We start from the raw sequence: 72,089 nt of genomic DNA on the forward strand, positions 1-72,089 counted from the left end.
ACACTCTCTTGGCCAGTCTGGACATAGCAGTGGAAGCCTTTCCCATGCGCTTGTTGAGGATTTTTCTGAAGTATAGAAAAATAATGTTTATTCCCATTAGTTTAGAGTTTAGAGATACAGCACTGAAATAGGCCCTTCGGCCCACCGAGTCTGTGCCGACCATCAACCACCCATTTATACTAATCCTACACTAATCCCATATTCGTACCACATCCCCACCTGTCCCTTTATATTTCCCTACCACCTACCTATACTAGGGGCAATTTGTAATGGCCAATTAACCTATCAACCTGCAAGTCTTTGGCGTGTGGGAGGAAACCGGAGCACCCCGGAGGAAACCCACGCAGACACAGGGAGAACTTGCAAACTCCGCACAGGCAGTACCCAGAATCGAACCCGGGACCCTGGAGCTGTGAGGCTGCGGTGCTAACCACTGCGCCACTGTGCCGCCCCCATTAGCGTGTCAAGTGTTTTCAAAGTTCTGTGTTTACAGTTGGGAGTTCTTACTTTTCCAATATTGTATATTCCTGCCAACAGATGTCACCCTGGGGCTCCATCACTCTAAGCATTCCAATGCAAGTTACTTTTCTTACTGTTCTGTGGGACATAGTGCTCAACAGCTGGCTGTTTCAATGTAGTAATGGGCAGGAAGGTGGAGAATCCAAATGTAACTTTTCCTTACCATCATCTCTGTATAATGGGTCTGCATAGAATCTTTTTCAATGGAAACCATTTCGGATATGGCCGCTGCAGGAACAAGAACTGTCGCTGACTTAGTGGAGACGGGGAAAGTTTGGCTTTCTGCAGAATAGTTTATGCCTGAGCTGTGCTATACAGAAGGGAGGTCTGGATGTGTTGAATTCTGTTGTTTGTACATGGTAGGATAATTTTCACTGATAAACCTCTTAACTTCACTACATTTGTTAGTTTTGTAACTGGTACGTTTTTAAGTTTGACAACCAATGTCCTATTCTTCCAAATTAGCAATTTTAGATGAAAAAGCAAATGTAAAAGGAAAAAGTAGATTTTTAAAGAATAATCGTGATATAATATCCATTAATATGTATTGAATAGCCACAGTGGTAGATTTAGGTCTAAACTATAGGTTTTCACTTGTTTTTAAGAGGATTTGTGTTTACAGTAGGTTTAACTAACTTGCTAGAATTTTTTGATGAGCTAACAGAGAGGGTTGATAGGGCAATGTGGTTGATGTGGTGTACATGGACTTCCAAAAGGCATTTGATAAAATGCCACACAACAGGTTTGTTAGCAAAGTTGGCGCCCATGGAATAAAAGGGGCAATGGCTACATGGATACAAGATTGGCTGAGTGACAGGAAACAGAGTAGTGGTTAATGGTTGTTTTTCAGACTGGAGGAAGGTTTGAGGTGGAGTTTCCCAGGGGTCAGTGTTAGGGACCCTTGCTCTTCCTGATTTATATTTATAACCTAGACCTTGGTGTGCAGGGCACAATTTCAAATTTGTGGATGATACGAAACTTGGAAGCATTGTAAACTGTGAGGAAGATGGTGCAGAACTTCAAAAGGACATAGGTTGGTGGAATGGGCAGACAAGTGGCAGATGATATTTAATGCAGAGAAGTGTTAACTAATTCATTTTGGTAGGAAGAACGTGGAGAGACAATATAAAATCAAGGGTACAATTCTAAAGTGGGTGCAGGAGCAGAGGGAGCTGGATGTGCATAAATAATTGAAGGTGGCAGGACAGGTTGAGAGAAGTTAATAAAGCATATAGCATCCTTGGTTTTATCAATAGGGGCATGGTGTACAAAAGCAAGGAATTTATGTTAAACTTATATAAAACACTGATTCGGCCTCAACCAAAGTATTGCATCCAGTTTTGGGCACCATATCTTAGGAAGGATGTGAAGGCGTTAGAGAAGGTGCAGAAAAGGTTCACGAGAATGGTTCTGTGGATAGGGATCTTCAGTTACATGGATAGATTAGAGAAGTTGGGAAGAGAGCAAGTAGGGGGAGAGAGAGGAGTTGGGGAAGAGAGTTATTCGAAATCATGAGGGGTCTAGAGGGAGTAGATAGGGAGAAACTGTTCCCAGTGGTGGAAGGATGGAGAACCAGAGGGCACAGATTTAAGGTAATTGAAAAAAGAAGCAGTGGTGGCATGATGAAAAACATTTTCACAGTGAGGGGTTAGGATCTGGAATGCATTGCCTGAGAGTGTGGTGGAGGCAAGTTCAATCGAGGCATTCAAGAGGGAATTGGATAATTATCTGAAAAAGGAAGAATGTGCAGGCCGACAGGGAGATATCAGGGGAGTGACATGAGGTAAATTTCTCCTTCAGAGAGCCAGCACAGACATGATGGGCTGAATGGCCTCCTTCGGTGCTGTAAACCTTCTAGGATTCTACAGTGTTGGTCCTATGGGGTCTGTATCTCATTACCATGTCGGGTCACGGTATGGATACACTGCAGTATAACATCTCTATCAGTGTAAGAACAGAATGATGGCAGTGTCGGGTCTCCACGTGACGTATTGTCCCAAGTTTGGGCACTTTCTTTGGCAGAAAACAGTCACTGGAAAGGGATCAAAGAAGCTGAACAAGGATACTGCTAGGTCTCAGCTTTGAGTTGTAAAGGATGACTAGGAATGACTCATTTGGAAAAAGCACCACTCTCTTACCCGCCCGGCTGCGCTCTGCCCCGCCCCCACCGCCGCCCCCCTCTTCCCCCACTGCCACCCCCTCTTCCCCCACCGCCCCTCTCTGCCTTCATTCCCCCCCACTTCTCCCCTGTTATCCCCTCCCACCTCCCATCCTCTCTTTTGCTGGCTGGGAAGGCATTAGTCAGGGATGCTTTGATGTGTTGTAGTGCAACCCCGGCTGGTCTGTTAACCAAGCTCAGGCTGCTAAATATTGCTGGCACGTTAATGGATAAACTCACTGACCTACTCCTTATGTATTTCAATTACAAGGTACAAGTGTAAAATATACTTGCTTTCCACCAGAGAGAGAAACTGCTCTGGGAATTTAGGTGTGAGTTACAAGAACAAGGATTTAACAATTAAGATGTGCTTGCTGGAGCATAAAATTAAAAGAAACAGTAAAAACCTGTAATGATTTAATACAACTTCTGTTTTATTTAACTGGTAATTTATACATGCACAACATTATTAACAACTACGTAGCGAAACAAGAGCCTGGCATTTGATAAGGTAGGTTCTTTATATTTCAAGCTAATTTGTGTTGTCTGCCCTCTGTCTAAATCTCTCCATGTACCAGCTGTGGGATCCAAGGGGTAATGGGAGGGTGGGGAGATGAGGTGACCCGCCAAGGCCTTTAGGAAGGCTGTCAAATAACTAGTTGTTGTACCACCACTGCCAACCTTCTTTCCATTCCCTCAGATACAGCGTTGATTTTGTGCGGGATATTGTGGACACAACCTGTTGTCTTACTGCATGACAGTGGAATGCACGCAAGCTCTTGTGTTGTACCAGAGCTTTGTACATGTTGGGATGAATGATGTCCGTTACAAAACATTTATATGTTCAAGGATGGATGAAGCACTACAGAATATTACCTGTCGAGTCTTGTGTCTACACTTATCTGAACCATGATCAGAAACTTGAGCGATGGTAGCTGAGAGATTTTGTCAACGTTGCTTTTGTCTGTTAAATACTGAGCATCTCCGATGGCTCACCTGGTGGCCCTGTCCATTATGTCATTGAGCCATGCAGTTTGAGTTCCCAGCTTCAATCTCTGGTACTGTGCTGAGTTGGCTGTTTTACAGCTGTAATGGGCTTCAGTAGCACCAGGCCCAGGAGGGGTAAAATGAGCCTGAGTTCCCATTCCAGATTGCTGCCAGTGACCCTTGCTGGAAAGTGTACACTTAAGGATGTTAAATGAGGATACTTTGGGATTCCATGCTGGAATAGCTTGCTGGCACCTGTTTAGGCAATGGCAATAGAATTGGCCACTTGGGTGAGGTACTGGAGTATTTCTTTTCTTTCTTTTTTCTTTTGGGCCTCCTTATCTCGAGAGACAATGGATACGCGCCTGGAGGTGGTCAGTGGTTTGTGAAGCAGCACCTGGAGTGGCTATAAAGGCCAATTCTGGAGTGACAGGCTCTTCCACAGGTGCTGCAGAGAAATTTGTTTGTTGGGGCTGTTGCACAGTTGGCTCTCCCCTTGCGCCTCTGTCTTTTTTCCTGCCAACTACTAAGTCTCTTCGACTCGCCACAATTTAGCCCTGTCTTGATGGCTGCCCGCCAGCTCTGGCGAATGCTGGCAACTGACTCCCACGACTTTTATGCACCATGTATTCCAGCAGGTGGCAGCACCTTTAGGAGATGAGTGGAGTCAACTGGCAAGAGAAACTGTTCTATGGAATTTACAGTACAGAAACAGGTTACCCCTACTTCATGTAACCCCATCAATATATCCTTCTATTCCTTTCTCCTTCATGTGTTTATCTAGATTCCTCTTAAATGCATCTATGCTATTTACCTCAACTACTCCTTGAGGCAGGGCATTCCTTTTCCTAAGCACTCTCTGAGTAAAGAATTTTCTCCTGGATTCCACATTGGATTTATCAGTGACGATTGTATATTTATGGTCTGTAATTCTGGACTTGTCTGCAGTTGGAAACATCTTCTATATGTCAAACTCTTTCATTATCTTACATACCTCTGTCAGTTCACCCTGCACTCTTCCCTCTCCAAGAGAAAAGACTGCCAGCCTCTTCAATCTTCTCTGATGGGTATAACTTCTTAGATCTCGTATCATCCTTGTAAATCTTTTTTGCACCGTCTCCAGTGTCTCTATGTCCTTTTTATAATGTGGAGACCAGAACTGTGCACAGGACTCACATGTGATCTAACCAAGGTTCTATATATACACGTTTATCATAACATCTTAGTTTTTCAATTCTGTTCCTCCAGAAATGAAACCCAATGCTTTTGTTTGCTTTTTTAAAAAATCATCTTAATCTGTGTCACTTGTAGTGATTTATGATTCTGCACCCCAGTTTCCTTTGCTCTGCTACCCCATTTAGAATCTTATTTTTCCTGAAGTATCTGGCCTCCGTATTCTTACTAACAAAATGTACCACCTCACCCTTATCTATATTGAGATTAATTTGCCAAGTACATAACCCATTCTGCATATTTATTAATGTCGTCTTCAATTTAGTCACAGTCCTCTTCAGTATTAGCTATACACCAACACCCACCACCACTGACCCCACCCACCCCCCACCTCCAAATTTGGTGTCATCTACAAATTTCGAAATTGTGTTTGCAAATCCAGAGTCCAAATCGTTTATGTCGATGATGAATAATAGTGATCCCAGCACCGATCCTTGCGGAACACCACCTCCCATCTTTTACCAATCTAAGTGACTACCCTTAACCCCATCGCTCAGAACATTTCTTCAATCAAAAGAAAACCTTCATTGAATTCAACCATATTAATAAGCAGCTTTATATCGCTTTGTCCATGAGGTTGAAGCCTAGAGCTGTACCCACAATCCAGCTTAGAACACAGCTAGCAGTGGCCTCTAAAGTGGCAGATTTCAAACTTACAAGTGCATAAGAGGGAGAGGTCAATAGTTCCTGAAGGAACCATAGACGGCAAATCAATTTTATGAACTGCTATGACACTCCCTGTTATTACAAGCTTGGATTTAATGAGCAATTGACACATGAGCTGTGTTGCGAGGGTTCAGAGTGCCGGGAAACTGTCAGTTCTTTTGCTTTGAATGCTGACGAAGGGGGCACAAATCTCACTGTTTTATGCCATCAATGTTCTATCAGATCCCAAACTGAGCCACCATGACACAAGGCACTCAGTAATGCATCATAAAAATGTATGTTTCAGGTTATGACTATGCTCCTGTAGAGTGAGTGGTTCTTTTCTTTTGATCTGAGGGGCAGCTGACTTGTATGTTTGCCTTTGTTCTGTGAGTTGTTGACTTCTTTTAGAATTTGAAACTATAAAATGGATGTTTACAGCTCTGAGGGAGGCTGCATGTGTCCCAGCAGCATTCAAAAACTAATCACATTGCTTTGCTCTGCCCCTCCACTGACTGTATCTTCCTCTGCTTAAATTTTTAAAAACGTACTTTTCCATTTAAAAGATGCAATAGTCTCTGCTTCAACTATTCCCTGTGGCAAAGTATTCCTTGCTAAAATAGCTCTCTTCTTAAAAAAAAAAATCGCCATCTCTCTCCTTACTTGTAAAGTTTGAAATTAACCCCTTGTCGCTGAATCCCCAGTCAAAGGAAATAGTGGTTCTCCATTCACTTTATCAATGCTCTTTACAATTTTAAAAATCTCTATTCAATCTCCGCTTTAGCCTTCTTTGCTGCAGTAGAAATGGTCACAGTATCTCGATTCTGTCATAACCATAGCTTCCCATCCATGACATTCAACCTGGTGAAACCTTTGCTACATTGAACCCATATTCCCTTGTCCAAATCTTGCAATTCAAATTAGTATAATAATCTGAATTTACCTTTCCCATAACTGTAGCCATCTTGTGTACCTTTGAAAAGCCAAGTTTCTCCAGTCTTTCCTCATAAGTCGGACCTTTTCCACCAAGAATCAGCCTCCGTTTTCTCAGTTTCAGGCCCATTTGCGTGTTTCCGAATTCTTCCCTCTTTTCTGACTCTTAATGCTGTTACACTGGAAGAATTTTTTCTTCATATTTTGGCTCCACAGCTTTGCTTTTTACTAGGTCTCTCTTTTTCCATCTGATTGTCTCTTTCCACTCAATTCCTTTGTTCTTTTCTAGTTTCCCCCACCCTCTTCTCTCCTGAAGGCAATAACTCCTGCCATGGTGCAATATTAAAGCTATCTCAGTATGCCACTTCAAGATTGAGCCACGGTAGTGAGTGCCGATTGGTTATCTAACTGTAAAGGGCAGAGGGGCCAAGCACAACCTTGTCCTTATCTGACTACCTCAAGTGAAGTTTCCATCAGTGATCACTGGGTGGCGAGGAGCAGTAGGAACCAGAGTCATATTTTGTCTCTCGAGCTCAGAGACACTGAGGCAAATTGTTCCAGCCCTGTCACTGTTCTGGTTGATACGTGCTTCAGCACAAACTACAAACTGAATTTGGAACTTGAGTTGCACAAGTACCCTTTGTTACATAGAGTCATACAGTTATACAGCACAGAAACGGGCACTTCGGCCCATCGTGTCGGTGCCGGCCATCAAGCACCTATCTATTCTAATCCCATTTTCCAGCACTTGGCCTGTAGCCTTGTATGCTATGGCATCTCAAATGCTCATCTGAATACTTCTTAAATGTTGTGAGGGTTCCTGCCTCTACCGCCTCTTCAGTTACCTTGAGACTTCCCAAAGCACTTGGCAGCTAATTAAGTACTTTTGAAGTGCAGTTACTGCACTCATATAGGGTAACACTGCAGCCAATTTGCACACTAAATGATCTTGTGATGATCTGTTTTGATGGTGTTAAAAGAAGGATAAATGTTGGCCAGGCCATTGGGAGAATTCCACCACTGTTCTTCAGATACTGCTGTGGGATCTTTTACACTCACTCTGCTTTCAAAAAAGAATTGGATTCCTTTTGTTCCAGCATTGTCCATAACGTTGGAAAAATGGATACCTGGGTGTGGTTTATCAGGTGGAATCTAATCGAGGGATTCAGACGGTTTACATACAGAATAATGGATACTGGGGAGTGAGTTACAGGCTGGAATCTAATCGAGGGATTCAAATGCCCCAGCAGCTGATAATTCAGGTTGCACTTGTAGTCAGACTGTTCGGTTGCTGCTGGTAGACAACTGATGTCTGCGGAACTCTGGAGGAGTTGGTTCCTTCAAGTCAGCAGAGGAAAGAATGTAGAGCAGGGAAGGAAAGAAGTGGAGATCATATATATTCCAACTTCATCACTGGGTTCCAGTGCATGTGTTGTGCCAGGTGTAAATTCCTGTTGAGTGAGAATCTTCATTGATGGAAAGGATACTTGAGGATTCCTTGGTAGGAGTTTGCTGCAGTCTCTCTGAAGCACGCAAGGTGCATTTAGTCTTCAGTGATTCCCATATCTTGTGCTGAATGCTGCAGGTCTGTAGTCTGCCTGAGACAATTTAATGAAATGCTTCACTCTATCACTGTCAGCACTGTAACAATAGAGTAATTTGCAGTGCCGACTCCAGTCACTCAGCACTTTGCTGTCATTATCCAGTTTAGGGAAGCAATGCAGGGAGTCAGCTTATCGAACAGATTGTTATTTGAAATGCAAAGCGTATCTTGATGGAGCGTGTCCAAGTACTTGTCCAGAAATGGGATCGATAGTGTGATAAGGTGTTAGCTGTTGCCACGGTCTGTTAAAAGTAAATTTGTAAATGAGGAAAGTGCGTTGTCAGGAGGAATTATTGCAACAGGGTTTTGATAAAGTGTACAAGGGAGCAAGAAGCTGAATGGGCAGGAAATTTGAAACAATATGATAAGTATGCATTGCGGATCAGTGGCATTCTAAATGGCTTTTTAGGAAGAGAAAAGGTGACAGATTTTTTAAAAAAGATCATGAATTAGCAGCAAGACTGTGAAAACTGTAATAAAACACAATGGATATATCTTGCTTGAACTCCAGCCCACCCCCACCCCCTGGTGGAGTATGACAATGTCGTCTTTAGCCAATTACCCTTATCAAGGAAACAGCAATGCCTCTTAAAGGGGAGGACAACAATACTGACAGGCAAAAGCAAAATACTACTGATGCTGCAAATCTGAAATAAAAACAGAAAATACTGGAAACACTCAGCAGGTCAGCCAGCATCGGAAATGAAGTTAACATTTCAGATTAATGACCTATACCCCGCAAAGCACAGAACAGATGAATGCTTGTTCACGGAGCTTGTTGGTGATGGGCATTTTCCCCCAGAGTCTGTTGCTGTTAGTTACTCACTCACTATTGGTGGCTACTTGTTCAGAGATCAACACAAATGGGTTTAATCACAAGGGCCCTTCATATTAGGACAAAAAAAAAAGGCCGGCTTGTGTAATGAGAAGCTTTTTATGTTGTCTGATGCAACATAAGTGAAATGCGTGGAGTCCAGGTTGATTGAAGATCTCAAACAGATTTATTCACATCTATTATATACAGCACAGAGCTAACTTTTTACAGAAGCTGTCTCTTGGTGTTACAGTAGCAGAGTGAGACTAGCATGTAGTCACATGATTATGTCCTGGCACTTAGCTCATTAGCATACTAAGATCTTAAAGGGACCTCACTCTTAAAGGCAATCACACAACAGTTTGTAGACCTTCTCTGCAAAACTCAAGATCAGGCACATCAACTGGTGCATTCTCCATGGCAATGCCTCTACCAATCAGAGCCCACTTGCCAACCAATTAGCATTTATTTATTTAAAGATACGGCACTGAAACAGGCCCTTCGGCCCACCGAGTCTGTGCCGACCATCAACCAACCATTTATACTAATCCTACACTAATCCCATATTCCTACCACATCCCCACCTTCCCTCAATTCCCCTGCCACCTACCTATACTAGGGGCAATTTATAATGGCTAATTTACCTATCAACCTGCAAGTCTTTGGCTGTGGGAGCAAACCGGAGCACCTGGCGAAAATCCAAGCGGTCACAGGGAGAACTTGCAAACTCCGCACAGGCAGTACCCAGAATTGAACCCGAGTCGCTGGAGCTGTGAGGCTGCGGTGCTAACCACTGCGCCGCCTTGCAAATCCTTCAGCCTTATCTTTTGCACTGATGTGCTGGGCTCCCCCATCATTGAGGATGGGGATATTTGTGGAGCCACCTCCTCCTGTTAGTTGTTTAATTGTCCACCACCATTCACAACTGGATGTGGCAGGACTGCAGAGCTTAGGTCTGATCCATTGGTTGTGGGATCGCTTAGCTCTGTCTATCGCATGCTGCTTATGCAGTTTGGCACACAAGTAGGCCTGTGTTGTAGCTTCACCAGGTTGACACCCATTCTTCTCTCGTACAGAATAAATTTGTTGCTTTCCCTTACATTGGTATTCTTTTGAAATGTCCTGATGAGTGCAAGACAAAGAGCTTTGACAAAATGTCTCTGTTTCCAGCAATAATCAGACACATCATTAAAAATGGCACATCTTGGATGTGCAGCGATTAAGCTCTCCTTCAGCATGACTGTTCCTTGTGGGAGATCTCCCTTGGCCTCTGGTCCTGAAAACTGAAGGAGCATGTCTCTTTTGCATCTCTTTCCACACCTGCTTTGCAGAGACACGTTCCAAAGGAGGCGGGCAACAGTCTCTTCCCCACCACAGCCACCTCAAGGGCAGCATGTGGAGGGGGCAAGACTCCAGGCATGCATGAAGGATCTGACAGGGAGGGCCCTTCTCACCACCAGCCAACTTACGTCTTGGTGCTTGTTTGAAAGTTCTGGCGATGAGGCATTCTGCCAGATGACTTTGGCAGTCTGCGCGGGTAACCATCCGACAGGATCCACCCTCTCTTTTTCCAATAGGGCCTTGAGGACATTCCGTGCAGACCACTGCCTGATGGATTGGTGGTCAAAGGTGTTTTCCCACAGAAACTTTCCCACAAAGGATAGGTGGTACAGCACGGTCCAACTGGATGGAGCATTCCGCGGCAATGTGACCAGACCCATCATAGCAACACCGGGAACAGACAGAACCTCAGCACGTAGTGACACTTGGCGTTTGCGTACTGGGGGTCTACGCACAGCTCATCCAGAGATAGCGGTTTATTCAGTGTCTCCCTCATGTTGTCATCTAAGACCTCTGTGATAGATGACAGGAAGGACTGGGAAGCCGTGCTGTCCATGGGCTTCGCGTCGTACAGCCCAGCATAAAAGGATTTGCTGATCCTTAGTATGTCAGACTGCGAAGACGTTACCGAGCCATCCTCTTCCTTCAGGCTGCTGATCACAGAGCTCTCTCTGTGTACTTTTGGAAGAAGCAACGCGAGCACATCTCGTCCCGCTCAATGGAGCGGACTCTGGACCAGAAGATGATCTTGGAGGCCTCCATGGCAAAGAGCAAGGCCTGCTTGCTCTTCACCTCATGGAGGTCATCCTTGACCTTGACCCCCATCGACTGCAGCCGGAGCAGATTTTGCATTTTTTTCTGAAGTCGGGACATTTCCCTCTGTCTCTCTCTCTCGTCCTCTAAACCCCCTTGAAGATAAAAAAAAACCTCGATGTTCTCCTTGATCGCATCCTCCAATCTTTGTAATCCCTTTTGAGTTCCTCAGCGTTCTCTGGGGTTAACAGTGTAGCAGTGAGCTTCCATACCCCCCGCCTCTCCCCCCCCCCCCCCCCCCCCACCAACCCGCTGGTTGTCCTGTAAGTGACAGTCAGCCAGTAAGAGGCAATGGTCAGAGACGAACACTGGCTTGACGTTGGTGGATCTGACCGTGACAGCACGGGACACAAACAGGAAGTCAATCCTGAAACGGGCAGTGGTTTTTGTTCAGGTTCATCCCAAGCAGCTTTGTAACACAGGAGTCTATGCTCTTAGTCTATCTATCCATCGTTGGCCTCCTTGTCTCGAGAGACAATGGGTAAGCACCTGGAGGTGGTCAGTGGTTTGTGAAGCAGCGCCTGGAGTGGCTATAAAGGCCAATTCTAGAGTGACAGGCTCTTCCACAAGTGCTACAGATAAAATTGGTTGTCGGGGCTGTTACACAGTTGGCTCTCCCCTTGCGCATCTGTCTTTTTTCCTGCCAACTGCTAAGTCTCTTCAACTCGCCACACTTTAGCCCTGCCTTTATGGCTGCCCGCCAGCTCTGGCGATCGCTGGCAACTGACTCCCACGACTTGTGATCAGTGTCACAGGACTTCATGTCGCGTTTGCAGGTGTCTTTGAAGCGGAGACATGGACAGCTGGTGGGTCTGATACCAGTGATGAGCTCGCTGTACAATGTGTCCTTGGGGATCCTGCCATCTTCCATGCGGCTCACATGGCCAAGCCATCTCAAGCACCGCTGGCGCAGTAGTGTGTATATGCTGGGGCTGTTGGCCGCCTTGAGGACTTCTGTGTTGGAGATACGGTTCTGCCACCTGATTCCAAGGATTCTCCGGAGGCAGCGAAGATGGAATGAATTGAGACGTCGCTTTTGGCTGACATACGTTGTCCAGGCCTCGCTGCCGTAGAGCAAGGTACTGAGGACACAGGCTTGGTACACTCGGACTTTTGTGTTCTGTGTCAGTGCGCCATTTTCCCACACTCTTAGTATACAAGTAAAATACGGCAAATGCTGGAAATATGAAATAAAAACCGAAAGTACTGGAAATACTCAGGTCTGGCAGCATCTGTGGAGAGAGCAACAGAGTTAACATTTCTGGTCAGTGACCTTTCATCAGTACTGATGAAAGATCACAGACCTGGAATCTTAACACAGCTTCTCAGTAAAGCAGGCTGGAATATTACTTGGTGCAGCAGGTCATAATACATTCAGCAGCAGGAACTTGTGTGTCCAATATAGTGCGTCCAATTGCGAAAAATGTCCCAAAGTGCTGCACAGAGATGTGATGTAAAAATAAAATGATTACCAAACCCAAAAATATGTTGGGAGGGGTGACAAAAAGCTTGGTCATAGATACCCACTGGGAATTTATTCATGAACCTGTCCCAATCGACCATAATCTCAGCAAAAACCCCATAGATGATAAGTTGCCACTGATTTTCCAAAGTTACAGCAGTTGATCAGAACCTCCTCTCCCCAACGAGGAAATTCCTGGCAGTGGGTTTCAGGAGGGCTTTAAAGGGAGGGGAGAGGCAGAACCATTTAAGGAAGGAATGTCTGACCATGGGACTTAGGTGGCTGAAGACAGGGCCACCAACAGTGCCGAGGTGATGGGGTGGGGGCACGGTGGAATACTCAAGAGGCCAGCGTAAGAGTTTTGGAGTGAGGGGACAGTGGGTCATAGAACTGGAGATGATAGAGATGGGGAGGAACAAAAGCATGAAGGGATTTAAACATGAGTATTTTAAATTGGGGGCTGGGAGCCAATGTAGACCAGCAAGGGCAGGGGGTAATGGTTGAGCGGACTTTACTGAGCATGGAGGATAAGCAGCTGGTCAGGAGAGCATTGAATAGACTAGTTTGGAGGTGACAAAGGGATGGATGAACATTTCAGTAGCATAAGAGCAGAGGTTAGAGGCTTATTGGTGATGTTATAGAGGTGGAAGTAGGCTTTTTTCGGTTGTGGACAGTATACCGGAACGTCAGCTTGTGAAATAGGAAATCAAGGGTGCAAAGAGCCTACTTCAACCTGAGACCTTGGTCAGGATGAGGATGGAATTGAGGAGGAGTTTGGAGTTTGTGGTGTGGTCTGAACACGATGGCTTCAGTTTTATTAGCGTTTGACTGGAGGAAATTGGGGCTCATTCAATATTGGATGTAGGATAAGCAGTCTGGCAGCACTGAGGACTTGAGAGATGATGGCAAGGTAGATTGTAGTGTTGGCAGCTGACCACATGTCTGGGAATGATGTTGCCAAGGGGCAGCACAGAAATGAGGAAGCAGTGTGGGCCAAGGATGGATCCTTGATGTAGTTGGGGGAGGGGGCAGGAGGGAACTTGTGGCTCCTGAGGTGATGGTGCAGAGACAGGAAGAAATGTTGTTGCTAGCGATGGTCTCATAAATAAGAGTGGAACCAAGCTAGAGCAGCCCCACTGAGCTAGAGGATAGGTGAAAGACAGAAAGAGGATAGTGTTGTCCGTCATGTCAAAGGCTGTAGGGAGCTTGAGATGATGCATCATGGTGACGCTCACAGAGAATATTGCTTGTGACTTTGGTTAGTGCTGTTTTAGTGCTTTGTGGGGGGTGTAGAAACCTGAGTTGAGAGATTCAAAGAGAGTTGCAGAAGAGCTGGGCATGGACTTGGAGTTGACAGGATTGTGGAGAAGAAAGGAAAGTCAAAGATGAGGTCATAGTTTTCAAGGACGGAGGAATATAGGGTGGGTTTTGAAAAGAAGGATTATGGTTCGTTCGCAAGGGGGAAAGGAAGGGAAATTGGGTAATCAGAGGTTTAGTGGGAATAAGACTAAAGGATTAGGCTCTTATGTATGAGATGAGTTTGAACATAGCATAAGGAGAGACGAGAGAGATGAGGACGCAGACTAGGACAGGACGGAGCATGGGGAGAGGTTTGGCTTGGTTGGCAATGGGGAATTGGGAGGCTGCAGGGGCTGACTGGGTGGTCTCCAACAACAACTCATGGATTTCGTTGTTACCAAGATAGATATAAAGGTAGAAAAAGCAGGAAGAGAGGTTTAATGAGACAGTGGCAGTGAAGGAAAGAAGTCACAGGTTATATTTGCTATATGTTACAGGTATGGCGTGGCACATGGTTGAAAGTATAGTCATATGTGGTGGCTAGCTAAGAGGCACGGTGTTGCTACCCACTAGTGAATGAACATGATGCAGAGAATTAGAGAACAAGGTGGTGATTGTTCCACCAACAGAGTCCCAGAGGTACAACGATGGATTGAGTGAGTGGACGCGATTGGGATTGGTGATATCAGCCTCCCTTGGGTGCATTGGATCTGGAGGTCAGTGAAAGAGGAAGATGGAGGACTTGGGGATGTTGTTTGAAAGGAAACAGCAGTAGTTGCTTTTGGTCCACCCGGCTGTTCAGATCCCTCTATGGCCTTGCCTTTCCCTATCTCTGTAACCTCGTCCAGTCCTGCAACCTTTCAAGAACTCTCCATTCATGCAATATTGATCTCATGTGCATCCTTGATTTCTTTCATCCAACAATTGGCGGTCATGTCTTCAGCTGTTTAGGCCCCACATGCCAAATTCACTCCCTAAACCCCTCTGCCTCTTTATCTCTCTCTGCTCCTTAAAACCTACCACTTTGACCAAGCTTTTGGTCAAACATAGAAACATACAAAATGGGAGCAGGAGGAGGCCATTCGGCCCTTCGAGCTTGCTCAGCCATTCATTATGATCATTGCTGATCATCCAACTCAGTAATCTGTTCCCGCTTTTACCCCATACCCTTTGATCCCTTTAGACCCAAGAGCTATATCTAACTCGTAGCTCTTTCAACTGTCCTAACATCTTTTTATGGTGTGCCAAATTTTGTCTGGTAACACTCATGTGAAGCACCTTGGTATGTTTTGCGATGTTAAAGATACAAGTTGTTGTTTGGAGGTGGTTGATGGAGGAAAGAGGGTAGCTGTGGGGTTTAAAGCTGGGAGAGAGGCAAGAAAGGCAGAGGATTTATTACTGGTTGGACTAGGAAATACCCATGTGGCTTTCTGCTATATATGCATTGAGTCCTCTATCTATCTGTTTCTGGTGTATGTCTGTGGTTCTCTATTACCAGATTTGGAGTGGTAGTCAAATCATTGAGGCATCAAAGGACTTAAACAAGAGCATGATCGACGAGTAGATGGAAAAGTGACAGGTGGAATTCAATACAGGTAACTGGGAAGTGTTGCATAACAGAGTAAAAATAAAATAGATTATAAGCAAACTTGACGCTTCATATATCCAGCTGCAACAATCAGCAAAAAAAAAATAATAAACTGGAATGCTGAACTATATAGCCAGATCAGAATAGAGCAAGAATAGTAGCCAATTGCATTTGTACCATATCTTTAATGTACAAAATGTTCCAAGGAATTTTACAGAGCAGTAGTTAGTAGAAATGAATGTTGAACCAGAACAAAATCCTAAAATGAGCAATTGAAAACTTAGAGGAAAGGAGGGATTTTGAGAAGGAGTAGAAATATGCAGTTATATAAGGGAGGCACTGCAGAGAACAGGGCCTGGTAGGTTAAAATAGGAGGCATGGCAGACAGAAAAGAGCCATATGGCTGATCTCTAATGCCAGAGAACTGATTGAGGATAGAGAACCTCACAGAGGTTGCAAGAAAATATATAACATGGAAAAGGTAGATTCAAGACATTATTTGAAGTTAAACCATGATAAAAGATTGTAAGAGCTTTTAATGTATATAAAAAGGGGGAGAGTATCTAAAGTAAATGCTGGTTCTTTAGATGCAGCAATAGGAGAAATTATTGTGGGAAATGAGGAAATGGCAGAGAAAGTGAATACATATTTTATGTCTGTTTTCACAGTCAAAGACGCAAATTACATACTCAAAACTCAAGGGGCTAATAGGAACTTTAAGTAATGAAAATCAGCAGCAAAAAGGTATTAGCGCAACTTAAGGGACTAAAAGCTGACAAATTCTCAGGACCTGATGGCCTACATCCTCTGGTTCTAAAAGAGGTCACCACAGAGATAATAGATGCATTGGTTATGATTTTCCAAAATTCCCTAGATTCTAGAGCAGTCCCAGCAGATTGGAAGTTAGCAAATGTAACACCACTGTTCAAGAAAGGAGGGAGAGAGAAAACAAAGAACTACAGGCCAGTTAGCCTGATATCCGTCATCAGGAAATGCTGGAATCTATTTTAGGGAATTGGTAATGATGCACTCAGAAAATCATAGTATGATCAGACAGAGTCAATATGGTTTTTCGAATGGGAAATTGTGTTTGACAAATTTATTAGAGTTTTTTGAGGATGCAACTAGTAGGGTAGATAAAGGGGAGTCAGTAGATGTAGTATATTTGGATTTGCAAAAGATTAATACACAAGATAAGGTTTCATGGAGTTGGGGGGTAAATAATAGCGTGGATAGAGAATTGTTTAACAGACTGGAAGCAGATAATAGGGTTAAACGGGGTATTTTAAAGTTGGTAGGCTGTTACTAGTCGAGTGCTGCAATGATCAGTGCTGGGGCCTCAGCTATTCACTATCTATAGTAATGACTTAGCTGAAGAGACCGAGAGTAATGTATCCATGCTTGCTAACAATAAAGAGGCTGTGAAGATGTATAGAGTAGGCAACAAGGTGGCAGATGGAATATAATGTGGGGAAGTGTGAGGTTATTTATTCACTTTGGTAGTAATAGAAAAGCAGAATATTTTCTTAAAAAGTGAAACTTTTAAATGTTGATGTTCCGAGAGACTTGCGTATACTTGTACAAAGAACCAGAAAATTAGCATGCAGATGCAGCAAGCAATTCAGAAGGCATTTTTTAATATTCTTTCATGAGATGTGTGATGCTGGCAAGACCAGCATTTGTTTCTTATCCCTAATTGCCATTGAGAAGGTGATGGTGAGCCACCTTCTTGAACTGTTGCAGTCCATCTTATGTAAGTACACCCACAGTGCTGTTCGGAAGGGAGTTCTAGGATTTTGACCCAGTGACAGTGAAGGAATGACGATATAGTTCCAAGTCAGGATGGTGTGTGGGAACTTGCAGGTGGTGGTGTTCCCATGTATTTGCTGCCCTTGTCCTTCGAAATGGTAGAGATTTTGTGTTTGTAGGCCTTTATTACAAGGAGATGGAAGATTCACTAGACTGGTTCCTGGATGAAATGTTTGTCCTATGATGAGTGGCTGAGTAAATTGGCCCCATACTGTCTGGAGTTTAGAAGAATGAGAGGTGATCCCATTGAGACAGACAAAACTCTGAAGCGGCTTGACAGGGTAGACACAGAGGGGCTGTTTCTCCTGGTTGGGGAATCCCGAACACAGGGACACAGTCTCAGGATAAGTTGTAGATCATTTAGGATTGAGATGAGAAATTTCTTCACTGACGGTTGTGAATATTTGGAATTCTCTATCTCAGAGGGTTGTAGATGTTCATGAGGGTTCATCCCACCTTCCTTCCAGCAAGTGAATGGGGTCCTAATGTTAGAATGTTGCTTGTGATGCAAACTTTGTAGCTGTTGGGTTCTGAATTTTTTTTAAATGCCTGCCGGAAAACCCCGAAGCTGTCTGACGTTCGGCAGCACTGTTCCTGCTGTAAGCACCTGTCAGCTGTGAAACTGACAGCTGTGATTTTTTTTTTAAAGTCAAACTGGTATGGGAGAAAAAGTCAATGGGAAACTTTTCATCTCTGAGATTACCAGTCACAGACCTCAAAGTTTTTTACCATGGACACATTGCGTCTATGTACAGACATGTTGCTGACCCTTGATTGTACCACTCACAGGACTGCAAGTAATGTCGCAAGAAAATGTGGGTTTTTATTATAACTAGAACATATATATAACAGTTACTGCACGTGAACATCGAAACACAACTCACTCTTTTGGGCTCCACCCACAACTTCTTGGTCATGTGAGACGCAATATCACTTCCACCAGTGATCTTCACTTACAGCTCTTAAGGTGAGTTGCTCTTGATGTTGTGCCACAACATCCCCCTTTTTTCAAAGATAAAAACAACTGTGCAATATATAATGATGTTGCAGTTTGCTCTAACTGCACATGATTAAATCAAAACATTATTTACCAGTTAGTAAGTTTAACACTCTAAAACATAGAGGAGGTTTGCTTATTCATCCTGATCTTGTTATCGTAAACCTCTTCCCAGAGCTGAGCTCGTCTTGACCACTCCTCTGAGGCTCTAGCGACTCGGAACTCTGGTTAGCATGTTCTTCATCTGTGCTCGTAGCCTCTGTATGTTCATCTTCAGAATTTGTCTTTGAATGTGTCTGTGATGCTACAGGGTTGTTACATGTAGTGTTGTTGTACAGTTCTCTTGGTTGACTTTGGTTCCATCTCAGAATCACATCAGTGGGTATCTGGACCTCGTACAATCTGGGCTGGTTGCATATCCTAGCAACCTCTGCAGGATATCAAGTTCCTCAAGCATGATTGAGGACTCTGATCTTCTTTCCTACTTGCAATCGAGCTAATTCTGGTCCTCCTTGCCTGTCATACGATGCCTTCATCTTCCCTTGTTTAGACAGAAGTATATCCTTTACTGTAGAAAATATAGAGAGATGATGACTGGACGGGGTAGTTCTTACCTGCCTTCCAAACATCAACTCTGCAGGCGACGGTAAGCCCATGTCCGATGGAGTAGCTCAGAGGTGCAACATTGCACCTTGAGGTCTTGTCCCATCTGCCTACACTTTAAAATTAGTGTTTTGATGGTGTGCACCATATGTTCAGGTGTGCCATTGGACTGTGGATAATGTAGCGATGATATCACATGGTGAACTCCCCACCTGGCGCACACGGAATGGTCTTCCTGCATATTGTAGCTCATTGTCGGAGATAATTTCTTCCAGCATGCCAAATAGGCTGAACAGACCACTGAGCATATCAGCAACCACCATACTTGACGTATCTTGTAGCTGCCTGATGATCGGAAACTTGGTGAAGTAATCTGTAACAAGGAGAAAATCATCACCTTGAATGTGGAATAAATCTATGCCAATCTTTGCCCATGGATGTGAAAGTGGGATCAAGGGTTTCTTTTGATTTTGCTGACAACTTTGACATGCCTCACAGGATTTTACCACCGTTTCAACATCACTGTTGATTCCTGGCCAGTAGACCTTCTCTCTGGCAAGGCATCTGGTACGTTCTATTCCCAAATGTTCTTGATGCAGTTGGGTTAGAATATCAATGCAGAGCCTTGGGATATACAGCCAGAAACAGTGTAGACGTTTGGTTATTTCCTGTATGGTGTCAGGCTGTCCTTCCATAATAACAATAACAAATACCTTTCAGTGTGGTGCTGACCTCAGGTATTGTGATGATCCATAAATCTTGGCACACTGGAAGTCCTGCAACAACTGATCCAGTTGTGTCTACAATGTAAAACATTTGTGGCAGCCATTCAGCCAATGGTAACCATTGGTTCCCATATCTGCACTGTAAGGTTATCGTTCCGATGCACTTGATTGGAGAACCATTGTAGGCATTCAGCCTAGCTGTGGTGGGTTGCACAATAAATTCCCAATTCTTTAGCTACATGTCCTTCAGTATACAGATGTGATGGGCAGAATATTTGCACTTGCTCCGGTGTCGATATTTACTCTAAGCTTATGCTTGCCACTCTTCTGTGGACATATAATCCTGATCATGGCAAATGCCTCAGATTACATAATGGCATTGACATATTGATCCAAATTAACCATGTGGAATGCTTGTTCACTGTTCGCATGAATGCATTCTTCATCCGTTGTCCTCCTGGCAATCTGTCCTTCTGCTGACCTGATATACCTGCTTGGGCTTTTGTGTGTTGGTAAACCTTTTGCTGCATTTACCATCCTGTCTTGCAGACATTCTCTCTACATGTGTTCTGTCACCATTCCCGTGTGCAGTTTCTGAGCGCGGCCTTCTGAACTGCCTTGCCCAATGTCCTCACATGTCACAAGCTTTGCACAGGCCCTGGTATGGGGACAACTGTGAATTGGGTGAGTGAAGCTACATTTGTAACAAGGCTTATCAGACTTCTGAGCCTTGGTTACCATACCAATTGTTGTAGCTGCCCCCAAAGCTTGGAACTGTTGGCGCCCAGCCATGTATGACTTCAAATTTCCTTCCATCATTAAGTGGTGTAGCTATGGTGTGCCCGTTCTTCTTTTCTAGCAGGTCTTTTTGAAAGGCCTCTAGTGGAGTAGACGCGATTACTAACTCCATAATCTGTTCTGACAATTCAATATCTGCTAAGTCACATTCTTGAGCTTTGTCTCAGCACCTTGCAGCAAACTGGTCATTGGACTCATCTTGCCTTTGCTGGTAGGCCATAAGCTCAAGCCTGTGTACTCAGAAATTTACCTTCACCCTGAGTTCCTGCTCCAGGAATACCCATAACTCACTACGGTCCTTCTGATCCTTAGCTGACAATCCTGACGTATTGATTTGTTGCAGGCCTTCATTGCCCAGTGCAATCTTAATCTTGGTAGCTTGTTTCTCTGGTTTGCTCACATCTTGATCCAGGAAACACAATTCCATATGCTGTCCAAAAAGTTTAGGTTCAGATGCTATGTCTGATGCTTTCCAATCTATAACTGGATATCTGAAAGCTATTGTCTTAATGATCCTGCTTTTTAAAAATAAATAAATATGGGACGTTTTACGGGTTTTCTTTATCACAGGTACATTTCTTTTTATTTCCTTTGTTAGACAGATTTGTTTTTTTGCTGGCCTGTCCCTTTCAACCGTGAAACACAACAGCTTTCATTGTTTACACAGCTTTTTTTTTACTGAGCTTGTTTTAAACAAAAGGTTTTTTTTTAAAAAGAGTTGCAGCATTGGCAGCTGCCGCAATCAGCCTTTCTCACTGTGCTGTGGACCTCCAGTGGCGCTGTTGAGTTCCTCCCTCTCTTATGTAGCTTAGGCCCTGCCCACAAAGCAAAATAAAAACCGAAAACTAAAACAGTAATGGCTTCAGCTACTGCTTTTTAAATGTTTTGACCTACTGCCAGACCGGTTGAAAGCTCTGATCCCCTGGCAAATTTCCTACTGTACTCAGAGTTTCAACACTTCCCAGGGTCCTGTCTGTAGCCTAGCTCACTGCACTACTGTGGGGTCTCCTGCCAGCTGCTCTCCAGGATCTTCAGCCATTCCAGGTAAGCAACCTGCTGTTCTTCAGAAAAAAATCAAACGTTGCCACGATGTAATATTTGGTAGTCTTCAGAATAAATATATCCCAAACGTTGCCACCATGTAACATTACTTGTTCCTTGGGTGTGTGATCTATTGTAAGACTCTCAGGACTACAAGTAATATCCAAAGAAAATGTGGTTTGTATTATCACTTAACTGGAACATATATATGCAAACAGTTACTGCACAAGCACATCTAAACACATTTCACTTTGTCCGGCTCCACGCACAGCTACCTGGTCATGTGCATGGAATGTATTGCCATGGAAAGGCATTAGGGCATGATTGTATCAGTAAATTCAAAAGAGAGTTGGATAAGTAGCTTCTGAAAAATTACAACTCGGTATGAGAAGCATTGTGATATACTTGCCAGACATTGGCAATGGCCAGACAAATGGCAGAGGTCTTTTCCATCCTGTATATCTCTGTGAGTTGTATGGAGTGGATTCAATAAAGACCTTTGATGTATACGCCAGCCATCACACTGATGGAAAAAGCTGACTGATCTGAGAAAATGCTAACTGAAATTGGCATCTTTTTTTCATCCGTTTTTATGGTTAAAGATACCTGAGAATGCCCTGAATTTAGGTTTTTGTATGTGAATGGAATCTGCACAGATAAAAATGCAGTATATTAGTGGGCATACATGGATATCAGGTAAACACATGGCTCCTTGTTTTTGATAGCAGATGGGTCAGGAGATTAATGCTGACTTAACCTTCAATTTGAATTAGTGAGCCTTGTACTGCAAGATTAGAGCATTGCTCATTTCCAGCATCACCGTTCCTCTTTTTACCCAGAGCTGCTGCTGTTTAATAGCAGCATTCCATCATGTTATACTTGCTGCATATCACCCTCTGACATTTACAAACATCAGAAGTTGATTACAACTCGTAACAGCTATTCCATTGTAATATTGAAAGTATTTGTAATATTGTCGGGATTATTTTTGGCTTCAACCGTTGAATCACAATACAAACCAAAATATGGTACAATACACTACAAAAGTGGCAAACACCAAGGGCAGGATTTTCCCTTCGGCCTTCTGAACTCTCCCGTCAGGCTCAAGTGGGGGGGTCAGATGCCCGCACCGTATGGGAAACAGTGATATTGTGATATTCTCCGATATGGCCAATTAGTGGTCAGAGAACGGGCTCGTCGTCCAATTCAAGATGGTAGGTGGGCTCTCGGAGGTGGAGGGCCAATAGGAGGCCTTTGAGCTTTAAAGCAGCAGCAGAATGCCATGACAGGTGAGAGAGAGAGGGTGCCCCAAAATGGAGGCACTTTTGCTCCAACTTTCTCACATTTAAAATGAAAAAAAAAAGACATTTGCAGCTGGGCTGCCACCATAGGGCGGCCTGTGGCTGCTGCTGCGCCCAGACATGAAGGGAGGGCCTCTAAGCCTGCCTGGAGCACTGCCCACCTCCACACCACCCACCCCCCCACCCCCACCCTTCCAATCTGCCGCCAGGAGGCCACCTCCAGGCAGCTAAACTGGCTCCTGCTGCCAGCGGTGACCTGGAGGTTGACTGAAAAGTTCCAGTCGGCCTCTGTTAACAAGTCTTAATAGGCTGCCTGCCACTTGTGGGCGGGTAGTTCTGCGGTGATGCCCGCGCCCCCCCCCCAATCCTGCCTCCAGGAAAATGGCTCGGGCAGGATGGAGCAGTGGTACCGGCACGCAGGCTGGCAGCGTGAAATTCCGAGCCCACCTACCTCCGTTCCAGCCCCCAGTGGGGGCTAAACTTTCTGCCCAAATCCCTAGGGAGTTGGATGAATTGAGTGAATTGGGATGGTTGGGGGTTGTGGGGTGGAGGGAAAGAAACAGTTTCCACCTGCCCTCTGAGAAAATAAAATTTGGGTTCGATTTTATTATTTGGCAAAGAATGGGCAGGCAACAGGTGGAGCAGCTGTGCTGCCCATCTCTGTGATTGCTGCTGTGAGGTCTGTGCTATTTCTACCGCCTGGGCCTCACTTGCATCAATCTGCTGAGTTACACATAGCTAACCAGTGTTTCAATGTTTGGATATTGCGGGGTGAGGGAGCGCAGAGAGGTAATCGGCCAGTATGCAAAGCTTTCTGACTGGCCCTGCAAAAATAACAGGAAAAGGTTTCCTTTTTGAACGACTGCCAGCAGCTCCTTTTTCAGGCTGATGCAAGAGGGAATAGCATGTGTGTCACAAACTCTGCCCATTTACCTCAGATTGCAGTGGCATCAATTGTACATCACAGGGTCCTGATCTGTATATTAAGTGACATCCCATCTGCAACAGACAGGTGCTGTGCCTGCCCATCTAAAGGCCTCAACCAAAATGGCAGCAAGTGACACCATTTTCAGGCCATTGAGCTGCCATTCAAATTAGCTCCATAGTGTCTTTAGTGTCCTATATTTACGTCCTACAAATGTCTACTACATTTCCTCCACGTGTATACTTTTTACCTCTGAGCTGGGTTTATATCCAGTCCTGGCTGCAGGGATGATGTGTTGTGACTGTAAGGATCTAACACCAAATGGGTTTGGACAATTTTGTTTCTTGTTAGCCCATAACACAGAACTACCCGTAACTCAGCACTAAATTGGCTGTCTCATTTGCAAAGGTGATGGGAATAGCTGGTGTGGGAAATGGAAAAATGTCACATGGCATCTTATATTTTTACTCTTCCTATGAGGAAGTACCTGGCCTCCAGTTGGCCACTGCCCCTAAGACTGTGGCTGAAATCAGGAGATCCCCATGTGGGGAAACTGCAGATCAAGCCATGTCCCAGCAAGTTGTGGAGTTCTGAAGTAATCCGTGTGTGAGACAGAGAATGAAATTGTGAACTTCAAGACAAAGTTACTGGATGAACAGATTCAAGAGCAAGCACAAAAGTGACACTGAAAATGAAATGAATGTGAACATTGTAAATAAATTTTGCCTGTCTGGGAATGATAACGGAAATGTTGCACCTTCTAAACCTCTGAAGTTGAGGTAATTGCAATTGTCCTTCAATGCTAAAGAATCCATGTGAAGGAATAATGCACACGCAAGTTTAATTACAATCCCTTCTCCAAATTTCTGCTTGCTTTCCTGAAAGGAAATGAAAATGAAACTGGTTTATCTGTCACATGGGTCAGGAAGGGAGAAAAACTGCTTTGCGTTATTATAGTATGAGAAAATTGATCAGTTATCGTCAATATTTAGGAGCTTTACCCTTCAGATTGTCAACAAGTTCAGGAAAATTGTCTCTCTGGTCTGATTGCTATTTCAATCTTTCAGCTCTAACATGGTAATGCTGAAAGTATCACTGTGATTGCAGTCATAAAACTGCTCAAGCATCAGTAATAGCTTTATTTAGGATCAACCCTACACTTTGTGTACTGCAGCTGCCCTTTCTAGTTTCCTTTCATTTTCTCTTCCCTATTCTCCTTTTGCATTTGTCCATTCGTCTTTTTGATTACTTTTTATACTTGGTACTAACTTTCAGTGATTTATGTACGTAAACACCTAAGTCCCTTTGCTTCTCCACAGTTCCTCATCTTTCACAGATCCAAAGTGGATGGTCCCACACTGAACTCCATCTGTCATTGTTTCACGAGCTCACTTAATCTGTGTCGCTTTGTAACTTGCTGCCCCCATCCACATAACTTACTGTACCATCTAGCTTAGTGCTGTCTGTAAACTTGGATATGTGGCTCTCCATTACTTCATCCATGTCGTTAATCTATACAGTGAAGAAGTGTGGCCCCAGTACCAAGTGCTGGGGAACACAACTTAGTTACAGGCAATGTCTCTAGAGGTAAAAGAAGCTGGTCTTGAGCATGGCCTGGGTGTGGAGTTTGAAGCTCAGCCCGGTGTTGAGCAGACTGTTGAGGTGGTGTGTCAATAAGTTTGGTTCAAGTAGCCAGCCAGGAAGATTGCTGAACTAAAAGAGACAGAGCTATCTATACAGGTGCTGACAAGAATTGTAAGAGGATGGTTTCAGTTTTGCTGACATTACGTTGCTGGAAGTTTCAGCCAGGTAGTTGAATGATCCAGTAATAGCTCTGATAGCAGAAATTAGCTAAAAGGTAGGAGGGACCAACAAAGGAATTGTGGGGTGCAGCAGAGTTGACGATACTAAAACAGGACGAGCAACTATTTGCAGTCCAGATTGAAGGAAGTGGAATAGGGGCTGTGGGAGTTGTGAGTATATATTTGGATGCCAATGACATGTTCAAGGACTTTGGAAAGGAAGGACTAGTTAGTTAATTAAGAAAGAGTAAATTGTGCAGGTGTCTGCTCATTATCATCACTTGCTGGAAGTGCAAGTATGGACATGAGGCTCAGCTGTGATGCTTTTCACATTCAGCCTGCCAACATTCACTGTCGAGAGTTATAAAATGAATAATGAGTGAGGTATGACCACTCCTGGAACCATAACCCCCGATTGTTGACCGCCATCAGAGGAAAGGGAGGACTGAAGAGAACATTATTTAAAAAAAACACACACTTCTTACTCAAAGCATTCTCCTTTAGTTAAAATGATTTTGAAGATCACAATATATAGTTATGAAGTATGTCCACATAGCAGCAAGAAGGTGAACACAATATGATCAAATAGTACCAATATAACTCGCCAGTGTGTCATTGCAATTAAACACTTTAAGTTATAATTTGGAAGCAGCATGAGATTTTATGTCTGTTTTTGTGCTTTATTTATGACTGCACTTTATCACTATGAAGATAATGAGTAGAATCACACTCTCCTTTCTTTTTAGCTTTTTTTTTAAACACTTACTGGTAATGAAACACATTAGTAACTTCAGGATTTTTTGTTTAAAGCTAGTGTTCTTTTTCCACTTTGAAAAAATATGATCAATGTCACATTGCTGTTTTCCTGACTGAAAGAACAGGTAGAACATCTGATCCCTATGTAGCCTTGTAGTCAGCTAATTGATAATGGATGTTTCTTCAGTTTACATTAATATTAATTTTACCCTTTGTCAAGTGTGGGAAAAGGCACCTACCTTCTGAATAATATGGTTGTGGGGAAGCAATCAGTAATTCTATGAGCCTTACTAGCAGGGGTTGTGTCACGTGACACACCATGATGTTAGGCCCTCTGCTAGCTCCTGTATTGCTGCTTTTTCAGTCATGCCTTGCCATACTGAGTCTTTTCGTCGTGGATTTTGCCTTCCATTGTGCCTTTTCCAAGCTGGCACCCTTTCCATCATTTTTCAAAGGTGCCATGGGACACAAATGCCCTGCTCATTGCAGTTGGCTCACTTTATCATGTTCTGTTATTGCCCAAAGGCGTCTTCAGAGTTGGTTACCAACATCCGCCTCGGACAGCATGTTCCAAAAGAATCCTCTGCTGTTCTGCTTTTGTTCAAGTCCAGATTTCAGCACACAACAGAAGAACTGACCATACCAAAGCTTCCTACCAATGCTGGGAGAACTTCCATATAGTGTAAAGCCCTATAATGTTAGGATTGCCAGCACAAACCTGTGCCATACCACTCAAACCTTGCCTGCCCTTGAAATTATCTCTCGAGGGAATATGTTTTTGGGTACTGATTGATATCTGAGCCTCAATACATTCTTACAGAAAAACCTCCGCAATGTGGTCACAGCACTGCAGAGGTAAGGGTTGCATAGGCATGCAGCTTGTAAGCACAGGCAACAAACAATTGGACTGGAATAGAATTACATAGGAGTACATAGGATGTCGAATAATAGAAAGTTTACAGCATAGAAAGAGGCCACTTGGCCCATCGTGTCTGCGACAGCCAAAAAACGAACCACCCAATCTAATCCAACCTTTCAACATTTGGTCCGTAGCCTGCAGGTTACGGCATTTAAGGTGCATATCCAGACACCTTTTAAATGAGTAGAGGGTTTCTGCCTCTACTGTATGGCACAGAAAGATGCCTTTTCCCACACTTGACAAAGGGTAAAATTTATATTCATGTAAACTGGCGAATCATCCATTATCAATTAGCTGACTACAAGTGGCACAACCACTCCATGCCATTGTTTATGCTGCACTTGAACCTCCTCCCATCTTTCCTCATTTAAATCTATCATTGTAACCCTCTCTTCCCTTTCCCCTTAAATGTATGTGTACTATTCACTTCAACCACTACCTGTGATAATGAGTTCCACATTCTCACCACTCTTTAGGTAAAGAAGTTCCTTCTGAATTTCCTATTGGATTTCTTTGTGACTATCTTATATTGATGGCCTCCCGTTATCCTCTTCCCCACAAGAGGAAACATTCTCTCTGTATCCACCCTATCACAACCTTTCATAATTTAAAGGCCTCCCTTAGGTCATCCCTCAGCCTTTTTTTCAAGAGAAAAGAGACCCACCCAGTTCATCCTTTCCTGATATGTATACCCATGCATTTCTGGTATCATCCTTGTAGATCTTTTCTACAACCTCTCCAGTGCCTCTTTAGCCTTTTTATAATATGGTGACCAGAACTGTGTGCATTGCTCTAAGTGTGGTCTAACCAAGGTTCAGTACAGGCTTAGCATAACCTCCCTATTTTTCAATTCGATCCCTCTACAAATAAAGCCAAGTGCTTTGTTTTTATGGCATTGCTAACCTGTGGTGCAACTTTTAGCAATCGGTGTATTTGTACTCCAAGATCCCTTTGTTCCTCTACCCCACCTAGACTTACACCTTCCTATTGTGACCTCCCTATTTTTCCTACCAAAATGTACTACCTCACATTTATCTGTGATGTACTTCATGTGCCATTTATTTGCCCATTCTGCAAGTTTATTAATGTCCTCCTATAATTTGTTCCAGTCCACCTCGGTATTGATATGCCCCCCAATTTGGTGTCATCCGCAAACTTAGAAATTGTGTTTTTGGCTCCAAAGTTCAAATCATTAATTGAAATTGTGTCCAGCAGTAATCCAAGCACTGATCCTTGTGGAACACCACTTCCCATCTTCTGCCACTCTGAATAACTACCCTTTACTCCCACTCTCTGCTTTCTGTCTTGAAGCCAGCTGTCAATCCATTCTGCTACTTGCCCCCTGACTCCGTATTAGCTAACCTTCTTTAGTCTATATGGGCAACCTTATCGAAGGCCTTTTGAAAATGCTGATAAATTACATCTACTGCATTACTGTTCTCTACTCTCTCTGTTAACTCCTCAAAAAATTCAATAAGCTTGGTCAAGCAAGAGTTTCCCTTTTGAAATCCATGCCAACAATTCATTATTATGTTTTTCTTTTCTAGATGTTCCTCTATTTTCTCCTTTAGTAGGGATTCCATTATTTTTCCTACCACCAATGTTAAGCTAACTGGTCTGGGTTTGTTCTGACCCCCTTCTTAAATATGGGCATTGCATTATCTCTCCACCAGTCCTCTGGCACTGTACCTTTTTCTAATGAATTTTAAAGTATGTGTCGTAATGCCTCTGCTATCTCTTCCCTAGATTCTTTTAAAATACATGGATGTAAACTGTCCGGACTAGGGGCTTTATCCTCTTTAAGTTTTGTTTAGTTTATTCAATACAGCCTTTTTTATTTTAAGTGCACTTACGTCATTGCTGAACTCGACATTCAATCTCATGGTTATCTGTTCTATCTCCCTGATGAATACTGAAGCAAAATAATTACTTAATATTTCTGCCATCTCTCTGTTGTTACCTGTGGTGTTAACCTGTCTATCCCTTAATAGCGCAATATCCTATTCCCATCCCAGCCTTCCTTTTTTTTATTGATGTGCTTGAAAAATATTTTACTTTTTTTGTTTTATGTTCCTTGATAATTGAATTTCATAGTTTCTCTTTGCCTTCCTAATTGTTTTTTGACTTCTCTCCTAACCTCTGTGCATTCTGTCTCATCATCTACTCCTGTGTTGTCTTTGCACTTAATATATACCTCTATCCTAACCCTCAATTGATCTGTTATGTCTTTACTCATCCAGATTCAATCATGGCTTTCAAAAGGGAATTGGATAAGTACCTGAAGGGAAATAATTTGCATGGCTACAGGGAAAAGGCGGGGAGTGGGACTAACTAACATGGACATGGACACACTGGTCTGAATGACCGTCTCCTGTGCTGTAACCATTCTATGATTTGACCCTGAGATGAGCTTCCCCCGACCACATATCCATGCCATCAGTAAGACTACCTTTTCTCACTCCGCCCCTGCCTCATCTCATCTGATGCTGAAATCCTCATCCATGCCTTTGTTACCTTTCGACTTTACTATTCGAATGCACTCCTGGCCTGCCTCCCTCTGTAAACTTGAGATCACCCAAAACTTGGCTGCCCAAGTCCTAACTCTCACCAAATCCTTTTCAACCAGCAACCCTGTTCAGACCCTCATTGGCTACTGGTTAAGCAACACCTCAATTTTAAAATTCTAGTCCATTTCAAATCCATCCTTGGCCTTTCCCCTCCCTGTCTCACCTCCAGCCCTACAACTGTCCAAGATATCTGGACTCCTGCAATTCTGGCCTTTTGAGCCTCCCTGATTTTAATTGCTGCACCATTGGTAGTTGTGCCTTCAGCTGCCAAGTCCTAAGCTCTGGAATTCCCTCCCTAAACCTCTCCTTTACGAACCTTGTTAAATCCTACCTCTTTGACAAAACTTTGGCTATTTTCCCTCATATATGTGCTTGGTGTCAAACTTTGTTTGATGACCCTCCTGTGAAGCACCTTGCAATATTGTAAATGCAAGTTGTTGATGTAAGGTCAGTGTTGGTGTTGTGGAAGCAGGACTAAAGGGATTTGAATGAGGGGTAATAAGAGTTGAGTGTTGATAGGCTCAAGGATTTGAGAGAGGAACTGGAGGTGAGAGATGGTTGCGGTAGTTGGAAGTGTTGTGGAGTTTTGGAGAGGATTTGCCAGTTTGAAGAGTGGTGGTAAGTGTCTTTGGCAAGGAAGCAGTAGTGTAGCAGTGAATATTGGGCTAATGAAATAGATTGTACAGTCAGGAGGTTGCTATTTTAGTAAGGGCATTATCAATACATTTATTTTGCAAGAAATTGATTATCACTTTGACAGAAATAGTGGAGAGAGGAATATCTGTCCTTCATGCATCGCTATCCCATGGGGTTATTTCAGGGCTTTACCGCTTGTTCTTTTTCCTCTTAGTGTGTATTATTTTCAAACCTCAGAATTTATGCATGGCCACGTTGATTGGAGGGAAGGATCTCCTACAATGTAGGAGATGCTACTCTGAACCTTGTGCCCAGAACAGAGTTTTAATTAACACAATTATTTGCTGAATTAAAAGAGACACTCATCTTCCTGGAGCTTCTGTATGAGTAACACAAGAAAACATTAAAAAAATGAAGTGGTTGTTATGACCCGGCAAGGAAGGTGTCTCGGGGTCTGTTACTGTCTTCACCTGAGTCTTATTGTAACAGGGTTTCATTTGAAACACATTGTGTTTTGAGCTGCCCCTTTGTGAATCCTTATTCGCAACTTTCCAATTATAAGGCAAAGAAATGAGCACAAACAGGCTTTCTTGGTTTAAAGAATAAAGATGAAATTTATTAAACCTTAAACTTAAACTCTAATACAATTCACGACTCTGGATACATGACGTACCCACACTAGCATGCACACATGATACACACATGCAAATAGGGACAGAAAAGAGCAGAAGAATAGAACAGTTTGAGGCAATATCTTGTTACTGTGCTTCAAGCTCGCTGTAGTCCTTGATTGAAGATATGGTCTTGCGTTTCGCTGGGGCCCAGTGTTCCTTTTAAACCTTGTTCACATCGGAGACTTTTTCTCTCCTTGAATTTACGTGCCTTCAATGGTTTTGAAGCTGGTGAAAGTGAGATGAGGGCAGACAGGAGAGAAAGTAATTCTTGCTTTTGTTCCAGGAGAGATCTTCACTCCATGAGCACACAGCTTTGTCTGAGTTCAAATCCTGTTTTCTCCAATTTAAAACTTTCAGTTCAAAACTCTGCAACAGACGGTTAGTCATGTGACTAAAACTGGTTTGACCACTTCTGTGTATTGGGGAAGCAACTACTGGATCCCCATTGTTTCAACACTGCTAATATTATGCACATGTCCTTCCCGTCAGAGCTTGCAATTTTTAAGTTATATTGTTCATGTGGCCAAATAATGTGTGCCTCAGTCTTGGCAGGTGGGGGTTTGCATGACCCCTCCACACCCAGGGGAATGAAATGCGATTTGAAGTAAATGGCACATTTCATTACAGAGTTTGAGAGAAATATAAGATACAGAAAGAAAGACAATGCATTTCTCTCATTCATTTCCATTCATTCACCAATCTTAAAGCTCATTAAAATGGTCTATTCTGGGTGCCAGGCCTGCTTTAATTTACCCCTATTTTCCCTGAGGAGAGTTAGTGGGGCGGGTGGGGGGGTGGGTCTATCCTGAACTCCCTGATTCCAAAAGACTTTTGTCTTCAGGGGATGGTTGGTTCCCTTTTCCTCTGACTGTGGGGGAGGAGTTTCTGTTACTTTCCCCTTTGTTCTCTGGGACACTCCTACCTGCAGGTATTTGTGCAGGCTTAACTGCATTCTCCTGTGACTCTTTTACTTGGTGAGGCATCACCCTCAGTTTCTGTGCCCCCTAGAGGTCTCTCTTTGTCTCTGCAGGTTTCTGTAAATGCTGTTAGCAACTCTGGTGGGATGCTTCTAGAGTCTGAATTTACATAGGAGGATGTGGTTTCTAACTTTTCACATTTTTCGGGGTTGATTGACCAGACAGTAGGGGTTTTCATCCGGGATTCTTCCCGGACTTCCATTAACCTGTCCTCTTGGTCACTTTTTACCCTTCTCTTTCTAAACTTTTGCCAGCCGAGTACCTGCCTGTCCCCTTTTGTTCTCGGCGGGGGTCCCTTACAGTTCACCAGCGCTCTGCTGGAGCGTCCTCTCAAGACTGATACAGGACATAGGGGTGCAGGTTTCACTGTAGGTTGGGGTTTCCCCTCAACCTGACACATGTGGCAACTCCTGCAGTACTCCACCACATCTTTGTGGAGTTTTGGCCAGTCAAGCTGCTGTCTTATACGGGCTTTGGTCTTTCATATACCGGTATGTACAGCTTCTGTAGTCTTGTGGGCCCTTCTTAATATTTCTCCTCTGTGGCACCACTAACTGGTAAACTACTGTCTATTCCTTGCTCTCAGGTCTGTGAGGAGAACTCCATTTCCTCATCAGTACCTCATTATTTAAATAGTAGCAATCAGGGACTCCCTCTGCTTCACTTTCAGATTGGGCAGCCTGTGCTAACTCTCTCAATACTGGGTCGGCTCACTGAGCCTCACCTCGGGAAAATCCATTTAATTCATTCCCTGGGTCTCCTAACTTTCTAAAGAAAGTCTCGGATGGGTAAACCTCACAGTCATCTGCCTGAAGTGCCAATTCAGTCTCCTCTGGAGGAGCTGGTTTGATCATGGCCTGTCCCATTACACATTCAGGGACTCTGCAGGAGACTGTCTCCTGCCACTGCCCTGTCTCTCTGACCTCCCGCGGTCTTTCTTTCACTACTCGTGAGGCTACCACCTTCACCCGTGCCAGATCATTACCTAGGAGCAGGTCAACTCTGTCCACATGCAAACTAGGGACAATCCCTACAGTCACCGGTCCCGAAACTAGGTCGCACTACAGATACACCCGGTGTACAGGTACAGGCATACACTGCCCTGCAATACCATTCACCAGTGTTTACTGCACTCTCTGGGGAAAGGTCAGGCCTTTTCCCAGTAAAAAGGATCTGGTGGCCCCTGTGTCCCTGAGAATCACTATGGGCTTGCTGGCCCCACTCGAGGGATATGGTGTTACTTTCCCTTCAGATACAAAACCCTGATAACCTTCAGGAATCCTATTAACTTTTCCTGCACTGGCCATAGGAAGCTTCCTGGGTCTCACTCTTACTGCAGTTAAAGCCACAGCTTATTCTGCTGGGCTTTCCATCAGAGTCCTGTCTTCACTGAGCGGATGTGCCCTGATTAACCCTACTGGTTTTCCCTTTAGTTTCCAGCAGTCAGCTTTTAAATGCCCTGCCTTATTACAATGGAAGCTGATTAATGACTGCTTGTCTAACAGACTTTGTTTCCTTTTTTATCCCCCCTCAAACAATCTGCAATATTTTCATAACTAAAATACAAGAGTGTTCAAAAAAAATGAATAAAATACGCCATTTATTTAATACTTCCATTTTCAACAGGATTGCTCACAGCAACGCCCTAGGGATTGATCTTGAATTTCAGTTAGCCATCCTAGACTTGCACAATATAAAATTAGCTATTTTGATATCTTGATCTACAGGCTGGTGATTAACTTCCTGGCATGACATTACTGACATTACTGGTCTCTGGGTCTCACTCTTGCTCACAGCACCTTCCTTTTTGGCTGGAGGAGGGCCCCCTGTGTCTCCTGCTTTCCATTCTCTTCCAGGACTGCCTGGTCTTCTATCACCATCCTACCATTTGTCCTTTTCGTATTTGTGGGGGTGATCAGGAAAGGTTCACCTCTGGGAAACCGATATATAAATTAAAGCAAATTCATTGGAAAGAACGGCCGCTTACCGGACTCCCTGAACCCGCTGCTCCTCGACATGAGTTTTTATGAGAATGGGAGAGAGTTTTTAAATTCCTCTAACAGGATTACTTCTCTGAGAGTCTCATAGCTGAGCTGTATTTTTAAAGCCTTCAGCCACTGATCAAAAGCCAGCTGCTTGCTTGCTTTCAAACTCCAGATAAGTTTGATTGGCTTGCGTTTTCAGGGTTCTAAACTGTTGCCGGTAGGCTTCGGGTACTAATTTATGTGCCCCAAGGGTAGCATTTTTGGTCAGTTCATAATTTGATGAACACTCATCTGGAAGCAAGGAATAAAACTCATGGGCTTTTCCAATTAGTTTCCTTTGTAGTAAAAGAGATCAGGTCTCAGCTGGCCATTTTTAGCTACCTTGCCAGTTTCTCAAAGGACATGAAAAATGCTTCCACATCTTCCTCATTGAATTTTGGAATTAGTTAGGTGAGTTTTAGCAATCTTGTACCCAGTTCTGGATTGTGCTCCTCCATATTGGCCATGCTTTCACTAGGGTTACTCTGTCACCCCCTAGTTAACTGAAGCTGCTTCAACTTTTGCTCTTTGGATTTTTTCCACAATATTCTTTCTCTCTCTTTCTCTTGCCTTTCATTCTCTTCAAGTTCCTCTTGAAAGGCTCTCTCTTTCTCCCTCTCCTGCCTCTCACACACTCTTTCCTGTCTCTCCCTTTCTCTTTCTCTATCCCTGTCTTTTAATTCAAGTCTCTTTTGTTCCAATTATATCTTTGCTAGCTGTACCCTGTCTGGGTCTACTTCCAACACCACTTCTGCATCTTCAAATTCAATGGAGAAATGGTTGGCCATTAGCCTTAGCAGTTCAGACATCCTAGCCTTGCCACGTACAGTGATCCCACACTGCTCAGCCATTTTTCTAGCTCCTCCATAGCCAGTCCTTTTAACTTATTCCAAGTTACTTCACCCTGGCTTGGAGAGCTACAAGCTTCAGTTACAGACATGTTAGTTTTCAATCACACACAACCACAAGAAAACCTGTATTGAAACCTGTAGGATGGGGAAGGAAACTGCAGGGGATGGGCACAAACGAAATGTGGAGCTTATTCAAGGAGCAGCTAATGCGTGTCATTGATAAGTATGTACCTGTCAGGCAGGGAGGAAGTTGTCGAGCGAGGGAGCCGTGGTTTACTCAAGAAGTTGAAGCGCTTGTCAAGAGGAAGAGGGCGGCTTATGTTAGGATGAGACGTGAAGGCTCAGTTAGGGCGCTTGAGAGTTACAAGCTAGCCAGGAAGGATCTAAAGGGAGGGCTAAGAAGAGCAAGGAGAGGACACGAGAAGTCATTGGCGGATAGGATCAAAGAAAACCCTAAGGATTTCTATAGGTATATCAGGAATAAAAGAATGATAAGAGTTAGAACAGGGCCAATCAAGGATAGTAGTGGGAAGTTGTGTGCGGAATCAGAGGAGATAGGGGAAGCGTTAAATGAATATTTTTCGTCAGTATTTACAGTAGAGAAAGAAAATGTTGCTGAGGAGATTACTGAGATACAGCCTACTAGGCTAGATGGGATTGAGATTCACAAGGAGGAGGTGTTAGCAATTTTGGAAAGAGTGAAAATAGATAAGTCCCCTGGGCCAGATGGGATTTATCCTAGGATTCTCTGGGAAGCCAGGGAGGAGATTGCAGAGCCGTTGTTGTTGATCTTTATGTCGTCATTGTCGATAGGAGTAGTGCCGGAGGACTGGAGGATAGCAAATGTTGTCCCCTTGTTCAAGAAGGGGAGTAGAGACAGCCCTGGTAATTATAGACCTGTGAGCCTTACTTCGGTTGTGGGTAAAATGTTGGAAAGGGTTATAAGAGATAGGATTTATAATCATCTTGAAAAGAATAAGTTCATTAGCGATAGTCAGCATGGTTTTGTGAAAGGTAGGTCGTGCCTCACAAACCTTATTGAGTTTTTCGAGAAGGTGACCAAACAGGTGGATGAGGGTAAAGCCGTGGATGTGGTGTATATGGATTTCAGTAAGGCGTTTGATAAGGTTCCCCACGGTAGGCTATTGCAGAAAATACGGAAGTATGTGGTTGAAGGTGATTTGGAGCTTTGGATCAGAAATTGGCTAGCTGAAAGAAGACAGAGGGTGGTGGTTGATGGCAAATGTTCATCCTGGAGTTTAGTTACTAGTGGTGTACCGCAAGGTTCTGTTTTGGGGCCACTGCTGTTTGTCATTTTTATAAATGACCTGGATGAGGGTGTAGAAGGGTGGGTTAGTAAATTTGCGGATGACACGAAGGTCGGTGGAGTTGTGGATAGTGTCGAAGGGTGTTGTAGGGTACAGAGGGACATAGATAGGCTGCAGAGCTGGGCTGAGAGATGGCAAATGGAGTTTAATGCGGAGAAGTGTGAGGTGATTCACTTTGGAAGGAGTAACAGGAATGCAGAGTACTGGGCTAATGGGAAGATTCTTGGTAGTGTAGATGAGCAGAGAGATCTTGGTGTCCAGGTACATAAATCCCTGAAAGTTGCTACCCAGGTTAATAGGGCTGTTAAGAAGGCATATGGTGTGTTAGCTTTTATTAGTAGGGGGATCGAGTTTCGGAGCCACGAGGTCATGATGCAGCTGTACAAAACTCTGGTGAGGCCGCACCTTGAGTATTGCATGCAGTTCTGGTCACTGCATTATAGGAAGGATGTGGAAGCTTTGGAAAGGGTGCAGAGGAGATTTACTAGGATGTTGCCTGGTATGGAAGGAAGGTCTTACGAGGAAAGGCTGAGGGACTTGGGGTTGTTTTCGTTAGAGAGAAGGAGGAGGAGAGGTGACTTGATAGAGACATACAAGATAATCAGAGGGTTAGATAGGGTGGATAGTGAGAGTCTTTTTCCTCGGATGATGATGGCAAACACGAGGGGACATAGCTTTAAGTTGAGGGGTGAAAGATATAGGACAGATGTCAGAGGTAGTTTCTTTACGCAGAGAGTAGTAGGGGCGTGGAACGCCCTGCCTGCAACAGTAGTAGACTCGCCAACTTTAAGGGCATTTAAGTGGTCATTGGATAGACATATGGATGAAAATGGAATAGTGTAGGTCAGATGATCGGCGCAACATCGAGGGCCGAAGGGCCTGTACTGCGCTGTAATGCTCTAATGTTCTAATGATATTTTGCTCTTTTTGATTGGGAACAATTTGGTTTCCCACTTCCAGTTTCACTCGTTCATCTCCAGGTAACAATCCGGACGCTAGCACCCAGTTTCTGTTCCGACCGGGTGCAAAAGGTGTCTAGGGGTCTGTTACTATCTTCACCTAATCTTATTGTAACAGGGATTAATTTTAAATGCACTGTTTTGAGTTCCCCTTTTGTGAATCCTTGTTCACAACTTTCCAATTATAGGGCAAAGAAATGAGCACAAACAGGCTTTCTGTGGTTTAAGTAAGAAAGATGAAATGTATTAAAATATAAACTCTAATACGGTTAACGCATATGGATATATGACACGCCCACGTTAGCATGTGCACGCGTTACACACTTGCAAATAGGGACAGAAAAGAGCAGAAGAAAAGATAAGTAGAACAGTTTGAGGCAATATCTTGTTACTGTGCTTCGAGCTTGATGTAGTCCTTGATTGAAGATATGGTCTTGAGTTTTGTTGGGGCCCAGTGTTGCTTTTAAACCATTTTCATGGAGGAGACTTTTTCTCTCTTTGAGAGAAGCTGGTGAAAGTGAGATGAGGGCAGACAGGAGAGGAGATAATTCTTGCTTCAGTTCCAGGAAGGCACAGCTTTGGCTGAATTTAAAACTCTCCATTCAAAACTCTGCAACAGACGGTTAGTCATGTGATTAAAACTGGTTTGACCACTTCTGTGTATTGGGGAAGCAACTGCTGGATCCCCATTGTTTCCACATTGTCTGGTCTACGCAAATGTCCTTCCAGTCAGGGCTTGCAATTTTAAGTTTTAATGTTCATATGGCGAAATAGTCTTGGCAGGTGGGGGGTTTGCGTGACGGTGGTAAATAATTTAGAAAGCTCATTGCATTCAGCATGGTGCACTGAGATCTGTTACGTGCATTAGTGCTGTGCTATTGATGGCTACAGAATTGATGTGCTGCCCAACCCCAACTAATTTAAAGTGATTGGCTGGCATCGCATTCCAGAAATCAGGGGAAAACTCGATGGGCTGAATTTTGCCAGTGCTGCGGAGGCGGGTGGGGAAAGGGGTGGGCGGGCATGGATCAGCTCCACAATATCTTCCCACCTCCATGCACTTTTCCCAAAGGCAGGCTCCTAGCAACAGAGCTACCCACACAACACCAGCGGGTAGCCAATTAAGGCACTTAAAAGGGCAGTTAGCTCTCGGCACGGGGGCCCCCACTGTGTCCACTCCCCGGCATGTGAGAGGAGGCAGCTTCACAGCAGGAGGTTGGAGCCTCATTATTTTTGAGGCTACTGAAGAGCCCACCGGCGGCAAATGGCAAGGCTCTGCCTGGCCATATGGCAACAATTGCCATTGAGTGATGAAATCGTGGAGACCGATTCTCTCCAACAGCCATATGCATTTTACTTTTCTTCTGTACCACTGACGCTAATGGCAGCTGCAGTGCCTGCCTGCTGCTTCATCCGCTTGGCCCTCAGCAGCGCTCACAGTGGGAGCTGCAAGACTCCATTGCAGTGGACCACCATAGTCTGTGCTCCCACCTCCAGAACCCGCCTGCTGTCACTAATTATTGGCAAATACGGAGGTGGCCCATTAATTGGCCACCTCCTGTAAAAAGAGGCTGTCGGCTGTGCCACTGAAACACGCTGGCTTGGGACCCAGAAATGGCCCCAAGTCAGGTTCTCGATGCCCGCAGGAAAATTCAGCTGTAAATGTATGGTTACAAACACGAGCAGAATTTGACTCCCCTTCACTAAATTTTAAATGTTTTGAAAGAGTGGGCAAGTGCGTCTGCATTCAAAAAAATAATTAAAAATAGACAGTTAATTCATTGCAGAAGAAGTCTAAGGGAGCTCGAGTACATTTTCAAAGCAGCTCGACAGTACGCAACATTATACTCCAAATATTGTCAAACTTGGGCACAGTGAGATGGACGATCTCAATGGATTTACATTCCACTGTGTTCTACAGTCAGGTCACAACTTGACTGTGGAAACATTTTACTCTTGTGTCATTATAAAGATGAAACCACTGCAATTGATTCAAACATGGCAGTAGAACTGCACCCTAAGTGAGTATCTCAAAACTACTTATGACTACTAAACATCAAAGAAAGAACTTACATTTACATATTGCATTTCATATCCTCTGGACATCCCATAACACTTCACAGCTCATGAATTGGTTTTGAAGTGTTGTTCTTGTTGGGTTGTAGGCAAATGTACACACAGCAATGTCCCACAGGCGGCAGTGAAATAAGTGAGTAGGTAATCTATTTTTTGAAGTGTTGATTAATATAACTGATAAGTTAAATAATATGATGCCGTAGCATTTGGACTTCTACTCAGCCTTGAAGTTTCGACTACTTCAGGCAATAGTGGCAGGTGCTGATCGCTTATCACTGTGTCATGTTTTACAACCAAGGCTGGAGGAGTGCACTGTCTTCCTCTATTTTCACTTCTCCACGGGTCACAACATATATTTAAATGTTTTACCCAGTTACCGATAAGGCCAATTCTATACTCTGTTTATTTCAGAACAAAATCCACCAACCAGGTTTCTTTAAGAAACAACAACATTATTAAATAATTATAAAACAAGACGTCATCAATCAAGTCGCAAAGCAGGTTGCAATATGAAAGTTCTCTTCTAAATTAGCCCCTCACTCACTCACTCTCACTCACTCATTCTTTCTCATACACACACACACATGCAGAGGTGAAATTTAAAATAAAATTTTCTCTGCAGAGATCTCTTTACAAAAAGACAAAACAATACTTGGGCCAAATACTTGTTAATTCTTGGAAGGGAAAAAAGGACAAGATATGCAATAATAAAAGCAAAATACTGCAGATGCTGGAAATCTGAAACAAAAACAAGAAATGCTGGAATCACTCAGCAGGTCTGGCAGCATCTGTGGAAAGAGAAGCAGAGTTAACGTTTCGGGTCAGTGACCCTTCTTCGGAACCCAATGCAATGTTCTCCACTGACCCTTTTAGTCTGGCATCTAGATACTCGTAGACAGTTGTCATTGGAATCTTTTTTGGAGCAGTTCTTTTCAAGTGACATTGGGGATTAGTCTGGCAGGCTTTTCAGGAGAAATGCAACATTAATTTCTCCAGTTCACACACTGGATTCTTAGGGTTTCTCAAAGGGGTGGAAAAGAATGAGCTGGTGGCTTCTCTTTTAGCAGGCTTACCTCGCAACCGACTCAAAACAATATCCAGAATGAAACCAAGTCTTGACCACCATAAATCTTGACATGTCACTTCTCCGTAAACAACTCCCTTAGTCACCTGCTGTTTACTTAGCTTAAGATATGTGACATCCAGTAAGGGTTTGTTTTTAAACAAAATCTGAAGTCCTTCCAGTGACTTTTTTCAAAAGGAAACAAAGTTCAACATCTACCAAATCTCTTCAGTCTTTCAAATGAATCCATGTCCACAATTTTTAAACACGAGTCCTCAAAAATATTTTAAAAAATGGAAGCACTTTCATAACACATGCTACAGCACCTCGCGAGTATGTTTAAGACTGAGATCAATAGATTTCTACATATTAAAAACATCAAGGAATAAGGGGATAGTGCAGGAAAATGGTGTTGAAGTAAAAGATCAGCTATGATCTCATTGATGAACATCTCATCGAAGAGCTGAATGGCCTACTCTTGCTCCTATTTCTCACGTTCTTATGGTCTTAACTTCCTCACTAATTTTGAGCAAGAGCGTGGGTCCTCTCTGTCTCTCTGTTCTGATAGTAACAGGCAATAGTCTCTGCCACATTGTGGAACTTCCAGGGGATCTCTGTACTTGAGTAGCAATTAGCTCAATTGTATCCAAAAGAATGAGTGAGATATTTTGAATCATATTCTCGGGAATGTGGTCGTCCAAGAGTTTCTGCCAGATAGTTACTCCACAGGGTTACTGTAGAGGGAAGTGGGTGACCATCTAACGTTGCAGCAGAGGGACAAGTCTCTCGGGTGTAGGAACCCCTGAGTTACTGGAACTCTTCAATAGATACTTGGAGCCTGAAATTCCTAGGTTGGACAAGGGCATAGTTTAGAATTTTTCCCTTTTGCTGGACCTGGAATTTCTGACAGGACAGATTAATGCCACGGTTCTGCTGGAGAAGCACTTGACATATATACCAGAAGTGTCCCCATTCCTAGTGGCAACCATGTGAAAATAACTGGGTGATGACTGGATAACGCCACCTGTTCTAAATTCTAGGCTATTGGCCATTGAGAATACAGCACTGTTTAAAAGATGTAGCTTATTGGGAGCTGTTTATCTTAGCGGAAGAACATAGTTAGAGGGACATTGCTCATTGAGGTTTCTTGTGGTGGCTTTTAGCTATATCTTGGAGCACACTGCAAATATTGCAAACCTTTTTTTTTCACTTATACTCTAGAACCTTTCCCCTGCATATTGTGTTATGGTTTCTTTCGAATGAATTACTAAACTTGAGGGCTGCATGGTGGGCATCTTATTAGGAATTTTACTTTATCTGCTGGAGAAAGTTGGAGCAGTAGGAATAATTAAGAGAAGTGAGATTAATCAGCCAGCATGAAAGGAGAGCTGGTTCATCCTGGAACTGTTCACTCAGTGGGTATGTTTAGATGCAGGTGTACTTTCCGAGACCTGTCTCAGGAAGCTGAGCTTTTGTCACAAAGCTCCTTTCACTTCACTTCAAACAAAAATTCTGGTTATCTTTAATCAATGGGAGAATGAGCCTCACTAAATCAGAGATTCTTCCATCCCTGGGAGTCAACGGAATATCCTTTAGTCCCTCCAAGTTGCTGCCCTGCACACTTTACAATGCATTTGACAGTGACCCCTGCAGCTAGTCCCTTAAGACCTGCAGTCTACCATTCACTACCTCCTCATTGAGTTGATTGACTCAGCTGCATCTGCCATAAAGCAGGTGAAGTTTTTTTTATTCTTTCATGGGATGTGGGCATCGCTGGCAGACCAGCGTTTGTTGCCCATCCCTAATTGCTCTTGACAACTGAATGACTTGCCAGGCCATTTCAGAGGGCTGTAGAGAGTCAACCACATTGCTGTGGGTCTGGAATCGCATGTAAGCTGTGTATTCTCTCACAGCAGAGATGCCTATGTGTTAATAAGCTGTTGCTGTCTCAACATCCTGCTGTCAGAATTGGTCAGGATTCGAGGAATAGATGGTAGTTTGTGAAACCTCAATATGCTAGTAGGCAATACAGAATGTGACACACATACCATGAATGCTGCCAAGTAGCTTTGCTTCTGGGACAAGGAGGATGGTGCCATGCTAAAGGGCAAAGCTTGACTGCTGTAGGGGAAAACCCACATATTTCTCTGATTTAGTTATCTCTCCTGTTCACGGACCGCTGTTTTACCTTTGCTAACATAGTGAGGTCACCAAAGGTCTTACACAGTAAGGAGGGTTTTGGGGTTCTAGATGCCTCACTGCCACAACCATTTCCTTTCACAAGCATGGTTGCATGTAATGCCTGATTTTCTGACCATTTTTCCTCCATTCTCTAATTTATAGCATCCACATCTCTGCACCAGCTGCTAGAAAAAAAAGCTGACCTTTTTCCTTATAATCCTAGAATCTTACAGCACAGAAGGAAGCCTTTCTGTCCATTATGTTTGTCAGTTCTTTGAAAAAAAAAACGCTTTTCCCCATAACTCTGCAAATTATTCCTCTTCAAGTGCATGCCCAATTGCCTTTTGAAAGTTCCTATGGAATCTGATTCCACCACCCTTTCAGGTAGTACGTTCCAGATCTTAACAACCGTCTGTGTGGGGAAAAAAAGTTCTCCTTATTTCCCTTCTAGATGTTTTGCCAATTAGTTATAATCTATAACCTGTGATTATCGACCTCCTTGCCAAAGGATACAGTTTCTCCCTACTTGCTCGATCAAAGTGTCTCAATTTTGAATACGTGTTAGGCCTCCCTTCAACCTTCTCTGTTCTAAGAGCAATCCCAGCTTCTACAATATCACCGCGTAACCAAACTCTCTCATCCCTGGTATTATGTTGGTCAACCAAAACATTGGTCCCAGCCCTGTTCGGGTGCGAACTGTCCGTTCCTCCGTTAATTCCAGCCATTTCAGTCCCTCTTCAAAGAGCCTACTCAATCCTTCAAATGGGGACATTCTGTCCTGTTTTCTGGACTCCTACTGATGTATCTGCCCCCCACCTCCAGCCCCCACCCCACCCCCACCTTACTGCGGGCACACCTACCAGGGAAATATTTCTTTATTGCTGTGGTTAAAAAGCTGTAGATATTCTCCTTTTCACATCTTATCGCTCGGACCAGGTCAGCTGCCAATCCTCTGCCTGGAGATTCAGAGCCACACAAGCCCTTTGGGAACTGCATATCTTTTTAAATCAAACCCCTTTTGTTCCAGGACAATTACTACATGAGAATACAATCTAAGTTTGGTATCTATCCCTTTTCCAATTTTCAAATTAACTCAACCACTACCTCTTTGGAGCTTACTACTGCAAGACTTGACTGTGTACAAATCCAACTCAGAATCATTAAAGGTTAATGTGGATGGGTGGGGGAAAAGAGAAGAATGAGGTATGAGCCTTGAAAATTGGCCATGTTGTCTTTCACTGTGAAATTACTGGTGTTTGACTAATGATGTTTAAGCACCAATATCAGATAACCGTCTTCAATACAAGATCAAGTGTCTGAGCAGGGATGCCTTTTACTCCCGTTGGTGTTCATTAAATTCCAGATTCAAACTGGAACTCCCTATACTGTGACGCAAGTACTTAAGCATCTACTGAATAATTATGCTGCTATAAAGTCCTCATACAGAGTTCGTTGTGAACAGAAATGGCACAGTTTCCATTTTACTGACTTTAGCTGTATCTGAAGTGAACTTCAGTTGTATTCATTGCAAAGCCAAAGATATCTATCAAGCCAGGATTTCTTTTTAATTTTTTACATGCACAAAGGTAACTATTAGCTCAAGTTCGGAGCTCTACGGCAAAATGTATATTTTACTGTATGAAGCTGTACAAGCATGATTTAAACCAAGTATTCAGAGTAGCAGATGAAGTAGACACCTTGAGAGAATGAGAAACTAAGTTGGTGATGGAAAAGCATTCATTTCACTGGTATCGAATAGAATGTGCATCTTTTATACAAACAGCTACTATCACTTGTGTATGTGACGCAGTGATCAAAGATAATATTAAACATAGTGTTTCAATGCATGTAAGCAAATCTCGCTATCTTAGAGGCCCAATCACAGATTCTGAGCTACAGTTCCCTTATTATTCATGCAGTATATTCCCTACACCCCATGTCCTGTACACAAAAAGTAGGACAAATCCAACCAGGCCAATACCGTCTTATCAGTCTTTTCTCGATCATCAGCAAAGTGATGGAAGGTATTGTCGATAGTTCTATCGAGTAGCACTTGCTCAGCAATAACCTGCTCACTGATGTTTGGGTTCCGTCTGGGCTACTCAGCTCCTGACCTCATTACAGCCTTGGTCCAAACATGGACAAACGAGCTGAACTCCAGAGGTGACATCAAGGCAGCATTTCGCTGAGTATGGCATCAAGGAGCCCTAACAAAACTGAGTTCAATGGGAATTGGGGGGAAAGCTCTCCACTGGTTGTAGTCATATCTAACGCAAAGGAAGATGGTTGTGGTTGTTGGAGTTCAATCATCTCAGCTGTGGGACATCACTGCAGGAGTTCCTCAGGGTAGTGTCCTAGGCCCAACCATCTGCAGCTGTTTCATTAATGACCACCTCTCCATCATGAGGTCAGAATTGGGATGTTTGTTGATGATTGCACAATGTTCAGCACCATTCACGCCTCCTTGGATACTGATGCAGTCTGTGTCCAGATGCAGCATGACCTGGACAACATCTGGGCTTGGACTGATAAATGGCAAGTAACATCCATGCCACACAAGTGCCAGGCAATGACCATCTCAAACAAGAGAGAATCTAACTGTCTCCCCTTGATGTTCAATGGCATTACCATCACTGAATTCCCCACTAGAAATATCCTGGGGATTATCATTGACCAGAAACTGAACTGGACCAGCCACATAATTATTGTGGCTACAAGAGCAGGTCAGCGTCTAGGAATTCTGTGGCGAGTAACTCTCCTCCTAGCTCCCCAATGCCTGTCCACCATCTACAAGGCACAAGTCAGGAGTGTGATGGAATACTCTCTACTTACCTGGATGGGTGCAGCTCCAACAGTCAAGAAGCTCCACACCATCCAGGATAAAGCAGCCCACTTGATTGACACCCCAACCGCAACCTTCAACATTCACTCCCTTCACCACCGATGCACAGTGGCAGTAGTATGTACCATCTACAAGATGCACTGCAGCAACTGACCAAGGCTGCTTTGACAGCACCTTCCAAACCCATGACCTCTGCCACCTAGGACAATAGTAGCAGACACATGGGAACACCGCCACCTGCAATTTCCCTTCCAAGTTTCACACCATCCTGATTTGGAACTATACTGCTGTTCCTTTACTGCTGCTGGATCAAAATCCTCAAATTCCCTTCCTAAGAGCACTATTGGTGTACCTAAACCCTGTTCAAGAACGCAGCTCACCACCACCTTCTGAAGACCAATTAGGGATGGGCAATAAATGCTGGCCTAGCCAGTGACGCCCACATCCCATGAACAAATTAAAAAAAAATGGGGGTCAATCCCGATTATCCCATTTTTTTTGGTTAAAATGTTAGTAAATCTAGACTGAATTTTAACATAACTGTTATCAATTATTCTTCATTATCAGCTGAGATGTTATAATTTGTCTCCACAGGACACCTTTGCACCATTCATAGATGAGCCATAACACTGTTGTCTCTCACATTTCAGTTAAAGGGCACAGCTCAACTAAGAAAACCACGTTTTATTAAAATTTTGTTTTGAATTCATATTCGGAAATCCCCTGACATCTGAAACTCTGCTTTTGTCATTAGCAAGCTATTATCTTATGATTAGGAGTCAGGTGATCTACTCTGTAGCTGTTCCCCATGATTAGGCATTAGCTCTCTGCTGCAGGCTCCGGGCTGTCCCTCAGGGTTGGAAATCTAAAGCTCCACTACTGTAATTGTGTTTATTTTTTCAACAATTTTACAGGAACTATGTTCTGTTACAGAAGTTGCAGTGTTACTGTTAATCCTGTAGCAAGGATACTTCTGTTCATTGTTACTTCAAAAGTAGACCCCAACACAAACTTGACTGAATTCTAATTTTTCAGCAAATGTGGTGTCTCTACCCTTGAGTGTAAATTGCAGGAGGCCGTTAAAGAATATCTAACTTAACCCTGTTGTTATAGTAAACTGACAAATAATCCTTGCATTATAATGGTCAGGTAATAACTCAGAAAGGCTCCACTCACGCTTTCAACTTTTAGATACATCATGGATTCTGCTTTCTAAGTGTGTCCCAGACTATAACATTTAAGCACCTCCTAGACTCTGACCCACAAGACATTGCGAGTGCTTCTGGACTTCCAGGCAACCCCAAACTGATCCTGGAACAGCCCGCATTTTTTTGACCTTTCATCTAGCTCTAGACTTTGGCCCTTCAGACTATCAACATACACTTAGCCTACCCCAGGATTCAATTCTGTTCTTCCTGATGAGGTCTAGCTTCAGTTTTCTTGATTGGCTTGGAATCTCCAATCTCAGATTTAGTTTCATCCACCTACACAGCCCACCCCCCACTTTACAATTTTTGTGATTCAGGCTCTCCCTAACATATTCTTGTATAAAAGTCTTGAGGATAGTTTCTGTAAGCAGACTGCATCTCCTATGAAGTGAAACCCATGCCTTTGTTTTCCTTTGCTGCATTGCGATAGCATAATCCAGATCTACCAGTTAACTCTGATCACAGTAAGGTTGCTTACTTTGGAACACTTGGGATACCCAACTCAATTCAAAAAACAAAATTATGGTAATGCTGGACCATTGTAAATAAATTGACAGTAGTTTAGTGATTATACAATCAGTGATTCACAGAGGCAAAGGACAACAATGGGAAAAATATCGAACAACTCAATACAAATGAGAACTACAAGCAAAGGAGCTAGTCGATGATTGTCAGAATAATGCTTTTCATTGCACATTCTTAGAATGAGTTGAATGAATTTTTTTATTCCTTGGTAAACAATATTGAGTCTCAAAAGTGTTTCTTGTAGAATACATGAGTATTCTTGGAGCTGAAAGCAATTACACCAGTATGAAAAACCTAGCAGCCGAATCTGGGATATGTATCATTCTGATATCCTTTTGATATGGACCATGACTTCGTCAAAAGTGGCTTCATAAGTTATGTTTCCTCTTCTGCATTTCAACAAGATTATTTCAGCAAAACACAACTAGAAGTTGTCAATGAGCCAACAGTGCATATTACATTTTAATCATATTATCCCCATCAAAATGAACCCTTAATTTGATAATCAGCTACCCTGCTTAGTTCTTATAGATTGAATAACTCAGTTATAATTAGGGAGAAGTAACTTGCATTCAACATTCTGGCAATTTAAACAATACAAGAACAAAGGCAGAAATACCTATTTTTGTCACAACCAGCCTGGGTAAGACCCTATCCTTGTCCTTCAACTTTGCCTTCCGCAAATTCCAGCTTTCGGCTGTTCCTTTTTGACTTCCAGAACTGGCCCAGTAGTAGTAGTGGTGGGTATGCAAGGATCGAGGCCTTTGTAGCTTCCAGGATCTGTGGGTCTTGCATCAAGGAAATATGAAACTTTAGTATCTCAGGAATCCATGTCAATTATATCAAGCTCCTCCCTGAATCAGAGCCAAACACAGTTATGTTTATTAATTTATGGCTGCATCTCCCATTACTGCCTTTTCCCTGTACTGCTTCAGTGGCCCACTTCCTCCACTCTGAAAGATCAGAGTAAGCAAACATTTCTGTGAAGTCCCAAAGCTATCTGATGATCAATTAATAGGTAAGGCCACTGCTCCTTTGTGGGACTAAACCACATAGAACACAACAACCCAGGTTCAGCTCTTGCCAAATGATTAGTTGACCTTAGCCAGAGCTGGAGTTGGAGCATTACAATTAACGTCAATGCCCTGAACTCTAAGGGACAGAACACACCTCGTGTCCCATTTCTGATCACATTGTTTTCCAAGGAAGAGTTGATGCTGGGTAAGATAAGGTTCAGCTGTTCTAAGCTCCATGACTGAAAAGCTACTCATTGTGTAGGATGACACATGAAGAATGAGAGCAAGGTAACAGAAGACAAGATTTAGGAGCTTCAGGAGAGGAAGAGGTACAGGATAAAAGAGTCAGTGGCCTTTTGTGTTTGTATTTTGCTCACTGCCAAATATCATGTCGAGACAGAAGTACATCTTGAAAGTTCAATGTCATGCGCGATAACTTTCTGTTCATTATTTTCACTTTGTTTTGACCTGAATTTTTGAACAAATGATGTTAAATGGAGTTTGCTGCATAAAGTCTGTGGCAATCTTCAAATAAACTCCTTCATTCTTTCTCTCTCAGGCTGCATTGACAGAAGCTTATCAGAATTGTACATGAATTCCCTTAGGCTCTTGATTATTCAGTTTTATTTTTCTCTGGTGACTTTTTGTGTCCATGAGTTTTAGAGCTTGAAGCAGACAATGTAGCTTGGACTAAATGTCAGAAAAGTAGTCCCTCTGCAGTTGTGAGACATTTTTTCCATTTCTCACTCCAGCCATTCTATTATCTTCCCCCATTTTGTATACTGCATTAGTGCCAGCTTTTTACTGGGGGCCAAAATCCATTTGAAGAAGAATCCTCTTTTTCAATTCATTCATAGGTTGTGAATGTTGTTGACAAAGTCAGAATTTATTGACCATCCCTAACTGCCTTTGAGACAATCGAGTGCCTTGCTAGGCCATTTCCGAGGGCAGTTAAGAGTCGGCCATATTACTGTGGAGTCATATTTCGGTCAGGCTGAGTAAGGGCAGCAGATTTCCTTCCCTAAAGAACATTAGTGAATCGTTTAGATTTATGGAAATCGAGTCGTTACATGGTCATCATTATCAACACTTATTTGTTTATTCCAGATTTGGTTGTTTTTCAGACTGGTGGATGACAGACAGTATGTTCCCCAAGGATCAGTGCTCAGCCCACTGCTTTTTTGATATATATAAATAACTTGGCTATTGGAATACAGAGTAAAATTTCAAAACTTGCTGATGATACCAAACTTGGAGGTGTGGAGGTGTGAGGATAATACTAATCGACTGCAACAGGACAGAGGCTAGTAGAATGGGCAAACGAGTAGCCAATGGAATTTAACGCAGAGAGGTGTGAGGTAATGTCTTTTGTCAGAAGGGATAGAGAGAGGCAATATATACTTGAGGGCACAATTCTAAAGAGTGTGCAGAGACAGAGGAACCTGGGGGTTCATGTGCATAGATCCTTTGAAGGTGGCAGGGCATATTGAGAGAGCATTTAGCAAAGCAGATGGGATCTTGGCTTCATAAATAGAGTTAGAAGCCTAGAAAAGTTACGGCACAGAAAGAGGTCATTCAGCCCATTGTGTCTGTGCCAGCTGAAAAAACTAGCTGCCCAATCTAATCCCACCTTCCAGCACCTGGTCTGTAACCTTGCCGGTTACAGCACTTCAGGTGCAGGTCCAGGTACCTTTTAAAAGAATTGAGGGTTTCTGCCTCCACCATCATTCCTGGCAGTAAATTCCAGACACCCACCACCCCCTGGGTGAAAAAGGTTTTCCTCATGTCCCTCTAATCCTTCTGCCAATCACTTTAAATCTGTGCCCCCCGATAATTGAGCAAGGGGAAACAGGTCCTTCCTGTTTACTGTATTTAGGCCCCTTATAATTTTGTACACCTCAATTAAGTCACCCCTCAGCTTCCTCTGTTCTAAGGAAAACAACCCTAGCCTATCCAATCTTCCCTTATAGCTGCAATTTTCAAGCCCTGGTAAATCTCCTCTGTACTCTCTCCAGAGCAATTATGCCTTTCCTGTAATGTGATGACCAGAATTGTGCGCAGTACTCCAGCTGTGACCAAACCAGCGTTTTATATAGTTCCAGCACTACATCCTTGCTTTTGTATTCTCTCCCTCAGCAAATAAAAGAAAGCATTCCATATGCTTTTCTTCACCACTTTATCTACCTGGCCTGCCACCTTCAGGAACCTGTGGACATGCACTCCAAGGTTTCTCACTTCTTCTACTGTTCTCAATATCCTCCCGTTTATTGTGTATTCCCTCGCTTTGTTTGCCCTCCCCAAATGCATTACCTCACACTTATCTAGATTGAATTCCATTTGCCACTTTTCCGCCCACTCAACCAAACCATTGATATAATTCTGGAGTCTACAGTTATCCTCTTCAATATCAACTACACGGCCAATTTTTTTGTCATCAGCAAATTTCCCAATCATGCCTCCCACACTTAAGTCCAAATCATTAATATATACCACAAACAGCAAGGGACCCAACACTGAGACCTGTGGAACGGCACTGGAAACTGCCTTCCATTCGCAAAAATATCTGTTAACCATTACCCTTTGTTTCCTGTCACTGAGCCAATATTGGATCCAGCTTGCCATATTCTCCTGAATCCCATGAGCTTTTATTTTTCTGACCAATCTGCCATGTGGGACCTTGCCAAATGCCTTACTAAAATCCATGTAGACAACATCCACTGCACAACCCTCATCAATCCTCTGTTAATTCCTCAAAAAATTCAATTAAGTTAGTAAGACATGACCTTCCCTTCATAAATCCATGCTGACTATCCCTGATTAATCTGTGGCTTTCTAAGTGACAGTTTATCCTAACTCTCAGAATTTATTCTAATAATTTGCCCACCACCGAGGTCAGACTGACCGGCCTATAATTATTTGGCCTATCCCTCGCACCATTTTTAAACAATGGTACAACGTTCGCAGACCTCCAATCCTCTGGTACCTCACCTGTATCTTGTGAGGATTTGAAGAAGATCCTCAGAGCATCAGTTATTTCCTCTCTGGCTTCTTTTAACAACCTGGAATACAATCCATCAGGCCCTGGTGATTTATCCACTTTCAAGGATGCCAGACCCTCTCGTACTTCCTCTCTCATTATGCTTATCATATCTAATATTTCACACTCCTCTTTTACTGCAATGTCTGCATCATCCCTCTCCTTTGTGAAGACAGAGACAAAGTACTCATTAAGAACCCTGTCCACATCTTCTGCATCCATGTTCTAAGTTACCATGTACATCTCTGATGTGTCCTACCCTTTCCTTAATTATCCTCTTGCTCTTAATGTACAGTTACGACGAGGTGAGAAAGGTGTCCAGGGGTCCCTTTCAGCCTTCACCTGGTCTTACCGTAATGGGGTTTAATTTTAAACACTGTTTTTAGCTCCACCTTGGTGAATCCTTGTTCAGCACTTTCCAATTTTAAGGCAAAGAAACCAGCACAAACAGGTTTTTTTAGGTTTAAAGAAGAAAAGTTGAAATTTTTAAAACTTGAACTTAAACTCTAATTCGGTTGATGCCTACAGATAAATGACATGCCCACTCTAGCATGCATACGCGATACACACATGCAAGTAGAGACATAAAAGAGCAGAAGAAAAATAAAGTGCAAAAGTTTGAGGCAATATCGGAAGAGGTTTTGTTACAGTTCTTTGAGCTCACTGGATTGTCGGTAAATCTTGATTTTCTTTGGGCCCCAGTATTCTTCTTAAATCTTGTTTGCTGTTGGAGACTTTTCTCTCTTGGGATTCATGTGTCTTCAGTGGATTCAGAGGCTTGTGAGAACGAGATGGGAGCAGACAGGAGAGATTTTCTCAGTTCAAACTCTGTGGCTAGTTCAAAAAACCCCTGGAATAGCCAGTTAGTCATGTGACCAGCTGCTCCAATCAGTCCTGGCCCCTGTAGATTGCATCACCCCAGCAGACCCTGGAATGTGCTTCCCCACCCCCTCATTGTCTGGTGATCAACATCCATTGTGGGTTGAATGTGTCAGGGAATGGTCCTTTGTCTACACAAGCACCGTCTGTTAGTATGCAAATGTTTTTTCTAGCCACGGCTGATCTGTTCAACAAGTCATTTCCTCACTCCAGCAACAGTTCAATATCGATGTTCATATGACAAAACCAATGTGCCTCATTCTTGGCAGGTGGGGGGCCTGCATGACAGTATTGGTAAAAGATCTTTGCGTTTTCCTTGATTTTACCTGCCAATATTTTTTCATGTCCTCTCTTTGTTTTCCTAATTTCCTTTTCTACTTCACCCCTGCACTTTCTATACTCCTCTAGGCTTTCTCAAGTATTAAGTTTTTGTGACTGTCATAAGCTTTCTTTTTCTGCTTTATCTTATCCTGTATGCTTCCATATAGCCAGGGGGCTCTACATTTGGCAGTACGACCCTTTTTTTTTTGTGGGGACATGTCTGCACTGTGCCCGTAGAATTAGTTGTATGCAGTCCACTTTCACCAGATCTCCTTTCAGCTTCGTAATATGTGCCTTCCCCCAATTTAGAGCTTTTACACTTATTCTATCTTTGTCCTTTTCCATAATAATGCTAAATCTAACTGTATTATGGTCACTATCTCCAAAATGGTCACTCGCTGCGACTTCATCCATTTCCCCAGCTTCATTTCCTAAGACTAAATCTAGAATTGTGCCTCCTCTCATTGGACTTGTTGCATGCTGGCTAAAACGTTCTCTTGAATGCAGTTGAAGAATATTGTGCCTTCTGTGCTCTTCACACTGTTTACATCCCAGTTGATATTAGGGTAGTTGAAATCCCCAACTATTATTGCCCTATTGTTTTTGCACTCAGAAATGTGCCGACATATTTTTTCTTCCTCTCGCTATTTGGGGGTCTATAGTACGCTCCTAGTCGTGTGGCTGACCCTTTTTTTATTTTTGAGCTCAACCCATATGGCCTCATTTGATGATTCATTTAGCATATCATCCCTCCTCACAGTTGTTATTGATTCTTTAACCAATAATGCAGCACCCCCTCCTTTTTTATCCCCCCTCTATCCCACCTGAAAATTCTATTTCCAGGGAGGTTGAGCTGCCATTTTCGACCTCCTTTAAGCCAAGTTTCCATTATAGCAATAATATCATGTTGCCATGTGTCTATCTGCACTCTCAGCTCATCGGCTTTATTTACTATACTCCTTGCATTTAAATAAATACCTTTTAACACTGCCAAATTACTATACTGCAGACTTTTTAACCTTTGCTTCTTCTGTCTTTCAGAGTCACTTGCTAATTTTCTGCCTCCCATTCCCTGATCTGAATTTATTTTGTCTGAAACTGCCCTCAGGTTCCCATCCCCAACAGCACTAGCAAACCTTCCTGCAAGGATCTTTGTCCCAGTCCTGTTCAGGTGTAGACCGTCCGGCTTGTACAGGCCCCACTTTTCTCAGAACTGGACCCAATGCCCCAGAAACCTGAAGCCCTCCCTCCTGCATCTTTTCTCCAGCCACACATTCATCTAGTGTGTTCTTCTATTTCTCTATTCACTGGCATGTGGCCTTGGAAATAAACTGGAGACTACTACCTTTGAAATCTTGATTGCTAATCTCTTTCCTAACTCCCTAAACTCAGCCTGAAAGACCTCATCCCTTTTCCTATCTATATCGTTGATACCAATGTGGACCTCGACCTCTGGCTGTGCACCCTCACCCTCCAGAATGCTGTGAAGCCACTTAGTGATATCCATGACCCTTGCACCAGAGAGGCAACATATCATTCTGGAATCATATCTGCAACCACAGAAAGGCTTGTCTGTTCTCCTAACTATAGAATCCCCTACCACTATTGCTCTCCTGTCTTTTCTCCTCCTTCTCTGCACAGCTGAGCCACCCATGGTGCTCTGGTCATGACTCTATTTGCACTCCCCAGAGGAACTCGCTTTCCCAACGGTACTCAGAACTGAATACCAGTTAGAAAATGGGTTGCCTTCTGGGTTCTCCTGCACTACCTGCCTTGTCCTCCTTGTCTGTCTGGCAGCCGCCCAGTCCCTCTCTGCCTGCGCTCTCTTAAGCTGCAGGGTGACCACCTCCTGGAGCATGTTATCAATGTATCTCTCATCCTCACAAATGCACCTCAATGATGTGAATTATTTATTTATTGCACTAAAAATTGGAAGTTAAATGAAGACAATAAAATGGTTATAAATAGTCTTTTGGCAGTACAGAACTTGAGTATTGCTGAAAATAGAGACATGTTGAAGCTTTTCGTCTTGCACTCATCGGGACAGTGCGCAAGAATACCAATGTAAGGGAAAACAACAATTTTATACAGTATGAGAAGCGAGTGCTGATTGGTTGGCAAGTGAACTCTGGTAGAGGTGTTGCCATGGAGAATACACCAGTTAAGTGACTGACAGTTAACGGCCAAGCTTTGTTTGAAATTTAAACCAGACAGCTTGACTGATTGGTCAAGGCATTGCCCTGAGGAATGAATCGGCGAATGGCTGTCACTTATTTTGTTTGGCCATCCTGCCAAAAAGATGTCCTGCCTATCACACAAATGAGTAATGTAATATATGAATTTCAGTGCCAGTGTAATGCTAGGTATATAGGCTGCACGTCCCAAAGACTGGCAGATCGTATCAAACAACATGTCCCTTCTACTGTTTGCAATGGGCAAGTTGCAGGTGGTAACCAACCAGCCTGTGCTTGCAAAACTCAAATCACAGTGTCCAACATTAGATGTGATTCCGCGTTTGGACAACATTTGCTAAATAATCCTCAGTGAGCTAAGAATTACACTGACAATCAATTTAAGATTGTCAGTAGGGCTTGCAGTGTGGTGCGTTTGCGCGTTCTGGAAGCTACATGTATTAATGCACAAGGCCCTGTTCTTTGCAGACAGAATATGTACAAACATTGCACCTGTTTCAGCTAAACAAAATAAGTGACAGCCATTCGCTGGTTCATTCCTCAGGGCAATTCCTTGACCAATCAGAGTCAAGTTGCCTGGTTTAAATTTCAAACAAAGCTTGGTAGCTAACTGTCAGGCACTGTTAACTGGTGCATTCTCTATGGCAATGCTTCTACCAATCAGAGTTCACTTGCCAACCAATCAGCACACTCTTCTCATACAGTATAAAATTGTTGTTTTCCTTTACATTGGTATTCTTGTGGATTGTCCTGAGGAGTGCAAGACGAAAAGCTTTAACAGCATGTCTCTATTTTCAGCAAAATGGTTATAAACAGAACAAACAAATAGGTAACCACCTACTGACTACTGGTATTTTGGCTTCTACTTAGTAGATAGACTTAAATGTTACAGAAAAAACAGAAATCAGCTGAAAAAAAGAAAATAAGAAAGTAAGAAAATGCGCACCAGATACTCACCGACTAGCTCCCTGTGACTCGTGACTCACTCTCCCCTCTTGCACTGTTTGTTGCTCTGAAGTCTCACCCAACCAATCACTTACCTGCTTCCCTGTGATGTCCACTTATCAAAACTAATTTACCTTATCATTATTAATATACCCTACCAATACTAAAATGTTACCAATAGTAGTAATAACCTCAGTAATAACCTTACTGCTTTAAAATAAAACAGAACAGTGGACTCACCAGCTTTTCCCATCTGCTTGTGTGCCATAATTAATTAGAAGGTAGTTACATCAATGTATTTTTTTTTCTAATTTGTAGCTATTTACACACGTACCCTAACAGCAGATTACTAACCCAGCTATTTACAGATACTCCCTAACAGTTACTTACCAACCAATCACCTTGCACCTTTCCTGTGATGTCACTGTTCACTTTTTTTCAACCTCAGGTGAGCTTGGACTCCTGTCTGCTACTCTCCAGAAGGTAAGAAGGTATTGAATACAAAAGCATGGAAATTATACTGAGCCTTTATAAAGCTCAATTTAGACTCCAACTACAGTATTGCATCCATTTCTGGTCACCACGCTTTAGGAAGGATGTGAGGGTCCTTGAGAGGGTGCAGAGGAGATTTACCAGAAAGGTTCCAAGGATGAGGGAATTTAGCAACAAAGTTAGGTTAGAGAAGCTGGAGTTGTTCTTGCTGGAGCAAAAGAGGTTGATGGAGGTGTTCAAGGTAATGACAGGTTTGGATAAGGTAGACAAAAAAAAAGCTGTTCACATTAGCTTATGGTATAAAGGACTAGGAGATACGGATTTAAGGTTTTGAGCAAGAGATGCAGGAGGATGTGAGGGAGAGTTTTTTAATGCAGTGAGTGGTAATGACCTGGAACTTTTTGCCTACAAAGGTGATGGAAATGGAGACGATCAATGATTTCAAAAGGATATTGGATAGGTGCTTGAGGGAATTATACCTGCAGGGCTATGGAGATAGAGCGGGGAATGGGACTTACTGGATTTCTCTACAGAGAGCCAGACTGCACTTGATCAGCCAAATGGCGGTCTTCTGTGCCATAGTAACTCTCCGACTCTATTTAATTAACTGAATTTAAAATCCTCAAATGCTGCGATGGAAGTTGAACTCATGTCTCTGGATCATTAGTCCAGGCCTTTGGATTACTAGTCCAGTAACATTACCACTGTGATACCATTCCTGCATCATTACTGCTGGTGTCCCCCATGAATCTATAATTGGCTCTTCCCTATATCTAATCTACATGCTACCCCTCGGCTACATCATCTGGAAATACATCAGGTTCCACATGCAAACTCTTCGATTTTTATTTTCCCCTCACTGCTGCTAGATTTCTCTACATGTTCCTTGCAATTCCCACTTTACTTTGACTTCCTCACCAACTTTGGACTTCTTCAGTCTCCTGTCCAACTCCAAACTTATTTATTCTCCTTGTGCGGTTCCTGAACAACTTTGTCCAACTTGCTGACTTGACTTCTCCAATTTGCCTTGCTGACCCTGTTTTTCCATTCATAAGGCCCTTCTCTACAGATGCCTAACCTCAGGCATTTGTAAATACAATTTAAGGTTTCCCCATCTCCATGGCATGTTAGCTACTGCCTGGTCTCTCCTTTTTTGCCTTTCCCTTTGCCTAGCTCTGATCTCTCTTCCTCTTCCATTTCCACTTGCATCATCCTTTTTCATCATTGCATTCCTCTTATAAGAGCATAAGAAATGTGAGCAGAAGTAGGCCCTTCGGCTCCTTGAGCCTGCTCTGCCATTTAATAAGATCATGGCTGATCTGATTGTGGCCTCAACTCCACTCTCCTGCCTGCTCCCCCATAACCCTTGACTGTTGTAGTTCAAAAATCTGCCTCACTCAGCCTTGAATATATTCAATGACCCAGCCTCCACTGCTCTCTGGGATAGAGAATTCCAAAGATTAATGACCCTCTGAGAGAAGAAATTCCACCTCATCTCCATCTTAAAAGGGAGATCCCTTATTCTGAAACTGTGCCCCCTAGTTCTATATTGCCCCATGAGGGGAAACATCCTCTCAGCATCTACCCTGTCAAGCCTCTGCCGAAGCTTATGTTTCAATAAGATGACCTCTCATTCTTCTAAACTCCTATGAGTACTGGCTCAACCTTTCCTCATAAGACAGCTTCCTCCAGGGAATCAACTTAGTGAACCTTCTCTGAGCTGCCTCCAAAGCAAGCATATCCTTCTTCAGTAAGGAGACCAAAACTGTAGGTAGGACTCTAGGTGTGGTCTCACCAATGGCCTGTACAGTTGTCGCAAGGCTTCCCTACTTTTTATACTCTATTCCCACTGCAATATATGCCAACATTCCACTTGCCTTCCTAATTATTTGCTGTACTTGCATGCTAACTTTTTGTGGTCCATATACAAGGACACACAAATCCCTCTGTACCACAGCATTCTGTAGTCAACATTTATCAACAAATCCCTCAGTCTCCCATCACTAATGATCCTACTCCTCCGCTGACCTTTTCTCCTGCCACCATCCCAGGCTTGAGTCTCTGAGTTCACAATGCTCCTGTGCTCCACTCTTCGCCATGGTGAGCAATGCTGAGGATACTATCAGCACTAGCTTGCCAGAGAAGCAACCTGAAACACCTCAACTCCTGTTCCTGATGACCGTCCAACCCAGCTTATTCCCCCGGGTGGAGTAATACCTCTGGCCTTCCTCCCAAACCTTACTGGTCAGTTATCAACTATTGGTTTACTCTGTATTACCCTGTGAAAAGTTAGCTCCTTCACAGACCTGGCTTTACAAGTAAAGATTCCTTGCAATTCATTGAAGTTTCCCCATCTGGCTACATGTTTCACACCCCCAAACCCACACTCCACCCCTGCCCATCTTCAGTCATTTTCAGTTATTCAGTAACGCAGTTGAGCACTTTATCCTTTTTTTTTCGCATTCTCCCGCACATTTAAACCCCTTGCCCTCTGCAGCCCTCCAAACTCCCACAGCAACTTGCTGGCTGAGATCTCCTCCTCTCTCTCTTCCCCCGGTTTGTACACTGAATGATTGCTCTTCCTCAGTGATTTCAACTTTCACCTCAATTCCGCTTGCTGCTTCTTTGTGTCCTCCTTTAGCCTCGTTCTTCATGTTAAGTCTTCCACTAACACCATGGGTGCACCAAGCCTTTGCCAACTTTACAGTGCTGACAGCCTTGGAGACCTCGATTATGGATATCTCTGATTCCTCATTTCTCTTACTCTACACATCTCCTTACCTATCTCCAATCCCAAAACAGTCAAACCTTTGGCTGTGGGGAAAAAACATATCCCACAGTTTGCTCACAAATTTATATCATAATTCCCAGCTCCCCGTGTTAAATTCTCCACTTTTTGTGACTTTGCTGCCATGATACGTTACATAATTCCCTCACTTCTGCCTTTGATGCCCTCTCACCTTATTGAGTCATCCACCATCTCCCATCCTTGTCACTTCCCTGACACAAGTCCCACCTTTGTGCTCTTAAATATGAAGGCTGCAGATTTGAGCACACTTGCTGGATGACTGATCAAGTGTGATAATTCACACTTCCCTATCCACAATCAAATCCTCTTACTGGTCTCAGATCATCTTGCAGGGTAAAAACAATCCACAACTCATTTCTTTGTGACAAACGATTTCCTCAAACCTCTGTTCCTTGCTGCTTCCACTCTCTCATACCAACTGTTAGGAACTTTGACTTAAAAAATGAGACTATTTGCATAGCTGTCTTGGCTTTACTCTTTGGAACCCAGCCATCTCCCAGCTGTCTGCTGTCTCCACCTCTCGTCCACCTCTTAAAGGGTTCTCAAAACATAAGTCTTTGAAAGAACCAAAAAAAGGAAGACTTGGATTTATATAGCGCCTTTCACAATTCTAGGACATCCCAAAGCACTGTACACCTCATGATGTACTTTTGAAGTGGATGCACTGTTGTAGGGAAAGGGCCCACCAATTTGTGCACAGCAAGGTCGCACAAAGCAGACCAGATTATCTGTATTTGGTGGCGTTGGTTGAGGGACAGATATCAGCCAGGATATCAGGAGCTCCCCTGCTCTTTGAAAAGTGCCCTGGGATCTTTTACATCCACCTGAGAGAACAGACAGGGCCTTGATTCAGAGTCTCATCCAATTCGACAGTGCAGTATTCTATACTCCACTGACGTGGCATCCTAGATTAAGTCTCTGGAGTGGAACTTGAACCATGACCACCTAACCCAGGTGAGAGTGCGACCACCGAGCGACGACCAAGCTTTGAATTACCTCTCCTATGCCTTCTGCAAAGTCTTGGTACCAGATTCTTTACTCCTCTGTGACATGCCTAGGGATGCTTTTCTACATTAAAGTTCATGTATAATTGCAAGCTGATGTTGCTACAGCTGCAGCTCAATTGACTGCAACTCACCCCAATCAGTGTTGGGTTATGGTTATCCACTATTCCTCAAATAAATACTACATTTACCTGTTCCACTATTGTCTTTTGTTATTGCTTACCAGTGACATTCTGATTAAAATTTATTATCTCTGATTTTGCTTGGAATCTCATATATGACAAACTAAATATAGGTCAAACAAAATGCTGCAATTTGACTGCTTGTGACAGCGGTACTTGGTAAAACCACCTCGGCTGGCAATTTCCCCCCAAATCAGTGATTTAACTCTCCAATGTCACCCTTTGTAACTTGTTATCAAACTAAAATTGAGAGGGGAGGAGAATTTGATGGAGGTGTTCAACATGATAACAGCAACAGAAGACAAAGTGAACATAAATCATTTTCATTGCCAGATAGATTGAAGTTAGGAGGCCATAATTTTTAGATAAGCACCAGATACATAATGTGTAATCAGAATGTATGTGCTTTGTGGTGAATGGTGCGAAATCAATTATCGCATTCAAAAGGTAATTCCTTTTCAAGAAGAAGGTGTGGGGAGAAAATGAGGGGTTGGGATTTGTTTAGGGAGAAAGCAGGAAGATGGAATCTCGTAAAACCAGGGGACAAGAGTGGTCTTATTCAGAAGACAGCTACTTATTGCCATGAGTTTCTTTGTGTTATCTTAGGCAACACAATGAGGTATGTGGATTCCAGTTTCTTGACTATCTCTAGAAGGTTTATTAACAGCAAAACTAGTATATACAGTACAGAGAAAACTATATACAGAACCTTTGTCCAGGATAATGCTGTGCAGACTATGGCTTCTAGTCACATGACTACATCCTGGTACTTAGCCCATTAGCATACTGAGTTCTTAAAGTGATCATACAACATTTATAGGTCTGTGACAAAGTGGGAGGTCCTTTTTATTGATTATTTGACACTGAAAATGCAAGGTGAAAGGCTAAGGTTCATAACCCAGAAGATGGTGTCAATCAGGAAATAGGGCTTAAGAGATGCTAAGATTTTATTCTAAACATCAGGAGATTTTAACAAGAAGTTTTGAAGTCCAAGGAGGATGTTGTAATAAGATTGTAATAAGTATAAATTTCAACAGAGGATGCAAAGTGTGTGGGATAGCATATTTGGTGGTTAGAGTGCACATAAGGAAAGTTGAAAGCAGTGGACGTAGGCAAGGGCTTCAGATATGTGGATCATTGGGATACCTTCTGGGGAAGGTGGGACCTGTACAAGAGGGACAGGTTGCATCTGAACTGGAGGGGCACCAATATCCTGGGCGGGAGGTTTGCTAGAGCTCTTTGGGAGGGCTTAAACTAGTTTGGCAGGGGGATGGGAACCGGAGCTATGGATCAGTGGATGGCGCAGCTGTTGAACAGGCAGATACAGAGTGCAGAGAGTCTGTGAGGAAGGTTAGACAGTTGACAGGGCAAAGTTGCAGCCAGTATGATGGGTTGAAGTGTGTCTATTTTAACGCAAGAAGTGTCAGGAATAAGGGTGATGAACTTAGAGCATGGATCAATACTTGGAGCTATGATGTTGTGGCCATTACGGAGACGTGGATATCACAGGGGCAGGAATGGATGTTGGATGTTCAGGGGTTTAGATGTTTCAAAAGGAATAGGGAGGGAGAGAAAAGAGGTGGGGGAGTGGCATTGCTAATCAGGGATAGTATCACAGCTGCAGAAAGGGAGGTCGTCGAGGAGGGTTCCCTTGTTCAAGAAAGGGAATAGGGATAACCCTGGGAATTATAGACCATTCAGTCTTACGTCGGTAGTGGGCAAATTATTGGAGAGGATTCTGAGAGACAGGATTTATGATTATTTGGAAAAGCATGGTTTGATTAGAGACAGTCAGCATGGCTTTGTGAGGGGCAGGTCATGCCTCACAAGCCTTATTGAATTATTTGAAGATGTAACAAAACACATTGATGAAGGAAGTGCAGTGGATGTGGTGTATATGGATTTTAGCAAGGCGTTTGATAAGGTTCCCCATGGTAGGCTCATTCAGAAAGTAAGGTGTTTGATTCAGGGAAAGTTGGCTGTCTGGATACAAAATTGGCTGGCCCATAGAAGGTGGTAGTAAATGGAAAATATTCAGCATGGAGCTCGGTGACCAGTGGTGTTCCTCAGGGATCTGTTCTGCGACCTCTGCTCTTTGTGATTTTTATAAATGACTTGGATGAGGAAGTGGAAGGCTGGGTTAGCAAGTTTGCCGATGACACGAAGATTGCTGGAGTTGTGGATAGTGTGGAAGGCTGTTGTAGGTTGCAACGGGACATTGACAGGATGCAGAGCTGGGTTGAGAAGTGGCAGATGGAGTTCAACCTGGAAAAGTGTGAAGTGATTCATTTTGGAAGGTCGAATTTGAATGCAGAATACAGGCTTAAAGACAGGATTCTTGGTAGTGTGGAGGAACAGAGGGATCTTGGGGTCCATGTCCATAGATCGCTCAAAGTTGCCACCCAAGTTGATAGGGTTGTTAAGAAGGCGTATGGTGTGTTGGCTTTCATTAACAGGGGGATTGAGTTGAAGAGCCGTGAGGTTATGCTGCAGCTCTATAAGGCCCTGGTTCGACCACACTTGGAATATTGTGTTCAGTTCTGGTCGCCTCATGATAAGAAGGATGTGGAAGCTTTAGAGAGGGTGCAGAGGAGATTTACCAGGATGCTGCCTGGACTGGAGGGCATGCCTTACGAAGTAAGATTGAGGGAGCTAGGGCTTTTCTCATTGGAGCGAAGAAGGATGAGAGGTGACTTGATAGAGGGGTACAAGATGATGAGAGGCATAGATAGAGTGGATAGCCAGAGACTTTTCCCCAGGGCGCAAAGGGCCATCACCAGGGGGCATAATTTTAATGTGATTGGAGGAAGGTTTCGGGGAGATGTCAGAGGTAGGTTCTTTACACAGAGAGTGGTGGGTGCGTGGAATGCGCTGCCAGCGGTGGTAGTAGAAGCAGATACATTAGGGACATTTAAGCAACTCTTGGATAGGTACATGGATGATAGTAGAATGAAGGGTAGGTAGGTAGTTTGACCTTAGAGTAGGTTAAAGGTTCGGCACAACATCGTGGGCCGAAGGGCCTGTACTGTGCTGTACTGTTCTATGTTCTATGTTCTAAATTCGATCAAACGGACAAGAGGTTGCAGGTTATTGGTGTGTTTGGGATTGCCTCTGAGGCCACCAGGAAAATCATAGAAGTACCTCCTCAGATATTTTAAGCTGTGTTTGGTTCTTGGACAGAATTGGTCAAAAAGATTAATGAATTGTTGAGGGGAAAAAGTGCATTTGACATGAAAATAAAACTCAGTGGAGAAAATGGAGCAATGTTTGAATTAAAAATAGAGATGGTGATGCCAAAGAGTGATGGAAAAATGCAAATAAAGGACCTTTCACTTTATGAATTGAAAGATCCTGATGAGACTTGTGGATGTGTTGTATATTTCAAAGTTGCCTGGATGAAGTGCTGAGAGGAGAATTTGTCATGGAGGACCACACTTTAGTAAGAATCCACCTGTTTTTTTGCTCTCTGTGCTCCACCCAGGCAATGGTTAATGAAAATCTACACTTAGATAAACAAAGAAAAAGGATCTGATCATTCCACCGAATGGTGATGCTGTGATCAAGCCATTGCATTGTAAGAAACTTGATGGTTGTGTGCAGTAACGTCATTCTAATGGAAGGAGGTTGATAATTGCAGCGGAATAATCAGATGAACATGAAGAAGGAACAGTGTAATAGAGAGGACAGAGCTTGCAGGAACTCTTGAGTTAATAGAAATGTGATCAATTACAGAACAGTGATTTAAGAAGAAACTAGGCCGCTATTAACATGGTATGAGTGGTAGGAATATGGAGCAACTTGTTGGAAAGTCATTGGCTTTAGGGGTGGGGGTGAGGGGACGGGTGGGCGCGTAAAATCGAATGGGAGGCAGGGGTGCTGTTCCCATCACCTACCCATTCCCACTGCCATTTTACCAGTGTCAGGGAAGGTGGCAAATGTCCTGGCTACCCCAGGTCAGTTCAGGCCCTTAAGTGGCCAATTAATTGCCATTTAAGGGCCGCACCTGCTACCGCTGGTATATTACTCGTGGCAGATGGGCACTTCACCAGCTGAAGAGGCTGCCTGGTAATACCTGGTAGCCTCCTCGTGGGCTGGGGTGCCCGGGCCCTCATGATCAGGCACCCTGTGCCCCTCGGAAGGCCCCCCTCAACAGCAAAAGGTGCCCCTGCTGGAACACCTCCCTCCGCCCTCTTGATCAACCCCCACCCCCCTAACCTCCTCGCCAGGGCCCAGCCTATTGTCCCCGGTGAGGCCCGAAACCCCACTCACCTGTTTTGAGGGCAATGTCCATGTTGCTGCTCTCACTGGGTGCAGTCCCGGCAGTGGCTACCACTCCCGGTGACACTGCTGGGGCTGAGGAGCTGCCAGCCCTCTGACCGGCCGGCAGCTCTAGGAGGCAGGACCTCCTGCTTCAGAGGGGCAGATGTCCTGACTGAGGCCAGTTAAGAGCCTGGGCCACGTAAAATTACTGTGTGGCTTCGAAGCCTGGCTGAGATGGGCTTCCCCGACATTTCAGCCAGTGAGCGGGGCCTCCGCCACAGCATAAAATTCCACCATTTTTCTTATTCATAGTGCTGAAGTGCAGAATTTCAGAGATACAATAACATATATGACAGGATAGTCACTGGAACTATCATGCTGAAAACCATACTGCTGGTCATGGTTTCTGTCATAACTTTCAAATTAATGGAAATTTGAATTTAAAGAATAAGAAGGATCAATTCTCTTAGCATTAAGCGTCAAATAAATTTCCATGGAGAAGTGATGAACTGGAGCGAGAGTGATTAATAATACTGTGTGGGATAATGAGTTCAGAAAGACACAATGAAGATGAGACAAATGCAGTCCGGACGAGAAAGCTAATTGAAGTCTAAAGGGTGGAGGATCTGACAGAGTTGATGGAAGAAACTCGTGTTGGTCATAGTGGTCAAGCAGATTAAGAGCAATGGAGGAACAGACTGTACCAGAGTCGAAAGGACTGGAAAGAAAGAATAAAACTGCAAATGTTGGAAATCTGAAATAAAACAGAAAATGTAGAAATACTCAGAAGGTCTGTCAATGTCTAAAGAGGAAATACAGACTAGTGTTACCGGCATCGACTCATCAGAACCAAAACCTGAGGGATAAGTGAACTATTACGATAAGTAAATATAAGGGGGGGAGGGGGCAGTGGGGGGGAGTGGGTGGTGTGATGCTGCATTGTGAAAGGAGATTATGGGTTATGGGTGGTATAGCCAAACACACTTTATTGAAAATTGGAAGGAAGTGCAAACTGGTGCAGGATTTGTGAAAATCAACTCAGTGAAGCAATGAAAAGATGGTCAGAATTTTACCCTTGGCAGACGGGAGCGGTCCACTGACTGAAAGGTCGGTGGGTAACCCGCCTCCAACTGGCCTGGGGATCTGATCCACATTTTGCGGTCCCCAAGCCTTTAACTGGTCTGAGGCGGGACTTCCACCTCATTGAGGCAGGAATTCCTGCCTAATGGAGCTGCTGGCCAATCAGCAGGCCGGCAGCTCTCTGTCCCAGCAACGCCACCGGGAGCGGTGGCCACTGCTGGGACTGCAGCCCAGCCATCGGAGGGATGATATCGGGGAGCCCTGGAACAAAAGCCTGTTTTTGATTCCTCGCCGGGGGCGATCGTTCAGGCCCTGGTGAGGCAAGGGTGGTCGATTGGGAGGATGAGGCGGCGTGTTGGGGGTAGTTGGGGCAGCGGGGGGCAGCCCTTCATCGTGTACAGGGTGCTTGATCGTGAGTATCCCCCCCAGGCCATTACAAAGCCGCTGCTTTTGTCAGGCAGCTTTTTACAGGTCTGGGAAGCCTGACCGGCCACAGGTAAAATCCCGTGGTGGTAGGCGGAGGCCCTTAAGTGGCCATTAACTGGCCACTTAAGAGTCTTGATTTGCCTGGGATGGGCGGGCTGTTTTTCGCCGTCGCCCTGCGTAAAGTGGAGGTGGAGGCGAGAACAAGTCGGAAAGTGCCCCCCGCGCCTCCCGCCCCATTTTACATCCCCTCACCACCTTCCCGCTCTTTGAGGGGGTGTAAAATTCTGGCCTGTGTCTTTCTGGGTTGTTATCAAGCTTAGAGCAAGAGAATGTAATAAGGTGGGTAGAAATCTTCCGCTACTTTGCCTATTGCTACATTTAAGAGCAGAGACGTCAGAATGTACATGGGATAGATTTTGTAACCTGTATGATGGGAGTGCATATCTGGACTTCAGAGGTTAGTGTGTCTCATATAATTTTCCAACATGATGGACTGGTAATGCTGTGAGTGCAAATCTCTACACCACCAACACTGCCATCATGTTGAAGCTCTGCAACAGGAGTACTAATTACACCATAAGCACATGCACCTCCTTTGGGTTGCAAGTTCAATATGCATCTATCTAACCAGAGAATCAGCTGCAATGGCTTCTCTTCCCACTGTTTTCTTTTTCTTTCATGGATGCCACTAGCAAGGCAAGCATTATTGCCCTTGCAAAAGTGGGGGTTGAACCACCTTCCTTATTTGATGGAGTCCACGGTGTGAGACCACTGGAGAAGCATATGCAGACTGTTTTTTTTTGAACAGATGACTTGCTGAATTTTGTGATGCGCAGTGACTCTTGTTTCAAAGTTTGTCTGATCTAACTAAGTGAAACTAGAAAGTGAAACCAAAAATTCATGTTTCTGGGGAAATTGAAACTGGTGGAAATCAGATAAGACATGGAGTCATTTGACCAGAAACAAGTGGCTGCAGCTATCCAGGCTTAGATTTGAAGACTGCAGAGTTCAAGCAGGCTGCAGGCTGTTTGGCAGAGAAGCTGCAGAGGGGCGGACCTGATTCTGGGAGCTGGCCATTGGCAAATACAAGTTGAGGTAGCCATCTTCAGTGACTTACAGTTACTGGTGGAACCATGCCGTCAAGACTGTCATGATCAGGGCTGAGGACGTTCAAGAGGCGACAAGACCGAAACGTTGAAGGGAAGACTGGAATGCTGACTATCACCAAGAAGACATTACTTCAGTATCTGCGTCTTGGAGGATAGGAAATGGAAATCTACCTGAAGAAGTTTATAGTTTTGAGGAAATTTGTGGCTGTTCGGTACCATGTTTGCTGAGGACTGCCCAGTAAATCCGTGAGATCCATCTTTGTTGCATCTGATAAATGTGTAATCTGTAGACTATATATATATATATATATATATATATATATATATATATATATAAATTGCCATGATTTATCTGTTATTTCATGTTTAATTTATGTTGATTTTGGTTTGATTTTTGGAGTAAAAGTTATAAAAGTGAAATCTTGACCTTTTGTTTTTTATTGGGGCCATTTGGTAAATTCGGTTCTTTTTGTTTGTTGATCTCCACGGGGATCATAACATTAACAATTGAGAGGCTTACTAGGCCACTTCAGAGGATGGGTAAGAATCAACCTCGTGGCCTGGAGTCACATAGGCCAGACCAGATAAGGATAGAACATTTCCTTTCCTAAGAACATTAGTGAACAGTATTTTTTATTATGCTAATCCAGTGATTTCATAGTCACCATTACTGATACTGGCCTTTTATTCCAGATTTATTTAATTGACTGAATTTAAATTCCTTAGGCAGGATTTGAACTCATAATCACTAGATCATTAGTCCAGGCCTCTGGATTGCTAGTCCAGTAACACAACCACTGTGTTATCATTCCCATACCATTACCTTTGGTGTTCCATTAGGATTTATCCCTGGTACCTTCCTAATTTCTTATACGAGCATACGAATTAGGAGCAGGAGTAGACCACTCGGCCCCTCGAGCCTACTCCACCATTCAATAGGGTCATGGCTGATTTGAATGTAACCTCTAATCCACATTCCTGACAACTCCCGATAACCTTTCACCCCCTTGCTCATCAAGAATCTATCTACCTCTGCCTTAAAAATATTCAAAGACTCTGTTTTCACTGCCTTTTAAGGAAGAGAATTCCAAAGACTCACGACCCTCTGAGAAAAGAATTCTCCTCATCTGTCTTAAATGGCCGAGCCATTATTTTTAAACGGTGACCCCACATGTTGCTTCTCGGTGACATCATCCGAAAACACGTCAGGTCTCACGTGTATCTTATTGACACCCAGCTGGAACTCAACATGACCTCGCGACCCCTCAACTGTCTCTAAATTGTCATGAGGGTTTGGAGGCCTCGTGGTGCTGGGCGATTGGGGGCCTGGTGGCAGAGGGGAGGTTGGAGGCCTGGTGGAGAGGGGGGTGGACTTCAAAAGCTGGATTGGGTGGAGAGAAAGGGCAGAGGCCTGGTGGTGGCAGAGGGGAGGCTGAAGGTAGTGGTGAGGGTGGGAACGTCAAAGGTCTAGATAGGGGAGACGGTCGAAGGCTTGATTAGGGATGCGAGGTCAGAGGCCTGAGGCCTGGCAATGGGGATCGAAGGTTGGAGGCTTGGTGGGGACAGTCAATGGGGTGTGTCTGATCACAGACGCCCCTCAGGTAGGCACTTGGATTCGCGAGGTAGCTGTGAAGGCACTTACATCCTGAATCCACCAAGTCCTCGCCTGGAGGAAGTTGCTGGGTTTCCCTGACCCTCAGGCTCGCAGCCTCATTATCATATTTTAGGTTTAAGCCATCTCCTTGCCCACCCACTTTCTGGTCTCAGTTAAAGCCAGAAATGGATGGGTTGGAGGAGGGTTTCAGTTGGGAAACAGATTATTCAGACTTAAACCCACCACTCCACACAAATCCACCCGCGTTTTCAAGTTAACATTTCTCCCATTGTCTTCAGACCGTGCCACAAGCTCCATTCCCTAACTACTGACTCCATCCCTATCCCCAGCAAAAGTCTGAGGCTGAATCAGACAGTGAGCAACCTTGGTGTAATCTTTGACCCTGAGATGAGCTTCCGACTACACATCCGCGTCATCATGAAGTTTACCTATTTTCCACCTCCATAACATTACCCGATTCTGCCCCTGCCTCAACTCATCTGCTGCTGAAAGCCTCAGCTATGCCTTTGTTACCGCTAGACAACTATTCCAACACACTCCTGGCCAGTCCCCCACGTTCTAACCTCTCTAAACTTGGTCATCCAAAGCTCTGGTGCCCGTCCTCACTCCCACCAAGTCCTGTTTCACTTATCACCCCTGTGCTTGCTGACCTTCATCGGCTCCTGGTTAAACAACAGCTCAGTTTTACAATACTCATCCTACCTTACAAATATCTCCACAGCTTCACCCGTCCCTCTCTCTGTAATCTCCTTCAGCCCTACAACCCTCTTAGATATCTATGCTTCTACTATTCTGGCCTCTTATTTTAATCGCTCCACCATTGGTGGCTGTGCCTTCAGCTGCCAAGGCCCTAAACTCTGAAATTCCCTCCCTAAACCTCTCTGCCTCTCTAGCTCTCTTTCCTCCTTTAAGTTGCTTATTAACCTCTTTGACCAAGCTGCCCTAATATCACCATAGGAGATGGGTGTCAAATGTGTTTGATGAAGCTCCTGAAGCTTCTCAGGCCTTTTTACTACATTAAAGGTGCTAGATACATGCAAGTTTATAACTAGGGCTTTGTCTTTCAACTTGACCTGAGTTTGTTCGGTGTTGCCAGAGTTTAAAAAAAAGTTAACAAAAAAATTTACATCCCACCTTGGGCAGAAAAATTTCAAATTGTCACTAATAAAAAAAAAAGAGAGAACTTGTATTTGTATCACATCTGATCACATCTCTCAGGGTGGATCAAAGTATTACATGTACAATGAAATACTTTGGGCAGTCACTGATGTGTATGCAAGTGGTATACAGCTTCCAGAATTAAAATAAAGAGAAAAATACTGTGGCATTTTACAATCACGCAATAACAAATCTTGCTGCATTCAAAAAAACTACAGGCACAAAATGCAAAGTAAAGCTGCTGATTGTGGCTGTAATGACAAGCTTGAAGTAAAGAACACATTGCTTTGGTAAGGTACTCTTGGAAGGCTGTTAAACTGGACAGAAAATCAGACACTCAGTATTTTAAAGTGTACATCACAGAATAAACCAAACAGTTATAATTCTGTCTGTAAGTAACGTTTGCAACCACAATTGAAGCTGTCGTATTTCTGGGCGTGAATTTCTGACTGCGCTTGAACTTGATTTAGTTTCTGTCAGTTTTGTGAATACATTTTAAAAGCACTTTTCGTCATTGCCTGGCAGCTTAACAGTAGTAAAGATAGGCTCCAGGATTGGCCTAGTTAGCTGTGGGGAAAATAGAAAGGAGGATGGAAAAAGGAACGAGACTGTAATTTCACATCCATTGATGGTGATGATTAACCAAGGGGAGGGAATTAAATTTGTACACCCCTCCCTTCTGATTTCTCCACCTTCCTCTCCTTCTGAAAGCATTGGACTGTGCCTGGCCATAGTTCCTCAGGTGCTGGCACCTGTCCACTAGCTCACAAAAGAAGACATACTTCACGTTTGCATCAAGACAATCAATGGCAGCAGTTCTGGTTTATCATCTGCCAATGTTCTCGTTCTCTCAAGCGCGCGCACACATACTTAAGGGTAGGCAACCATTTGAATAATGATTGGGAATGGAATCCTGGTTAATTTTACTCTTAACTAATCCTGGGACACTGAGGCCAAGCACAGAACTCAATTATCGAACTCAATGCAAACCAGACACTGGTTCTGCAACCTTTTGTGATTTTATAGTTTTTCAATTGAGTGACCAAGGTTGGTGGCAAAAGTCCGTTATTCAGAACCGTGCCGTAATTCGAAACATTAAAAATGGAAGGCAAAGTAAATCAGGGACCAGTTATTCAGATGATGTTAAGCACCTGTTTTAAATCCTAAAGATTATCTGTGAAAGGAAAGACTCAATGATAAAATTGTTGTAATATTTGAGGTCTTTGGAAAGAATGAGTTAAGAGTACAAAAATGTGACCAGGAGTGAAAATTACAGCTGATTTCCCTCTCCCCAGTCCAGGGGTATGGAGGCCAATTGCAGCCCCCTACACCACTCAGCTGAGTTTAGTTAACTCAGCACAGCCCTAAAATCAAAGCTGGTGCCTTCCTGGCCTCTACATTTCAGCTATATGTTGTCTTTCTAACTAACCTATCAGAGGAGCCAGCTTCATATTCATCCTTTCAGATACCAGCTAATTAGAATAGTGCAGATCCTTGATCCTTGACTGATGGTCTGAAAATATTAAAATGTTGACAGAGCATGACAGAGTTGGGAGCCCATTGCATTCTGCCAAACCAGCCTGCGGCCTCGGTCCCTGTTTCAAATCGGTGCAGGTTGGCCTGAGGCGAGATTTCAAAAATATTTTTTTTAAAAGGCGTAGGATCCATGGCGAAGGTGCAGGTGAACAACACGGTGGTGCTGGACAAAGCATTGCCATTTCCCTGCCCTTTACAATTCAAGATCAACTTCAAGTGCATCGAAGATTTTTCTGTGGATTTGGAATGGAAAATCATTTAAATGTGTTTAGCCGAAAGTGATGAATATAACCACATCTTGGACTCCGTACTTGGCACTGAGTCCTATAAAGAGACATTAGGTCAGATGACCAAAAGCTTGGTCAAAGAGGTAGGTTTTAAGGCATGTCTTAAAATGGAAAGCGAGGTGGAGAAGATTAGGGAGGGAATTCTACAGCTTAGAGTCGAGGCAACTGAAGGCACAGACACCAATATTGGAGCGTCTAAAATCGGAGATGCTCAACATGGCGGAATTAGATGAGTGCAGATAGCTCGGAGAATTGTGGGGCTAGAGGAGATTACAGAGGTAGGGAGGGGCAAGGCCATGGAGGGGGTTGAATTTTAAAATCATGACATTGCTTGACCAGAACCCAATGTCGGTCAGTGAGCACAGGAGTGATAGGGGAACGGGACTCGGTACACATTAAGACATGGACAGCAGAGTTTTGGATGACCTCAAGTTTATGGAGGGTTGAATGTGCGACACCAGCAAGAAGTGCATTGGAATAGTCAAGCCTAGAGGTAACAAAAGCATGAATGAGGATTTTAGCAGAAGATGAGCAAAGTTGGGCGATTAAGTTACAGAGGTGGAAATAGGCAGTCTTAGTGCTGGCACGAATATGTAGTCAGAAACTCATCTCCAGGTCAAATTTGACACCAAGGTTGTTAACAGACTGGTTTTAGTCTCAGACAGTTGCCAGGGAGAGGAATGGAGTCACAAGCTAGGGAATGGAGTTTGAAAGGGGGACCGAAAACAATGGCTTCAGTCTTCCCAATATTTAATTGGA

Source organism: Heterodontus francisci, chromosome 17 (genome assembly GCF_036365525.1).
Source record: "Heterodontus francisci isolate sHetFra1 chromosome 17, sHetFra1.hap1, whole genome shotgun sequence".
In the NCBI taxonomy this organism is placed as follows: Eukaryota; Metazoa; Chordata; class Chondrichthyes; order Heterodontiformes; family Heterodontidae; genus Heterodontus; species Heterodontus francisci.